The sequence below is a fragment of the Chenopodium album genome, chromosome 2, assembly GCF_948465745.1.
Source record: "Chenopodium album chromosome 2, dcCheAlbu1.1, whole genome shotgun sequence".
NCBI classification, from domain to species: domain Eukaryota; kingdom Viridiplantae; phylum Streptophyta; class Magnoliopsida; order Caryophyllales; family Amaranthaceae; genus Chenopodium; species Chenopodium album.
In genome coordinates this window covers 57,071,652-57,143,740 of record NC_137835.1, presented here as the reverse complement: position 1 = coordinate 57,143,740, position 72,089 = coordinate 57,071,652, and the positions used below count along the sequence as shown (strand labels likewise).

General features: G+C 35.7%; 3 protein-coding genes and 1 pseudogene across 3 annotated transcripts; 1 reads left to right on the top strand and 3 right to left on the bottom strand.

Moving 5' to 3' along the window:
• Positions 1-618: 618 nt before the first annotated feature.
• On the bottom strand, positions 619-1,368 carry LOC145573055 (uncharacterized). The gene has a single exon (XM_081631774.1). The coding sequence runs from the start codon at positions 1,366-1,368 to the stop codon at positions 619-621; it is 750 nt and encodes a 249-aa protein (XP_081487900.1).
• Positions 1,369-34,712: 33,344 nt separating this feature from the next.
• Positions 34,713-35,087, bottom strand: LOC145573023 (putative mitochondrial protein AtMg00860 pseudogene; annotated as a pseudogene).
• Positions 35,088-35,473: 386 nt separating this feature from the next.
• Positions 35,474-36,541, bottom strand: LOC145573007 (uncharacterized). The gene is made up of 3 exons (XM_081631773.1): positions 36,433-36,541; positions 35,899-36,099; positions 35,474-35,745 (listed from the first exon to the last, which is right to left on the bottom strand). The coding sequence occupies exons 1-3, from the start codon at positions 36,539-36,541 to the stop codon at positions 35,474-35,476; spliced, it is 582 nt and encodes a 193-aa protein (XP_081487899.1).
• A 22,965-nt stretch (positions 36,542-59,506) lies between these two features.
• Positions 59,507-61,174, top strand: LOC145572991 (uncharacterized). Its single transcript, XM_081631772.1, has 5 exons — positions 59,507-60,004; positions 60,083-60,228; positions 60,317-60,405; positions 60,507-60,667; positions 60,737-61,174. Exons 1-5 carry the CDS (start codon positions 59,507-59,509, stop codon positions 61,172-61,174), a joined length of 1,332 nt encoding a protein of 443 aa, XP_081487898.1.
• Positions 61,175-72,089: the final 10,915 nt, after the last annotated feature.

Below are 72,089 nucleotides of genomic sequence, written 5' to 3'. Positions count from 1 at the left end.
TTGATGTTCAGGAACAGGCTCTCCCACCTCAGTTCTCAGGTTAGAAATCCTATTCCTCCTTCTTATGATCATAACAGAGGTATGAAAAAATTTGGTGTTCTGATCACCATTTGAGAGCCAATTTATTCTGGATCTAATAGCCCAAAAATCCTGCTCCTGGCAGTGGAGTTAATGAAGCTCCTCACAAAGAGTTTCCTCCAGGGAGTGCAAGAATTGATTGCTGGGATCAGATTCTAGGGCAGCCTGAGCACCAGCCAACCTCTTAGACAAGATGGACATTTTCTTAAAGGGGGATGCCCCATTTGATTTCAGCCAGGTCTTGATAGAGGAAGTGATGATGACAATTTTTGAGTGTAGGGGGGCATTACCTCTGGGCCATGCATTATGAATCATTGGTCTGAAGGAGGGTTCAAAATACCAAAGGGTCTCAAGTTTGAACTGTTTAGGAGATTGGTGAGGTGGAAGAGGTGGTGAAGAGGTGAACTTGATGGGGGCATGGTCAGAGGAGGTTCTTGGGAGGTGGGTGAGGCAGGAGTCAGGGAATGAATGCAACCAGGAGGAGTTAACAAAAGCCCTATCAAGACTTTGCATAATTGGTCTAAGCTTTCTCTTATTAGACTAGGTGAATTTATTACCCACAAAACCCTCATCAATCAGTTCAGAATTAGAAATACAGTTCTGAAATTTAAGGGCTCTTCTAAGATTGAGGGTTCTACCCCCTAATTTCTCAAATTGGGATAGGATTTCATTAAAGTCACCTATTACCAACCAAGGCAGAGATATACAAGAGGATATTTTCTCAATGTCAGACCAAGTATCTAGTCTACTTTTATATTTAGGACTAGCATAAATAGCTGATAAAAAGGAGACTTGGTTAGAAGCTTTTACCTTGAACACTCCATGAATAGCATGAAGGTCCCTACTGAAAGAGTAGAACTCCAGGACATCTGAGTTCCAAAGCAGCAGAATCCCCCCTGAAAAACCACGAGGTTTAGCTAAGTGGTAAGAGTCAAAGGGAAGCGCCTTGATTATCTTCTCTGTGTGGGCACGACTGGTTTTAGTCTCAGAGATGAAAAGCAGAGCGGGAGAATGTTCAGCAATGAGATGAAGGGCATTAGAAAGGAAACCTTTCCTGGCAATATTCCTTGCATTCCAGGCTATCACTATCATGGGCTCAGGCAAGAAGTTCTGAAGGAACAACTCCTTCCTTGTCTCCTGAGCTGTAGAGGTCCCCACTGTTACAAACTTCCCCTCTACCACACTGTGGAGGTATGAATTCTTGGGAGTGAGAATTGCTTTCATTATCCCCTGGTCCAGCTTCAGATCGAGAAGGAAATTGGCCAGCACTTCCAGCTGCCTGAAACCCATCTGGGTTTGAGCAATTACGAGAGAGTTGGTAAATTCACCTCTTGTTACCTTTAATGAACTGTCTTTGAGGGTGTATATTCTCCGCACCTGGGGCAAGGTCATTGCTTGGTCCATCATGAAAGCTAGAGACGGCGGAACCATCCACGGAAGAGACTTGAGCTGAGCTTGATGGAGCCACCATTTCACAAAGGCTTCCAGGACAGGGCACATTGCCTTTAGAGTGGCTAGATCTGAAAGGAGTGCTGGAGCCATCTCTCTGCCTTCTTTTTCTACCATTAACATTTCCTGAAAAGGAGGGCTTACCAGGTGAGGGTATATGATGCAATGGCGAAGTTCCTGGTTTGAGATTTTGAACCACTTGGAAGGTGTTTTGAGGTAGTAGTCCATTTTGTTGAAGTTTACTTCCGGGAATGTTGGGAGTGGAGCTTCCATCAGGGTGAGTTCCAGAGGAGTCGGAACCGTCGTTTTGCAGAGTATTGGGTAGGGAAGAGGAATTGGAGGTTGCAGAAAAGGAATAGTAAACCTCGGGTTGGGAACTGATTGTCTGATGCGGAGGAGGTCCCCTATTCAAAAGGCTAGGCTTGATTCCTCCTCCGAGTCGGTGTCGTGCATGAAGGGACACCACCCGTCGGAGAACTGGTCGGAGCCGTTGCTTGAGGGTGCCATGTTTTTGGGTTTTTGGAGTTTGAAAAGGTGTTTGTTTTTTTGGGAGAGGTGGTGGGGCAGAAGAGGATTGTGACGGCTTGGGAAAAGGGTTTTTTTGTTGGGGTATAGGGTTAGATGATCCAGGAGATCCAACGGCTGGGGTTAAAACATCGGATTTCCCGAGGGAGGGCTGAGATGCAGCCACTTGGCTATGAGTATTTGAGGAATGAATTATCGAATTTCCCATTAGCTGCTGAACTTTGTCCTTTTTTGTGACCTTAGCTGTAACGTTCTTTTTTGAATTCCCTGATTTCCCAGGTTGTCTCTTCCTCACCACCGTTGTCCACCCCTCAGGTGGCGCAGCGGAGGGCGGCTCATCTGGCTTGTGTTGGCCTTTGGTTGAATTCAGCGGGTTGGCATGGTGCTGGTCATGGGATTTCTGTGGTTGCTTTTGGCACGAAGCATCGGAGTGGCCGATAGTGTTGCAGAAACAACAGAACGGAGGAGCAACCCCATATTCAACTGATTGTAGGCAATTGCCAATCCAAACAGAAGACTTCCTCAGTTTTGCTAGGTCAACCAAAACTAATAGCCTAGCCGCTTGAAATTTCTTTGACAACAGGGGGAGGAGTCAACCTTAACAAAGGAGCCAATGGCTTTGCCAACTTTCTGTAGAATTGATTGAAGATGGAGCTCAATCGGAAGTTCTGGGAGAGAGACCCAGAGAGGGACTAGGGAGAAAGAGGCTTCAGATGGCCTGAAGCTCGGTGACCAAGGTTGAACATATATTGGCAGCCTACCGATGAACCAAGGTCCACCTGAGATAATGGAGTTCTGGAACTCCTTGGAGGGCAACGGAAGGTTGTAGAAGCCTTTTCCCAGAGTGAAAAGCTTAGCTTCTGCCGGAATATTCCAGATTTTAGAGATGCTCTGTTTTAGAAAGTCGAAAGACAGAGACTTTCCTATGACTTTAAAGATTATTGCATTCAGCCGTGGAGAAAGTGCTGAGGATGCCTCATCCTCCGGTAAGGAGATGAAAGATTGGGTGTCCGGGCGGAAGGAAGGAGGAGGAGAGGTGGAGGCAATTTTTGAAATTTGTGAGCTAGAGGGGGGGCTTTGTTGCAGAGGCTATCAAGATAAGATTTTTGTGGGTTATTGTAGACACCCATTTGTGTCTCCCCAAAACCAAACCCGGTGATGAGTGCCTTTCGCGTCGAATCATAATCGAATGAAACGAAAGTGTGGAAAGGTCTAGTGTTGCGGAAAGTTTTATTTCTTTTCTTTCTCCCTATTTTGGAAAACTTTATTTTAAGAAAACAGCTAATCCAGTTTGGTTGGTCCATGATATGGGTCCAATAGTGGTGTAGTTGGATGGGGCTTGCAAAGACCTTTCCAACGATATATTATAAGCCCAATTCCGATGAATATTGAGGAAGTTATGGCCAATTTACTAAACTGGGCCCGGTTTGAGCTTTATGTACGACCCAATGATCTAGGGGAGGGCCTAATATGATTTATCATTACTAATGCAATTAGGAATGGTTTTAGTCTTCTAGAATCTTCTAGAATGTTCTTTTCATTCCTAATTCCATTAGGACTCTTTTTAGAGTTTTAATCAAAATCAAATAGCATTTTCGAAGAAATTATATTATTTTATCTTCTAGTACGGGAAATTTATCAGATTTTCGAAAACGCGTTGAAATCCAGTTTGGCGTCCAACCCCAGGCCTTAGCGCCTGGAACCAGGCTTGGCGCCAGACGCTAGCCATTGGCGCCTGGCGCCAGTTAGCCAGGGTTGGCGCCAATGCTGTTTTGTGATCTTCAGACTCTGTTTTGTTAAATTATCTTTTTTGGCTGATTTTCTCTATAAATATCGTATTAAAAACCCCGTATTCAAAAACCTACAATCTACACCAACTATCTTCATCATCTACATCTTTCATTAATCAACTCTCTTCATTCACAAGTTTTCTTTCATCGATTCTTAATTAAAAACATTCTTTCTTTTAGCATTCTTTTCAATTCTTTCTTGCTTTTTCATATAAAATTCCGCGTTCACAAGATCTAGAAACACCTAGCCATATTCGAAGTTGCCTTCGCTCTAGACGTGAAAGGTTTTAATTTCTGAGGGTTTGGTCCCAAATCTCTATTTCAATTATTTAATTTAATTGTTTTGATTATTATTTTCCTTGAAGTTACTAACGTGTGTATTTTGTAATTATAAAGAGGTACGAGGCATCCAAGTAAGTACTTTATTGATTTAATTGATTTATGATGTAGATATCATGTTTATATTGTTATTACGATTCCTAGTATCATGTCTAGGATATTTTTAATATTAAATATGATTGCTATGATGCCTTTTATTCTCTTCCTAATATTTATTCATGTTAGTATCATGTTAGGGTTAAAGATTTGATTTTTATCGCTTAGTGACATGCTAGGGTTTGTTATTAATCTTGTTAGTATCATGCCTAGGATCTTACTTTTATTATGCTTTAACATGAATATTGTTATAATTATGATTATTAATATTTCTGATTGCTATGATTATGATATTCATTATTGTCATGATTTTTTATGATTATTATTATTGATTATTTATTATGTTGCTTGATGCTTATTCTTTATTGCTTGATCACCTTTTATGCATGTTTAAAGGGAATTGGTACTTGTAATCACGCTTAATAAGATATTAATAATCTTGTTTAGGTTTAACTTTGATTATAATTCAAGTGATCGCCAATAATAGTTTATTTGTGCATTATATTCAACCAACATAGATTAAACAGGTTTAGGGTTAATCCTATTGATTGCATGTTAATCAGAAAGCGCACATGAATACGAGCAGAATAAAGTAGAGGCCTATTATTAGGGCAGGTTCAATCTCTTTTAGGTTGGATTTGTACCATCATCCCCGGACCCTTATTTGGTTCATGACCTTATGGAGTTGACGATCTCTTGGATCGTTAAGGGGTGTAACCTTCACCTCGTGAATGGTTTACAAGTTCCTTAAAAACTTGTTGGCGACTCTTTTGCTCTATCTTCTTCCCTTTTGGACGCCACCGTACTTTAATGTATGATCACAGTGGGGTTCAAGCTAGTGGGATTTTAAAAGCTTGAAATTATTCCCTACAGTTATTTCCGCTGGAGGAAGGTTGAGGAGGAGCAGAAGTTTGAGGGACTTCTGGTTGTTTATCTGGTGGTATTGGCGGTGGAATAAGGGGTGGAGTGGTGGCTGGGGTTTTTCTCTCTAGGGGGTTTTCTCTCATCTCTCTCTATGTTTTCTTTTTTGTACAAGGTATTGATTTTAATATAGCACTTTATAACAAAAATCTATCAAATTAAATGTATAACTTTTCCCATACACAATTAATAATACTTTGTGTAATGTTTTATAGAAGTCTATTACTACCAATTTGGATGAGAATTCATATGACAATGGTTTGATTAATTGTACCACTCCAAATAAAAAAAGAAGTTTTGGTGATGTAATTCACATGGTTTCCGAAGGTCATCTTACATCAACATCATTTTCTTCGAATAAATGCTCGCGAAATATTATTGTAAAGAAAGAGAAGGATGATGGGGACTTCTAAGCATTTGAGCATTAGTTATAGAACGTTTTGAATAAATTATTAAGTTTGTTTAGTCTTAATTGGTTGATTACCACTTTTCTTGGATAATATAAAATATTATGTTCTTCCTTCATTAATAATGAATTTCATTTCATTACTCTAATTTTTTATGATTCAATTCGAAACTCATCTTCAAGTTTTATTTCATTGAGACTTTTACCAATTCAAGTTGATCATGCACACAAGTGATATGTTATTACTGATTTTATTCCTTATATATAATAAACTCTATTTATCGTAAAAAAGTTAAAGACAAATCATTCCTGCTATATAATTTCACGCTTTTTACCTAATTCATGCTATATATTGCTTAATTTTGCATGATTTTTCTCGTTATTGTATAATAGTATTGTGTTTGCATGCTATTAAAGTATGTAAAATTTAGTCAAGTATGAGTTAAGTTCATTTTGTTGTTGAGTATACATGTTGAAAAGCAACCAATTTACAGTAGTACAAAACACAAAAGTTTGAATAATTTTGAGAAATTATGGGTTTTGGGTTAAGTTTCGGGATGAAACTTTTTTTTAAGAGGGGTATATTGTAATCCCCCATACCTTCGAGTAAAGTATATTTATATTTCTTTATTTTCTTTATGAATATTTTAAACATTTCGGAATGATTTATTAAAATAAAAGTAATTATTTATATATTTCAATGGCAACATTATTTAATTAACTATATTTTAATTAATGTTAATAAAACTTCAAGCCAACCTACTATTTGAGCCTATTTTTTCAATAGTAAATTCATAGAGCATAATTGCCACTTTATGCCCAATACTACTGTAGGCGTCGCTCGAAGTGCGCCTACGTTAAAGCATGTGGTGAATATGCTTGGCACTCTTAGAAAGTGGGAATTGACATATACGATTAGGGACAAGGAAAGTAGGGAGCCTCCAACAAGTTTTTAAAGAACTTGTAAACCGTTCACGGATCATAAAAGGCAACCACGAATAAGGGACAACGAAGGCAACAACGATTGACCCGTGAAGGTTACACCCCATTCATAATCCATGAGATTACTAACTCCATATGGTTCCGAACCACGAAAGGAGGATCGGGGATGATGGTACGAAGTGAGTCATGGAGTCACATTCGCCCGTATTTGCCTCTACTCGATTCTTATAGTGAAAAGTGATTTCTGCGATCTCAAAGGCATACAAACAGAGATTCAATTTGCTCCAAACTATTATTAAGATAAATTGGTTTAATATTAATGCAGCATATAATTCTAAAATATTTGTGATCACTTGATTAAACAACAAGATTAAAAAGGAACCTAAACCGGTTGTCCAAATTGTCTTATTAGGCGTGATTTTCAATTACTTATTCCCTTAAAACATGCAACGTTGTGATCGTAATAACAATTGAATAAACATTAATATTGGAAGCAATTTAACCATAATCCCAACAATATTAAATCGTTAGAAAAATAATAGAAATAAAAGGAACATAATTCTTACTTTGATCCTGTTTGCTTGCAACTATAAAATAATAAACGAGTTAATAACTTCAAGGAATAATAAAACAATAATTAAATTAAATTAAATTAAATAGAATTGATTTGGGGCCAAACCCTCAAACAGTTCTACCTTTCACGCCTTGGCTTAAGGATAAAACCACGAGTAAAGTATGGACTCCTTGGAGTGCTTGAAGAAGGAATTTTGAAAGAAGAAGGGTAGGCTAGTGTTTAGGCTAGAGCATAGAAGAGAGAAAAATAGAGAATTAATTGATGCCCTGTACATTAGAAATGAGGGGGTATTTATAGAAAAAATGTGCTGAGGGAACACACGGAACCCTAAAATGATAAAACCCTAAAAAAGTAAACCGTGACACGACATTGACACGGGAATTCCCACCTTCAGAAGGGAAACATTCCCGTGACACGGTGTACTGTTGTGTGAAGCGGGAAATATTAAGTGAACGGGGGAAAAAACGCGTTAAGGGTTTACGCGAAAAGGACACGAAAACTCCCGTGTCACAGCAGGTTTCCCGTGTCACGGGAAATCCCACCGTCAGACGGGACAGTTTCCCGTGACACGGTGGACTATTGCCGTGACGCGGGAAGTTTTAGCCACTTTTCTGTCTAAATTCATTTTTAACCCTAATTTCGTTCAGCATTTTAAGTGCCGATTGATAATTTCGGGCCATTTCTGATTTATTATTATTTGGGCTAAAATAAGAAAATAAGAAATAAAATAAATAAAAGGTTTGGGCCAAAATAAATAATAAAAAAGGTTTGGGCTGAAATTAAAAAATCTATGCTTTGACCAAACATCAAGACTAATCCATGGGCTATTCAAAAATTGAATTTAATTAAATACGATTTTTTAAGCACTCTCGGGATTAAATACTGAACCGACCAATAATGGCGGTGAAAGGTTGTTCATCATTGTGTTTGGTTTTGGGGAGACATATTTAGGTGTCTACAACTACAATCCTAGTTTTATTAGAACTAGAGAATAACTAAGCCCATATTTAATTTATAAAACCCCTAAACCCTCACCTATTCTACGTACACAAGCAATGAAAACCCCAACATTTCTCTTTTGTCTTCCTCTGCTTTCACGATTAGCTAGAAAGAAGAAGAAAAAAATTTTTAAAAAAAATCGCTGACCATCACCTGCTGCCGACGCCAGCCCATCACGGGCGTTCACCTTCTACCATGCCGCCTAGCACAGCTTGCCTCTTTTCTTCCCTCTCTCTCCTCCTCTCTTGTTATTGTTTTATTGTTAAAGTTTTAATTTTATCTAATCTTGAATTTAAATTGTTGTTATTATGATTTAATCATGTAAATAGATTGGGAAAGGTTGCAAATTTATAAGTTTTATGATGTTTAAAATATGAGATTGATTTTCAGATTTATTTAATTAAGAATTTAGCGTTTAAAACCTTGATTTTTTATGGTTTATGGCTTAAAACGTGATTAATTGATTTAACTAGTTACTTTGTGTTTAAATATTTTTCAATCTTTAGTTTTGATTATTAAAAGTAATTTTCAGATTATAAAAGTATAAATATTTGGGTTAAAACTATTCTAAATCATAATTTTAGAATTCTATTTATACTACTTAGCTATTCCAATTAAACTATGTTAATGGGTTGTTAATAAAGTTTCATAATTTAAAGTGTTAAATTAAATTTTAGACTTTGTAATATGAATTGTATTGTTTTAGTATCAAAAAAAAAAAGTTTTTATGTTTCTACATAATTTATTAAGCTACTGCTTAAATATTTCAAGCGTTGATTGTTGATTTTCCAAAAGATAATAACAAACTAAATTTTCAGATTCTCTTAGTAACTTAAGTGTGCTATAATTTTATGCATAAAGGTGTATTTTAAGATTTTTATGAAGGAAATATAAAGAACTATATATAAGCTTTTGATTTTAATTAAAGGGAAGGTATTAAAGTGTTGTTTAATTAGATTTTGAAGGTTTTAAGTGAGTTAGTATTGCTGTAAATTTGGTTGTTTGGATATTGATTGGAATCTTATTGTTTGGTTTAGGAGAGGACTTTATAGAAGGTGATTCCTAGTTGGTTAAGTGGTCAACCAATTCGTTTATTCAGGGTACGTACAAGGATACGAAAACCTTGACTTGGAGCATGTTTAAGGACTTGGAAAAATTTAGAATCATGTTAGGGAATTTGTGGATTAGTTTAAATTGTATGGTAGTAAATTTGGTTGATGATTAAGGTGATGATTTGGTTTTGATACATGTATGGGAAGTAAGTATTAATTTATCTTGTAAGTATTATTTATGCATTAACTTGCAAGATGAGTTTAGAGGCAAAGGTACGTGAATATGTGGAATGAACTATTTTATTACTCGTTTATGATTTTTGAAATGAAATGAGTAAAGGAAAAATTAAAGTCATATAAGATGAGGTTGAGGATTTGACGTGCCTTATGCACTTAAGATGTTTATACACCGAGGTAGTTAAAGGATTCAATATTAAATATTGCATGTCACTAATAAATCAAGAATTTAAATGGAAACTTGAATTGCTTGAATGATTGATGTTTGATTGATTGTATTGTTTGCATATGAGCCATCACCAAGTTTAAACCTGTAAATCACGTAAAGTACAAGATGGATGAGCAATAAAACTCTAGATTTGTGCACATCTAGAGTAATGATAATCAGTGGTTGGGGTATAAGTCGTGCACTTTTCTAGAGGTCGTTTGATCTACGAGTCTCTTGTTTCAAATACTTTTTGAAAACTATAAGAAGTTAGATGTGATCTCATACTAGCTATGGCCACGGAGTTGTGCCCATTGCCATTAGAAGTTTATTGATGTTTCCAAAATGAGACATGGGGTTTTTCTTTTATTGATGTTCCAAATTAGAGCATGGGAGGACAACCTTGTCTATTGCTTAATCCAATGAATAAAATGAAATGATTTATCTATTATTAATTAGTGAAGTCTTAGTAATGTAATTAGCTGCGTCATGTGTTTGAGTCTATAAATAAATTGTATATGATGATTGATTATTAGTAGCATATTACGAATTCTTTATTATATTTCGTAGCTTATATGTACTCAGCGTTGCTGATTGCGTGTTTTTGTGTTTATTTCTTTGGCCATGGCTTTCAATGACCCTGTAATGATCCAATGTTTACAGTTGTAACATTGGGGAGCAGATTAACTACAAGTTTTTACATATTCAAAACTTGCATCAAGGTGGTGGGATTTGAGTGGAGTGTTGGTTATCGTTCACAGTTTATATTATTTCTTAAACTTGAATTTATTTTAACTCGGGTTGATTTATTTATAACTTTTATCGGGTTTTAAATAAGGGACTTAATGGCTTCAAGTTGTAAGACTTAATTCGGTTTTGTTTGTTGGTTTTGAAACTTATTTATAATTGTAGACACCTAAAAATGTCTCCCCAAAACCAAACCCGATGATGAACAACCTTTCACCGCCATTATTGGTCGGGTTGAGTATTTAATTTTTGGAGTGCTTAAATCCATATTTCCATTTCATAAACCAACCCAATTCCTAGCCCATTTCCCCAAAACATAACTTATTTTCCTCTTTTCGTGCCTTTAACCCCAAAATAATTCATTTCGTGTCCTTTAAAATCATTCATTTCGTGTCCTTTTTATAAAAACGTTTGATCCAATTTATTTTGGTCCATAATATGGGTCCAATGATTAAATATTTGGATGGGGATTGAAAAGAGCTTTCCAACAATATATTATAAGCCCAAATCCGAGTTATAACGAATAAGTTATGGCCAAAATATTAAACCGAGCCCAAACCGAACCTAAGCCCACCTTACCTACGACCCAATGATCACGTGGAGGGTCCAAATTATTTAATCCCAATCCTAAACCAATTAGGATTAATTAGAAGCTTCTATAAGTTTCTAAAAGATCTTAATTATCCTTTTTGAAAAGATAAGATTAAATAGTTTGAAATTGAATAAAACTCCTTTTTTTGAAAATCCTATTTATATCCGAATTGAAAGACGTTCAAAGATAGACAGATATTATTTTCGTGTCTTATAGTTTTTATCCAAATTTTATATGGTTGGATAGCCCTTGAAATTATCTTTCCAATGATATATTATAATATCAATTCCGAGCTATAACGGAAAAGATATGAATAAAATGTCAAACTCAATCCAAAACTGACACCGTCTCACTATTTCGTCCATATCTTTTATTCTACAAAATATTTTAATATTATTATAATTGGGTTAGAAAGTAGACTTCAAGATATTTCCAACAATATCTTATTCATCTTATTCTGATTTCAGTATCAAAAGATATGATAAAAACAAAAATCGCAAAAAGTGCTGTCTATCGCAAGAGTTTTAATCCGATTCGAACTCGATCTTTTCTTGATTTTGATTCTTCGACCCTCTTTTTTTCCCTATAAATAGAGGTAATATCACCCCTTTTTCAATCATCAAGAAGCTTTATCATCAAATAATTCTCTTCTCTCTCTTTAGCCTAAACACTAGCCACCCTATTCTCTCAAAATACTTCCCCTAAGCACTCCAAGGAGTTCATACAATACCCAAAGTTCTATACTTAAACCAAGGCGTGAAAGGTATAATTAACTGAGGGTTTGGACCAAATCAAATCTAATCTTTATTTAATTTAATTTTCATTTGATTTATATTTTTATTGAAGTTACTAACAGTTTATTCATGATGTAGCAATTAAAGGAAGCGCGGAAAGTGAGTAGTTAATCACTTAATTACTCTTATTTTTATTCTTATAGCTAGAATCATGATTAGGTTTCATATTTGATTTGACTAACGTTATTATTGTTGAATTGCTTCCAATATTAATGTTTATTCTATTATATTTATTGATCACCATATTGCATGTTAAAGAGAATATGTAATTGAAAATCACGCCTAATAAGATAATTTGGACAACCGGTTTAGGATCCTTTTTAATCTTGTTGTTAATCAAGTGGTCACAATATTTTAGAATTATATGTTGCATTAATATTCAACCAATTTAGCTTAATAATAGTATGGAGCGAATTGAATATTTTGTTTGTATGCCGTTTAGATAGCAGGAATCATTTTTCACTATAAGAATCGAGTAGAGGCCAATACGGGCGAATGTGACTCTATGACTCACTTCGTACCATCATCCCCGATCCTCCTTTTGTGGTTCCGAACCATATGGATTTAGTAATCTCATGGATTATGAATGGGGTGTAACCTTCACGGGTCAATCGTTGCTGCCTATCGTTGTCCCTTATCGTGGTTGCCTTTTTATGATCCGTGAACGGTTTACAAGTTCCTTAAAAACTTGTTGGCGGCTCCCTACTTTCCTTGTCCCTAATCGTATTATGTCAATTCCCACTTCCTATGAGTGTCAAGCATATTCATCACATGCTTTTAACGTAGGCGCACTTCGAGCGACGCCTACAATAATCGAGTTAGTTATTCCGCTGCTAAATTCAGAATTAGCCTTAACGTTTGAACACGCGGCGGTAACACGTCAGTAATTCTCTTGGATTTTATTAAAGATATTTATAGGTTTAAAGAGAGAATTATTGGGGTGTTACAATTCCTTATAAAAATAAAATAATCTTTCCTTATTAGAGTCTTAATAATGTACAATAATTTATAACAAAGTATACAAGTTTAAATATGTTATATGATCTTATTTAAATTTTGGAAATATATCATAAGTAATACAATTGTATCATTGTAGGGAATATTTCAAGTGTTACCCCTAGCTTGAACCCCACTGTGATCATACACTTAAGTATGGTGGCGTCCAAAGGGAAAGAAGATAGAGCAAAAGAGTCGCCAACAAGTTTTAGGAACTTGTAAACCGTTCATAGGGTGAAGGTTACACCCCTTAACGATCCAGGATATCATCAACTCCAATAGGTCTTTAACCATGACTGGTAGTTCGGGGATGAAGGTACAAATCCAACCTAAAAGAGATTGAACCTGCTCTAATAATAGGCCTCTACTTTATTCTGATCGTATTCATGTGCGCTTTCTGACTAACTTGTAATCAATAGGATTAACCCTAAACCTGTTTATCTATGTTGGTTGAATATTAATGCACAAACAAAACTATTATTGACGATTACTTGAATTATAATCATATTAACCCTAAAAAAGATTATTAATTATCTTATTAAGCGTGATTACAAGTACCAATTCCCTTTAAACATGCATAAAAGGTGTGATCAAGCAATAACAATAAAATATAATCAAGCAACATAATAATAAAAAATAATAATAATAATTAAAATAATCATATTAAAGCATAATAGCAAGATCCTAGGCATGATACTAACAAGATTAATAACAAACCCTAGCATGTCACTAAACATTAAAGATCAAATATTTAGCCCTAACATGATACTAACATGAATATAAATATTAGGAAAGAATACAAAAGACATCATACTTTTAATCATACTTGATATTAAAGTTACCCTAACATAACACTATGAATCACAATAACAACCTAAGCATGATTTCTATATCATAATACCAATAAATCAATTAAAGAACTTACTTGGATGCCTCGTACCTCTTTTTAATAACAAAATACACGCTTTAGTAACTTCAAGGAAAACATAAACAAAACTATTAAATTAAATAATTAAAATAGAGATTTGGGACCAAACCCTCAGAAATTAAAACCTTTCACGTCTAGGGCGAAGGCAACTTCGAACTTGGCTAGGTGTGTCTAGTGCTAATGTATGAGGAATTGTGTTTGTAAAAAGCTAGGCTTAGAAAGAGAGAGAGAATCAAGAAATTCTTGATGAGAGTTGATGAGAATTAGAAAGAATAAAAATTAATGAGAATTGATGATTGAAAACGGAGTTTTTAGGAGGCTATTTATAGAGAAAATCAGCCAAAAAGATAGAAAATTGAACCAGAGTTCTGACGTGAAAAAACGGAGTTAGCGCCAGGCGCTAATGCTGGCGTTAGGCGCTAATCAAGTTTTTGACGCGTTTTCTAAAATCAGATAAAATTTAACAGTACAGGAGGATAAAATCGTATTTTCCTCAAAAACACTCTTTTATTCTGATTAAAACCCTAAAAAGTCAACAAAAGTCAATTTATCAATGCTAATTGAATTAGGAATGCAAAGAACCTTCTAGAAGAATCTAGAAGACTTAAACTATTTCTAATTGCATTAGGAATGATAAATCCATATTAGGCCCTCCCCTAGATCATTGGGCCGCATATAAGGCTCAAACCGGGCCCAGTTTAGTAATTTGACCATAACTTCCTCATTATTCATCGGAATTGGGCTTATAATATATCGTTGGAAAGCTCTTTTCAAGCCCCATCCTACTACACTACTATTGGTCCCATATCATGGACCAACCAAACTGGATTGGCTATTTTCTTAAAATAGATTTTCAAAAACAGAGAAAAAAAGAAAAGAAATTAAAACTATCCGCAACACTAGACTTTCCACACTTGCACTTCATTCGATAATGATTCGACGTGAAAGGTACTCATCACCGGGTTTGGTTTTGGGGAGACACAAATGGGTGTCTACAGAAGCCCCCACTTTGACTGAGTTTGGAGAAACGCAAGTTTCAAAAACAAAGTCAAAGTAGTGATAGGGACGGAGAATGATTCAGAACGCTCTGCGATCCTAAATCATTCTTTTAATTTCAATACCTGCAAACTAGCGTTAGTTATAACTGATAAAAGAGTTAAGAAACGCGTATCTTGCACCGTCGAGCACACGTCTCTGAAGGTAACCGATTTGTTGCCGCATTTGTCATTGTGACAACCTTCCACAATCTAGGGAACACCATCTTGCTATTTTAATGTTCACTCATCTCTGAACAATGGAGCTTCTTCTTTTTTTAATATTTCCACGCGCCTCTGAATAAAGAGCTTCTTTTTAATATGTCCACGCGCCTCTGAATAAAGAGCTTTTGAATGATATGTCCACGCGTCTCTGAACAAAGAGCTTTTGAATGAAATGTCCACGCGCCTCTGAATAAAGAGCTTCTTTTTAATATGTCCACGCGTCTCTGAACAAAGAGCTTTTGAATGATATGTCCACGCGTCTCTGAACAAAGAGATTTTTAATGAAATGTCCACGCGTCTCTAAACAAAAGAGCTTTGATGATATGTCCACGCGTCTCTGAACAAAAGAGCTTGAAAGAAATGTCCACGCGTCTCTGAACAAAAGAGCTTGAAAGAAATGTCCACGCGTCTCTGAACAAAAGAGCTTGAAAGAAATGTCCACGCGTCTCTGAACAAAAGAGCTTGAAAGAAATGTCCACGCGTCTCTGAAAAAAAGAGCTTGAAAGAAATTTCCATGCGTCTCTGAACAAAAGAGCTTGAATGTTTGTTACGATAATATTCCAAAGAAAAATTTTCGAAGACCAACGCTTGTCGATCTTTAAAGCTCGCTTGAACTTTGCTTCTGCTATGCCAGTACGTCGGCGCTTTTGATGCTTGTGAACCATTATGTCGGTGTCTCTGCTGTTTATGAACCAGTATGTCGGTGTCTCTGCGGTTTATGAATCAGTACATCGGTGTCTTGCGATGAGCCAATGTTTTTGGCTCTTTAAGCTAAGTGAGACGATCTTTCGTCAGGTCGATCACTTATTACGATTGTAATCAAGCCGACTACTTAATCATGTCAAATTGCTTGTAGGGGCTAACTGACGTACCAAGGAACCCAAAATTGCTAAAAGAGGTTGAAATAACTGCTTTGAGTGGTTGAGCGTTCTGTCGCCGCTGCAATGCCTCTGGCGCTGTAATTTGGCTATGTTGCCAGACGCTGAAATCTAGCGCCAGGCGCTGAAATCTGTTGCCAGACGCTAGATGTTGTCGTCTGGTGCTGGAGTCGGGTCTTCCCTATTCTGCTCTTGCTGCCGTTGGGATGCACCTGTATTTATCTTTGAATATAGGACTTTGCTAATCTCTTTAATTATTTTAGGGTTGACCTAAGGTTTAGAGTCGCTTGACTCATTGACTTGAAACGACTCAAGGTATAAACTTGACTCGCTGTGATTGACTCGAGGTTGACTCGACTCGAAGTGAAATGACACGTGTGACTCATGACTAGTGTGTGCATTGTATTATGATTGTGCGACTTGAAAATGCAAAAAAGTAAAAAATTTCCGTCATTTTTGTGGAGGGTACCGACTTTCTCCCGAAAAAGAAAGACATGGAAAAGAATCGAAGTGAAGTTTTTGAAGGTGCATGTGGAATGAGCTTAGTCAAATGTTGTTTTTCACAGTACAAGGATTGTAACATCTTAGACTATCCTAGTTGACTCGGATGAAAGTATTTTGGTAAATTAGGCGCGGAGGCTAAGCACTTCATACTTCGATGCAATGATGATTATGAGTGATGTTGACAAGGCATGCTTCAACGTTGTGTTAAGATTTCATGACAAAGGGTTCTTAAGGGAAGTATATTTGGTCATGTATCCGTGATGTGTGTGATAGTGACACTAAAGTTAGGCCGCAAGGGCTAAGTGTGTGGGAAAATATTATTTCAAGAAGAGTCAAATGATGGTGACTCTTTAGGCTAGGTAAGCTAATGATGTAAGGATCAAGCCCCCAAGTCTAGCTCTAAGTAGATAGGGATGAGCATTGGAGATCCCTTGATATGACCATGATGTGTGAATGTAAATATGAATGCAATTTTTTATTACGGCCGCACCTCGATGTGAGGTTGCCTACGTATCCGTTAGGAATCAGGCCGAACGTAGCTCTAGCCGAACCTCACACAAGTGTGTGTATACCTCAAAAAGGTCTTTTTAAGGGTTGTAACGTGGTTAGGCTAAAGGTTATAGAAGAAGGGGATAAAGGCTCAAGACCCTCAATAAGCCCCCAAGGTGTGCAACCTCGCTTTTGAAATCTTTATATTTTTATGCTTGAGTTTCTACTCTTTTTTAGCTCTTTTTTTTTTTTGGCTTTATTTATTTCTGCTCTCTTCTTTTTTTTGCTTTTGCATTTTATAATTTTATAAGTGTGGGCAATCCCGATCATGCGGTCTATCACTCACTTGGCATTCATGTTTCTCAGGCACGGTATCGAGCACTCAATAAGAGACGCAATCTGATACGTGTTCATATCAAAGACATGTTCATGTCAATGACATTGGAACACTTTCCCTTTTGTACACTTTTATTGTTTTTGTTATTTTATTTATTTTGATCTTTTGAAGTCACTCAAGCTTTTTATGAAATTGAAAATTGCATAAGTTGCACACAATCCCATCCCAAGGTTAGGTAGATGTAGATTGAAAAATGAAGGGTCTATCGTTAGACGAGGCTCAAAGTGGTTTATGAAGAAAGGATTGCATATTTGAAGGGTGAGAAGATAATATGATATGGCTACAAGGGTTGCCTAAAATCATTGGTATACCTTGTGCTTAATTCGACATGGTTTTTTATTTTTATTTTTATTTTTTAATGTAATGAAATGATCATATGCAAGAAAATAAATGCTCATTTTTATTAAAGGAAAAGAAATAATAAAATAAATCTAATTAAGGGGAATAAAAAGGTGCCTATGCTAGACTTATTGGGGAAAGGGTAAATAAAAAATAGAAAAAAGATCATGAAATCTTGTCGTTGAAGCTTGCGTCTTGTCCCTTGGCTTATCATCACTTGGTGTTCTTGCCGACTGGAGGTATTGGAAGCTCGTTATTGTCGATCAAATATTGGATTGCTTCCTTTAGCTTCCAACAGCTCTCAGTAGTATGACCCCTACCTTGATGGTACCTGCAGCGTACATTTAGGTTCCAACTAGACAATCTCTTCTCAAGTGGGGGATCTTGAATGGGTCCAATAGGAGTAATGAATCCCTTTGCATGGAGTCGATCGAAAGCATCATCGTAGCTGATTCCAATAGGGGTGAAAACCTGTCTTAGTTGCTTTCTAAATCCTCGATTATCCATGGCTAAGATTTCATTAAGGTCGAAAGTACCAACACTGTTACCAGAGTAGGTGTTTTCGGAAGAAGAAGGATAGTCGTTCTTCTTTCCTTTACAGCCACTGTTACTATCGTTACTAATCTTGGCCTTCTTGTCGCGCGGAGGAACATGAAGGAGATTTGAATCAATGAGGTCTTGAACACGATCTTTGAGGGCGAGACATAATTCGGTGGTGTGACCACGACCTCTATGGTATCAGCAATAAGAATATGGATCCCAGTTGGGGAACCGTTTTTCAGGCGGAGGGTCTTGACTGGGACCAATGGGGTGAATGAGACCTTGATCGTGAAGACAGTCAAAAGCTTCATTATAAGTCATTTCTATTGGTGTGTATTTTTCAATGGTTCGTTTTTCCCATGGCTTAGGAGCATTGAGTCTCACCAAGGATTTAATGAAGAACTCAATGCTCCTAAGCCACGGGAAAAACAAACCATTGAAAAATACACACCAATAGAAATGACTTATAATGAAGCTTTTGACTGTCTTCACGATCAAGGTCTCATTCACCCCATTGGTCCCAGTCAAGACCCTCCGCCTGAAAAACGGTTCCCCAACTGGGATCCATATTCTTATTGCTGATACCATAGAGGTCGTGGTCACACCACCGAATTATGTCTCGCCCTCAAAGATCGTGTTCAAGACCTCATTGATTCAAATCTCCTTCATGTTCCTCCGCGCGACAAGAAGGCCAAGATTAGTAACGATAGTAACAGTGGCTGTAAAGGAAAGAAGAACGACTATCCTTCTTCTTCCGAAAACACCTACTCTGGTAACAGTGTTGGTACTTTCGACCTTAATGAAATCTTAGCCATGGATAATCGAGGATTTAGAAAGCAACTAAGACAGGTTTTCACCCCTATTGGAATCAGCTACGATGATGCTTTCGATCGACTCCATGCAAAGGGATTCATTACTCCTATTGGACCCATTCAAGATCCCCCACTTGAGAAGAGATTGTCTAGTTGGAACCTAAATGTACGCTGCAGGTACCATCAAGGTAGGGGTCATACTACTGAGAGCTGTTGGAAGCTAAAGGAAGCAATCCAATATTTGATCGACAATAACGAGCTTCCAATACCTCCAGTCGGCAAGAACACCAAGTGATGATAAGCCAAGGGACAAGACGCAAGCTTCAACGACAAGATTTCATGATCTTTTTTCTATTTTTTATTTACCCTTTCCCCAATAAGTCTAGCATAGGCACCTTTTTATTCCCCTTAATTAGATTTATTTTATTATTTCTTTTCCTTTAATAAAAATGAGCATTTATTTTCTTGCATATGATCATTTCATTACATTAAAAAATAAAAATAAAAATAAAAAACCATGTTGAATTAAGCACAAGGTATACCAATGATTTTAGGCAACCCTTGTAGCCATATCATATTATCTTCTCACCCTTCAAATATGCAATCCTTTCTTCATAAACCACTTTGAGCCTCGTCTAACGATAGACCCTTCATTTTTCAACCTACATCTACCTAACCTTGGGATGAGATTGTGTGCAACTTATGCAATTTTCAATTTCATAAAAAGCTTGAGTGACTTCAAAAGATCAAAATAAATTAAATAACAAAAACAATAAAAGTGTACAAAAGGGAAAGTGTTCCAATGTCATTGACATGAACATGTCTTTGATATGAACACGTATCAGATTGCGTCTCTTATCGAGTGCTCGGTACCGTGCTTGAGAAACATGAATGCCAAGTGAGTGATAGACCGCATGATCGGGATTGCCCACACTTATAAAATTATAAAATGAAAAAGCAAAAAAAAGAAGAGAGCAGAAATAAATAAAGCAAAAAAAAAAGAGAGCTAAAAAAGAGTAGAAACTCAAGCATAAAAATATAAAGATTTCAAAAGCGAGGTTTCACACCTTGGGGGCTTATTGAGGGTCTTGAGCCTTTATCGCCTTCTTCTATAACCTTTAGCCTAACCACGTTACAACCCTTAAAAAGACCTTTTTGAGGTATACACACACTTGTGTGAGGTTCGGCTAGAGCTACGTTCGGCCTGATTCCTAACGGATACGTAGGCAACCTCACATCGAGGTGTGGCCGTAATAAAAAATTGCATTCATATTTTCATTCACACATCATGGTCATATCAAGGGATCTCCAATGCTCATCCCTATCTACTTAGAGCTAGACTTGGGGGCTTGATCCTTACATCATTAGCTTACCTAGCCTAAAGAGTCACCATCATTTGACTCTTCTTGAAATAATATTTTCCCACACACTTAGCTCTTGCGGCCTAACTTTAGTGTCACTATCACACACATCACGGATACATGACCAAATATACTTCCCTTAAGAACCCTTTGTCATGAAATATTAACACAACGTTGAAGCATGCCTTGTCAACATCACTCATAATCATCATTGCATCGAAGTATGAAGTGCTTAGCCTCCGCGCCTAATTTACCAAAATACTTTCATCCGAGTCAACTAGGATAGTCTACAGTGTTACAATCCTTGTACTGTGAGAAACAACATTTGACTAAGCTTATTCCACATGCACCTTCAAAAACTTCACTTCGATTCTTTTCCATGTCTTTCTTTTTCGGGAGAAAGTCGGTACCCTCCACAAAAATGACGGAAATTTTTTACTTTTTTGCATTTTCAAGTCGCACAATCATAATACAATGCACACACTAGTCATGAGTCACACGTGTCATTTCACTTCGAGTCGAGTCAACCTCGAGTCAATCACAGCGAGTCAAGTTTATACCTTGAGTCGTTTTAAGTCAATGAGTCAAGCGACTCTAAACCTTAGGTCAACCCTAAAATAATTAAAGAGATTAGCAAAGTCCTATATTCAAAGATAAATACAGGTGCATCCCAGCGGCAGCAAGAGCAGAATAGGGAAGACCCGACTCCAGCGCCAGACGACAACATCTAGCGTCTGGCAACAGATTTCAGCGCCTGGCGCTAGATTTCAGCGTCTGGCAACATAGCCAAATTACATCGCCAGAGGCATTGCAGCGGCGACAGAACGCTCAAGCACTCAAAGCAGTTATTTCAACCTCTTTTAGCAATTTCGGGTTCCTTGGTACGTCAGTTAGCCCCTACAAGCAATTTGACATGATTAAGTAGTCGGCTTCATTACAATCGTAATAAGTGATCGACCTGACAAAAGATCGTCTCACTTAGCTTAAAGAGCCAAAAACATTGGCTCATCCTAAGACACCGATGTACTGATTCATAAACCGCAGAGACACCGACATACTGGTTCATAAACAGCAGAGACACCGACATAATGGTTCACAAGCATCAAAAGCGCCGACGTACTGGCATAGCAGAAGCAAAGTTCAAGCGAGCTTTAAAGATCGACAAGCGTTGGTCTTCGGAAATTTTTCTTTGGAATATTATCGTAACAAACATTCAAGCTCTTTTATTCAGAGACGCATGGAAATTTCTTTCAAGCTCTTTTTTTCAGAGACGCGTGGACATTTCTTTCAAGCTCTTTTGTTCAGAGACGCGTGGACATTTCTTTCAAGCTCTTTTGTTCAGAGACGCGTGGACATTTCTTTCAAGCTATTTTGTTCAGAGACGCGTGGACATTTCTTTCAAGCTCTTTTGTTCAGAGACGCGTGGACATATCATCAAAGCTCTTTTGTTCAGAGACGCGTGGACATTTCATTAAAAATCTCTTTGTTCAGAGACGCGTGGTCATATCATTCAAAAGCTCTTTGTTCAGAGACGCGTGGACATATTAAAAAGAAGCTCTTTATTCAGAGGCGCGTGGACATTTCATTCAAAAGCTCTTTGTTCAGAGACGCGTGGACATATCATTCAAAAGCTCTTTATTCAGAGGCGCGTGGACATATTAAAAAGAAGCTCTTTATTCAGAGGCGCGTGGAAATATTAAAAAAAGAAGAAGCTCCATTGTTCAGAGATGAGTGAACATTAAAATAGCAAGATGGTGTTCCCTAGATTGTGGAAGGTTGTCACAATGACAAATACGGCAACAAATCGGTTACCTTCAGAGACGTGTGCTCGACGGTGCAAGATACGCGTTTCTTAACTCTTTTATAAGTTATAACTAACGCTAGTTTGCAGGTATTGAAATTAAAAGAATGATTTAGGATCGCAGAACGTTCTGAATCATTCTCCGTCCCTATCACTACTTTGACTTTGTTTTCGAAACTTGCGTTTCTCCAAACTCAGTCAAAGTGGGGGCTTCTGTAGACACCCATTTGTGTCTCCCCAAAACCAAACCCGGTGATGAGTACCTTTCACGTCGAATCATAATCGAATGAAGTGAAAGTGTGGAAAGTGTAGTGTTGCGGATAGTTTTAATTTCTTTTCTTTTTTTCTCTGTTTTTGAAAATCTATTTTAAGAAAATAGCCAATCTAGTTTGGTTGGTCCATGATATGGGACCAATAGTAGTGTAGTTGGATGGGGCTTGAAAAGAGCTTTCCAATGCTATATTATAAGCCCATTTCCAATTAATAATGAGGAAGTTATGGTCAAATTACTAAACTCCGTTTTTTCACGGCAGAACTCTGGTTCAGTTTTCTATCTTTTTGGCTGATTTTCTCTATAAATAGCCTCCTAAAAACTCCGTTTTCAATCATCAATTCTCATTAATTTTTATTCTTTCTAATTCTCATCAACTCTCATCAAGAATTTCTTGATTCTCTCTCTCTTTCTAAGCCTAGCTTTTTACAAACACAATTCCTCATACATTAGCACTAGACACACTTAGCCAAGTTCGAAGTTGCCTTCGCCCTAGACGTGAAAGGTTTTAATTTCTGAGGGTTTGGTCCCAAATCTCTATTTTAATTATTTAATTTAATTGTTTTGTTTATGTTTTCCTTGAAGTTACTAAAGCGTGTATTTTGTTATTAAAAAGAGGTACGAGGCATCCAATTAAGTTCTTTAATTGATTTATTGGTATTATGATATAGAAATCATGCTTAGGTTGTTATTGTGATTCATAGTGTTATGTTAGGGTAACTTTAATATCAAGTATGATTAAAAGTATGATGTCTTTTGTATTCTTTCCTAATATTTATATTCATGTTAGTATCATGTTAGGGCTAAATATTTGATCTTTAATGTTTAGTGACATGCTAGGGTTTGTTATTAATCTTATTAGTATCATGCCTAGGATCTTGCTATTATGCTTTAATATGATTATTTTAATTATTATTATTATTATTTATTATTATTATGTTGCTTGATTATATTTTATTGTTATTGCTTGATCACACCTTTTATGCATGTTTAAAGGGAATTGGTACTTGTAATCACGCTTAATAAGATAATTAATAATCTTTTTTAGGGTTAATATGATTATAATTCAAGTAATCGTCAATAATAGTTTTGTTTGTGCATTAATATTCAACCAACATAGATAAACAGGTTTAGGGTTAATCCTATTTATTGCAAGTTAGTCAGAAAGCGCACATGAATACGATCAGAATAAAGTAGAGGCCTATTATTAGAGCAGGTTCAATCTCTTTTAGGTTGGATTTGTACCTTCATCCCCGAACTACCAGTCATGGTTCAAGACCTATTGGAGTTGACGATATCCTGGATCGTTAAGGGGTGTAACCTTCACCCTATGAACGATTTACAAGTTCCTAAAACTTGTTGGCGACTCTTTTGCTCTATCTTCTTTCCCTTTGGACGCCACCATACTTAAGTGTATGATCACAGTGGGGTTCAAGCTAGGGGTAACGCTTGAAATATTCCCTACAATGATACAATTGTATTACTTATGATATATTTCCAAAATTTAAATAAGATCATATAACATATTTAAACTTGTATACTTTGTTATAAATTATTGTACATTATTAAGACTCTAATAAGGAAAGATTATTTTATTTTTATAAGGAATTGTAACACCCCAATAATTCTCTCTTTAAACCTATAAATACCTTTAATAAAATCCAAGAGAATTACTGACGTGTTACCGCCGCGTGTTCAAACGTTAAGGCTAATTCTGAATTTAGCAGCGGAATAACTAACTCAATTATTGTAGGCGTCGCTCGAAGTGCGCCTACGTTAAAAGCATGTGGTGAATATGCTTGGCACTAATAGGAAGTGGGAATTTACATAATACGATTAGGGACAAGTAAAGTAGGGAGCCGCCAACAAGTTTTTAAGGAACTTGTAAACCGTTCACGGATCATAAAAAGGCAACCACGATAAGGGACAACGATAGGCAGCAACGATTGACCCGTGAAGGTTACACCCCATTCATAATCCATGAGATTACTAACTCCATATGGTTCGGAACCACGAAAGGAGGATCGGGGATGATGGTACGAAGTGAGTCATGGAGTCACATTCGCCCGTATTGGCCTCTACTCGATTCTTATAGTGAAAAATGATTCCTGCGATCTAAAAGGCATACAAACAAAATATTCAATTCGCTCCATACTATTATTAAGCTAAATTGGTTGAATATTAATGCAACATATAATTCTAAAATATTGTGACCACTTGATTAACAACAAGATTAAAAAGGATCCTAAACCGGTTGTCCAAATTATCTTATTAGGCGTGATTTTCAATTACATATTCTCTTTAACATGCAATATGGTGATCAATAAATATAATAGAATAAACATTAATATTGGAAGCAATTCAACAATAATAACGTTAGTCAAATCAAATATGAAACCTAATCATGATTCTAGCAATAAGAATAAAAATAAGAGTAATTAAGTGATTAACTACTCACTTTCCGCGCTTCCTTGAATTGCTACATCATGAATAAACTGTTAGTAACTTCAATAAAAATATAAATCAAATGAAAATTAAATTAAATAAAGATTAGATTTGATTTGGTCCAAACCCTCAGTTAATTATACCTTTCACGCCTTGGTTTAAGTATAGAACTTTGGGTATTGTATGAACTCGTTGGAGTGCTTAGGGGAAGTATTTTGAGAGAATAGGGTGGCTAGTGTTTAAGCTAAAGAGAGAGAAGAGAATTATTTGATGATAAAACTTCTTGATGATTGACAAAGGGGTGATATGACCTCTATTTATAGGGAAAAAAAGAGGGTCGAAGAATCAAAATCAAGAAAAGATCGAGTTCGAATCGGATTAAAACTCTTGCGATAGACAACACTTTTTGCGGTTTTTGTTTTTATCATATCTTTTGATCCAGAAATCGGAATAAGATGAATAAGATATTGTTGGAAAGATCTTGAAGTCTACTTTCTAACCCAATTATAATCATATTAAAATATTTTGTAGAATAAAAGATATGGACGAAATAGTGAGATGGTGTCAGTTTTGGATTGAGTTTGACATTTTATTCATATCTTTTCCGTTACATTGTTGGAACGTCGATCTGGAACCGCTTTCGGTATTATTACTCTATAGGGTATGCCTAAAGTCGTGCTAAGTCAACTCTGATTAAATTATTAGACTTTCTTTATTCTAATTAATTAATTAATTAGGCAAAGTTCTTTTAGTGATAAATTAATTTATTTAATCTTAGCATAAGTCAAACAAACTGTTAGGAAAAACACATAGATTATGCACAAGCAATAATGCACAATTAGTCAAGTAGGCACAACATGATGCAATGAGTTTGCAACCTAACCGTGGCTCTTGTTCTCTAAAGTTCGGGATATGGGTTAGTCGATAGAGGGTCCATGGTTAATTGTCCAGATGCAACGCGCGGAAGCCTAACCGTGAAGGGTTGGCGCGAGTGGATGGGACACCGCAACTTTAGAAAAACTCGCTTCCATGGTTTGGTGAATTCAACATTCTCGGATGTACCCTTTGTTGCTCAGAGCGTTCAATCAGGTAGATGGAGCATGAATTCCCAGAGGGTTATGTCCATATGTAGAACACATATGGGTTTCAGAAAAGTGAGAAAAACTCAACCAGGAAGTAGGATCGAGCAAACAGTGCTAAAAACTGGTCAAAATTAGAACGCATATTTCTGGCTCGGTATTGGAAGAACTTGGCGCCAGCGAACAGAGGCCGACGCCAACAATTTGGCTTTGGCGCCAGGCGAGGCGCCAGAGTCAAATTAGTGGCGCTAGACTCTGTTTTCAGACGCTAGTTCCTACATACATGCCTCAGCAGCTTTCTGTGCTCGATAAAATTTTCCAGTTTCGCGCAGCATTATTTCCGTCCTAGTTGTGAAAGATATTCCTCAAATTTCCTACGTGTAAAAATCCTATGTTTTAACTCATTACGGATGGTCTTTCCAATGAGATCTTTTTTATGCATATGAAAATAATGTTAATCAAAATTATGCACATGAAATACTTAGAACTTTTCGAGTCTCATCCACTCATTCTAAATCATTGCCGAAATAAATTTCAGGAATTAAAATAGAAATCCTCCCCAGTGGAGTCGCCAAAAAACTGTAGGGAATATTTCAAGCGTTATTCCTAGCTTGAACCCCACTGTGATCATACACTTAAGTACGGTGGCGTCCAAAGGGAAAGAAGATAGAGCAAAAGAGTCGCCAACAAGTTTTAGGAACTTGTATGTAAACCGTTCACAGGGTGAAGGTTACACCCCTTAACGATCTAGGAGATCATCAACTCCAATAGGTCTTGAACTATGACTGATAGTTCGGGAATGAAGGTAAAAATCCAACCTAAAAGAGATTGAACCTGCCCTAATAATAGGCCTCTACTTTATTCTGATCGTATTCATGTGCGCTTCTGACTAATTAACATGCAATCAATAGGATTAACCCTAAACCTGTTTATCTATGTTGGTTGAATATTAATGACAAACAAAACTATTATTGGCGATCACTTAAATTATAATCATATTAACCCTAAAAAAAATTATTAATTATCTTATTAAGCGTGATTACAAGTACCAATTCCCTTTAAACATGCATAAAAGGTGTGATCAAGCAATAACAATAAAATATAATCAAGCAACATAATAATAATAAATAATAATAATAATAATTAAAATAATCATATTAAAGCATAATAGCAAGATCCTAGGCATGATACTAACAAGATTAATAACAAACCCTAGCATGTCACTAAACATTAAAGATCAAATATTTAGCCCTAACATGATACTAACATGAATATAAATATTAGGAAAGAATACAAAAGGCATCATACTTTTAATCATACTTGATATTAAAGTTACCCTAACATAACACTAGGAATCACAATAACAACCTAAGCATGATTTCTATATCATAATACCAATAAATCAATTAAAGAACTTACTTGGATGCATCGTACCTCTTTCTAATAACAAAATACACGCGTTAGTAACTTAAAGGAAAACATAAACAAAACAATTAAATTAAATAATTAAAATAGAGATTTGGGACCAAACCCTCAGAAATTAAAACCTTTCACGTCTAGGGCGAAGGCAACTTCGAACTTGGCTAGGTGTGTCTAGTGCTAATGTATGAGGAATTGTGTTTGTAAAACGCTAGGCTTAGAAAGAGAGAGAGAATCAAGAAATTCTTGATGAGAGTTGATGAGAATTAGAAAGAATAATAATTGATTAGAATTGATGATTGAAAACGGAGTTTTTAGGAGGCTATTTATAGAGAAAATCAGCCAAAAAGATAGAAAATTGAACCAGAGTTCTGACGTGAAAAAACGGAGTTAGCGCCAGACGCTGACATTAGCGCTAGACGCTAACGCTAGCGCCAGGCGCCAAGCTGGCGTTAGGCGCTAATGCTGGCGTTAGGCGCTAATCAAGTTTTTGACGCGTTTTCTAAAATCAGATAAAATTTAACCGTACAGGAGGATAAATTCTTATTTTCCTCAAAAACACTCTTTTATTCTGATTAAAACCCTAAAAAGTCAACAAAAGTCAATTTATCAATGCTAATTGAATTAGGAATGCAAAGAACCTTCTAGAAGAATCTAGAAGACTTAAACTATTTCTAATTGCATTAGGAATGATAAATCCATATTAGGCCCTCCCCTAGATCATTGGGCCGCATATAAGGCTCAAACCGGGCCCAGTTTAGTAATTTGACCATAACTTCCTCATTATTCATCGGAATTGGGCTTATAATATATCGTTGGAAAGCTCTTTTCAAGCCCCATCCTACTACACTACTATTGGACCCATATCATGGACCAACCAAACTGGATTGGTTGTTTTCTTAAAATAGGTTTTCAAAAACAGAGAAAAAAGAAAAGAAATTAAAACTATCCGCAATACTAGACTTTCCACACTTTCACTTCATTCGATTATGATTCGACGTGAAAGGTACTCATCACCGGGTTTGGTTTTGGGGAGACATAAATGGATGTCTACAATCATGTTTCGGGAAAAAAGGGGGTCACAACAAGTAGTAATTGTGTTATTGTAAGTTCAAAGTAAATTTAATACGGAGTAGTACTTTATCAAAACTTACGTAGTTTCGGCACTCCAATATCTAAAGTTTGGCCTATAAGTCAATATTACGTTGCTTTGACACTCCAATATTACATAAGTTGATATTTTACTTTAATAAGTTGTCATATATTGCCAATAAATTATTCTTTACTGCCTTAGATTCATTAATAATTGTGATGGAAATTAGTGTGAGTTATGAAATATAGTAGTTTACTACCTCAATTACCTACATAGTGTAACACCCCAATAATTCTCCCTTTTCCAAACCACTTACTTTAAATAAAATAGAGAAGAACCATTGGCATGTTACCGCCACGTGTTAAAATGTTAAGGCTTTAACAAAGTATCGTAGCGGAAAATCCAAGTTAAATCTTGAAATAATATAATTTAGAAAACCAATAAGTTAAAACTTACAAACTGGAACCATAAAGGCCCCTATTTAAAACCAAACCAAACCAATATTCAAAATCCCAACACATAAATAAAATAGTAAAACATAAATAAGGTCAACGCAAAGAACAATACTCTCAATCACATCAATCACTTGACAATGCGTATGTCAAATCCCCGAATTTCACATCATCAAGCTAACCCGTGCAATACTACTCCCCAATAAAACAAGTGTAATAATTGGATCATCAAAGGGTCATTGAAAGGCGAAGGTCGTGACCAAAAGAAAACACACATAAAAGCACGCAATCAGCAAAGATGAGAACATACAAGCTACAACGTACCATGCAAGCCTATCATGATCAATTAATTAAAATAAATAAACATACAACACGAATTCATTAATCAAGACTCCACACTTGAACAATTCAATTGACTCAAAATGCTTACTAACCAATTCCAGACACTTGTCTCTTTATATTTAATTTAATTAATTTAATTTGGAGTAAGCAATAGACGAGGTTGTCTAACCTACCAAATCATTTTGGTCCCAAAATGACCATTTAAAATAAAAATTTAGCACGACCCAAGAATGGACATGACTCCATTCTCCCAAAGTTAGTCTAGGATCCCATCTATTTTTCATTATAAAATAAAATGTAAATACCAAAAGAAAAGAGGACATGTTGATCAAACAAGCCTTGGAAGGCCACATGCTACCACCGTGTACCCCAACCCATAATTGTCAATACTTTAAAAGTGCACATTTTCTACAGTTTTATTGCTCATCCATGTTTCACTTCATGTGATTACCAATTTAATTAATAGGCGACTTATTTAAGTAGACCATACATATTAATCATACATATAATTCACTTTTAATCTTATGTAGGACAACGATGATCACATAACAAATTGACCTTTAATTCCATTAAATTCCAAATTATCAAAAATTGTTGAACATAGTCAGTCCACCTAGCCATTTTGGCATAATGCACTTTTACTCTACATACTACCAAGTCATGACTAAATAATAAATAAAATAATAATAACCTCATGGAATAATTAATGAATTCATTCCACTTAAACCATTCAATTCCAATCCTTCAATAATCCAAATGTGGTTAACAAACCAACCCAATAAAAATATGCTTGTATCAACATTCCATACAAACAATTAATCTAATATAATTCAACATGCTTGCATCCATAATTCCATACAAACATAATCAATTCACCAATTATATCTCATAAATATAAGCACATGAATTAATTAATTTAAATGTATAACCAAACAATTTCCATCCAAGAGTTGCCTAAAGATGAAACTAAGTTCATTCCTTTTGGTACCTAAACATGATACTACTTACAATGAAGTAGACATGTACGTACCTCATATAAACAATCATTTGTGCCACTTTCAATCACTTAAAAATCTCCTAGGAAATAATCACTTCCTAGAAAACAACCAACAATTATAAATTAATACTTAAACAAATTTCCAGCAATATAAATGTGATAAAAACTCCTTAAAACTTCCTTTAAAACACGTTTTTATACTTAATTAATCATTATAAATACAATAGGAACAAAAGCCCCAAATTTAATTATCATAAGAAGCCTAAAATCCCAATTTAAATAAATTAATACCCTAGGTTTATAATTTATAAAATCTGAAAAATTAAAACTATTATATAATCTGAAATTATAACTTTAAATCATTAAAATATAGTTTTCATACTAATTAAATTAATTTTAAACAATAAAATCAAACCCAAAACCAATTAACAATTTTAAGCAAAAATAAAAAGAAAAGAAAGGAGGAAGAAAGGGGGCAGCCACGGCGGGGCCACATCTGGGTTGGTGGTCGCCGGTGGTCTAGCGGCGATGGTAAGTGGGTGCGTCGGAGGTGTATGGCGACAGGAGTGGGGAAACTCATGTTAGAAAGGAAAAAGAAAGAAAGGGAAAAAATAGGGGAAAAAAAAAGAAAAAGAAGAAAAGGGAATAAAGGAAAAAGAAAAGAAAAATTAAAAATAAAGGAGAAAGAAAATAAGACAACCTTTTGTGTGGGGAAAATTTTGGGGATTAATGGGGTATTATAGGGGAGAGAGTTGTAGGGTAAGTAGGAATATTGAGCCTCATAAAAATAATGGACCAATTAAGTAAGTAAAGTGGGTTAGGCTTTGTTTGTTCATACATAAATTGTAGAATGAAGGCTCATAAAATAATTTGTACTAAAATAATTTTCGACCCAAATTAATAATTTGAAGCTAAATTCCGAAAAAATATAAATAAATATTATAAATAAAATAAAATTTCATTTATAAAATATTTATAAATATGGGGGATTGCAATCTACCCCTCTTTAAAGAAGTTTCGTCCTGAAACTTATTAAAAAATCCCTTAAAAATTGCAAAACTTTTGCATAAAACCATTTCAAAATTTTCAATATTATGTTGCTGGAATTCCAATTGTGTCATAATATCGACACTAATACCTTATCACCATCCCAATTTACGTACTTCACTAGATACGTAAACTATAAAATAGCTATGAAAAGCGTAAAAACACCACAAAATAACATAAAGTAGGGCAAAAAGCGCGAAATTTTATGCATTATACCTAAAGGTGTCAAAAGTTGACCCGACCCGAACCCGATTATTAACAAACCCATCTGAACCCGAAAAAATGGCGACCCAAACACGACCTGACCCGACCTGAAACCAACCCTAGACCCGAGTTGACCCGAGTATGTGAGACCGAACCCGAACATGAACCGACCTGGAGATGACCTGACCCAAATGTAACCCGTGAATTATTGAACTGAATCGAACCCGACTTGAACCGAAATTGACCCAAACCTGTTGTAATCCGTAAAAACCCAAACTTAACACAACTTGTTACTAACCCGACCTGAATTCAACCTGACCCGTTCCTAACTCGACCCGAATTTAACCTGAACTGTTACAAACTCGACCCGAAATCAACCTGACTTGTTATTGACCCGACCCAAATTCAAACCGACTTGTTATTGATCCGACCCGAATTTCACCCGACCTATTACTAACCCGACCAAAAAATTCAACCCGATCTATGACTCGAAATCAACACAACTTGTTATTGACCCTACCTAAATTCAACCCAAATTGTTCATGACCTGATTTCAAATCACCTTAAATTCAATTTAGACCACCTTATTATTGTTGATCAAAAAATTTTGTCTAGGGAGACCAAGTCGGTCTAGGCCAGCAAAAGAAAGGAGCATCATCCCCAAATTTAAGAGTTAAATATAATATATATTTGTTGTATGGTCAAAGGAGATAATTATCTTCCTAAATTATAGACTATAGTTCCCTAGTATGTTTCCATATATATTATAGTCAAAGGAAATAATTAGCTTGATAAAAATGATAATTATCTATTTATAGTTAGTTGAACCCGAATATGATCCAACTTGAAAATAACCCGTCCTGATTGTAACCAGCAAATTATTGACTTGAACATAACCCGACTTGAACCAAGAATGACCCGACTTGGAAATGACCCAACCTGATTATAACCCAAAAATTATTGACTTGAATCGAACCCGACTTGCACCCGAGAATGACCCGACTTGAATATGACCCGACCTGATTATAACCCGCAAATTATTGACTTGAACCGAACCCGACTCAAACCCGAGAATGACCCGACCTGATTCTAACCCTCAAATTATTGATTTGAACCGAACCCGACTCGAACCGAGAATTACCCTAACCCGCTTTAACCCGTGAAAATCTGAATTAAACCCGACCTATTGTTCACCTGACCCAAATGTAACCCGACCTATTATTAACCCGGCCTAAACCTGACCCATACCCGATAAGATCGATGTATGACCCGACGTGACCCGACTCAAGCATGACTCAACCTAAACCTGACCCGTATAGGTGACGGCATTAGCCCGAATAGACCCGACCCAAGTTGACCCGAATCACTCTTACCCGACCCAAAGCCGACCCGTTTACTCGAACTGACAACTCTAATTCTACCCCCCTAATAACTTAGGATATCTCTTTCTCATATCATCATCGGCCTCCCAAGTACTCTCCTGATCATACTCTTAGTTTGACGAAGGAACTTTCACAATTTTCACATCCTTATTGCGTGTACTACGCACCTTATGATCTAAAATTTTCACAGGCTTTATTTTCCTCATAAGTTAAAGTTTCATCTAATTGAATCAATTCAGGTTGTAGCACGTGCTTAGAATCAGGAACATACTTTTTAAACTGAGAGATATGAAACACATCATGCATTTTCTCAAATTCCATAGGAATGCCAATTTGTAAGCAACCTTGCCTACATGTTCCAAAATTTCATTAGGACCTATATACTTGGCACTCAATTTGCCCTTCTTTCCAAATCTCACCACTCCTTTTGTAGGTGAGACCTTCAAAAAGACTTTATTACCCACATTGACTCATCATCTCGCCTTTTCAAATTGGTATAACTTTTCTGCCTATCTTGTGCAGCTTGGATTCTTGAACGAATCAACTTCACTTTATTTACCAGATCCTCAATATCCTCTGTTCCTAAAACAAGATTTTCAATATAGCCATTTCAACATACAGGACTTCTACACTTTCGACCATATAATGCTTCGAAAGGTGCCATGCAAATGCTAGCATGGTAGCTATTATTATAAGAAAACTTATTCAAATCTAAATGATCTTCCCATGTACCTTGAAAATCCAAGGCACATACCCTTAGAATATCTTCCATGGTTTGATTGGTCCTTCCAGTTTGTTCATCCGTTGCTGGGTGGAAAGCATTACTCATTTTCAATGTTGTTTCCAAGTTGGCTTGAACCTTTTGCCAAAATTTGGACGAGAACCTTGAATCTCGATCGGATATAATGTCCTTAGGCACTCCATGTAGTTGAACTACATTCTTCACATAGACCTTTGCCAATTATTTCTTTTTCTAAGTTTCTTTTATTGGAATAAATATCGCAGACTTTGTAAGTTGGTTTACAATCACCCAAATAGTGTCATTGCCACTTTTGGTTCTAGGCAATCATGTGAAAAAATCCATGGATATTGAATCCCATTTCTAACAAGGAATCTCCAAAACCTTTCCCATAGGTCGTCTTTTGTGATGAATCTTGACCTTTTGACAAGTCAAGCATTTATTCACAAACTCAGCTACCTCTCTCTTCACGTTTGGCCACCAATACAACTCTTTCAACTCTTTGTATAACTTATCCCCTCCTGGGGGCACAGAATATGGAGTATTATGGCTTTCTTCCATGATTTTTCTCTTTAAATTCTCACACTTTTCCGGTATACACCATCTTTCTTTGTAACTCAAACTTCCATCCTCATGGATCTTGAAATCTACATTCTTCCCTTGTCTCATTTGGTCCTTAATCAATTGGATTCCTTCATCACCTTTCTGACTCTCTTTTATTTCATCCAACAATGATTTCTTAAGTGAAAGAGCACTTAACCTTGCTTCTACTTCACTATAACTCACAACCTCTAAGTTCAAATGCTTCATATCTTCACATAACTCATCAGGCACGATTAAAGTATTCACACCATGACTTGATTTCCTACTCAAGGCATCAACAACAACATTTGCTTTCCCTTCATAGTACTGTATGTTCACGTCATAGTCATTGAAAAACTCCAAACAATGCCTTTGTCTCATATTGACATTTGTCAGAGTGAAAATATATTTGAGACTCTTGTGATCTGTAAAGATCTTACACCTTACTCCATACAAATAATGCCTCCAAATCTTCTATAGCCGCAAGATCAAGATCATGTCTAGGGTAATTAACTTCATGAGATTTGAGTTGGCGAGAAGAATAAGCTATCACCTTCTCATTTTGTTGCAACACGCACCCTAATCCATTCTTGGAAGCATTACTATATACTTAAAATCCATCACTTCCATTAGGTAAGGCTAAAACAGGTGCGGTGGTTAAACTCTCTATAAGAGTTTGAAAGACTTGTTCACACTTTTTATCCCATTCAAACTTAGTTTCTTTTTTCATCAAGGTAGTTAAGGGTCTAGCAATCTTCGAAAAATCCTTCACAGACCTTTTATAGTAGCCAGCTAGTCCCAAGAAACTCCTTATGTCAGACACATTCTTAGGCGTAGGCCACTCACTCACTGCTTGAACCTTTTCTGGATCCACATAAACACCTTCTTTAGACACATAATGTCCCAAAAATGCAACCTTCTCTAACCAGAACTCGCACTTCGAAAACTTAGCATACAACTTATTGTCTCTAAACGTTCTCATCATATCCTTAAATGATATTTATGTTCTTCCTCACTTTTCGAGTATACCAAAAATATCATCAATAAAAACAACCACAAACTTATCCAAATACTCATGGAATACTCAATTCATCTAATCCATAAAGATTGCAGGTGCATTGGTCAACCAAAAAGGCATAGCTGTAAACTCATAGTGTCCATATCAAGTCCTAAAAGTAGTTTTAGGAATATCCTTATCAGCAATTCTTAGTTGATGGTAACCCAAACGTAAATTAATCTTGAAAAACACACTAGCTCCCTTCAATTGATCAAACAGATCATCGATCCTGGGCAATGGGTACTTATTCTTTATTATCACATTATTCAACTCTTTATAACCAATGCACAACCTCATGCTCCCATCTTTCTTCTTCACAATAAAACAGATGCTCCCAAAGGAGATGCACTTGGCATAATATATCCTTTATCCAACAATTCTTGCAATTGCACTTTCAACTCCCCCATCTCAATAGGTACCATTTTATATGGTGCCTTAGAAATCGGTGTCGTTCCGGGAACTAAATCTATTGTAAACTCTAATTTCCTCTTTGGTGACATTCTATAAATCTCTTTAGGAAATACATCCAAAAACTCATTCACAATTGGCACATCTTCCACGTTAACTTTATTACTCATTTCCAAGTCTTGCACACAACAAAAGAACAAAGGATACCCCTTGCTCACAAGTTTTGATAACCTCATTACAAAAATAATCCCAATACCTTTTGGTTTCCCAAAACGTCTGTAAGACACAGTCTTTCCCTAGGGACTTCTTAAATGAACTTTTTGTATCTCACAATCACTCTTAGCTTTATAAGTGGCCAACCAATCAATTTCCAAGATAACATCAAGGTCACCCAACTTAAATTCTATAAGATCAAATGGAAAATCAGTCTTCCCAATCCTCAAAGTTAAACCCTTATGCATCTTGGTGCACCTCACAACTTCTCCAGTAGGTAAACTAATAGGCAAGTTAATCGAGTTTGGCTTAACTAGTCCTAATTGTTTCACAACAAAACTAGAAATAAAAGAATAGGTGGTTCCAGAATCAAATAAAGCTTTATAGAAATAGAATGAATAGAAAAGTTACCAGTGACAACATCAAAAGACCTTAGGCTTCCTTTTTTCTCATCACAGATAAACGACCTGGAGTGACATTCTTTTCTTGATTCCCGGAGTTGTTGTTGCCAACATTTCTGTTCTTTGCATTCCCATTTTGACCATTTGAATTCCCTCCTTGATTGCTTGTTGGAGTAAACTTGTTCCCATTCCCTTGTTTCTTTAGTTTGGAGAAACACTCAAAATCCTTGTGGCCCTTCTTGTTATAGAACCTGCACACAACCAAGTTCCCATCACAATCCTTTTTAGGATGATCTTTGCCACATCTCTTGCAGTTGTAATGCCTCTCATCTTAGCCATTAAGTCTAGATGATCCTCCATTGTTTTGAACATTCCTATTCTGGAGATTGTCGTTCCTTGGCTTCTTAAAGTTACCTTGGTTACTCAAATTAAAAAAACCTTACATTTTTCTCCAACGCTTCTATCAGGCGCACTTTTGACATTCAGACTGTATAGGTGCACTGCTCTCCCATAAACCTTATCAAGAGTCTTAAAAGTCTTTCTAGCCAAGTCCTTCTGTAATTGTTTAGTCAAACCTTGCTCAAATCTTTGATCCTTCAACTTCTTATTAGGAACTACTTCAGAAGCAAACCTCGATAGTTCGTAAACTTGTTATAATACTCAGTAATTGACATATTGTTCATTTGGATATTATTGATGACCACTTGATCCTTTTGTTTCCTTAAGAATGGTGGATAGAATTTCTCCCTAAGTTTGGTTTTGAAAGTCTCCCAACCCAAATTATCCTCAACACGAAGCACATTTCCATTATCCCTCCACCAAATATCTACCTCTTACTTCAAATACATTACAGCTTGATCCAATTTCATATTCACAGGGCAATTCAAAGCAGCAAAGATCTTATCAAATTCTATAATCTAATTCTCTAGAAAAGTTGGGTCTCCACCTCCCTTAAAGCATGGTGGTTTGACATGAGCAATCTTTTTAAACATCTCACCCAAAGGATCAGGATTATCATTGCAGTTTTGGTTCAAGTTCTCAGCTAGTAGCCTAATAGTCAGCTAAAGCATCGTTGTTAACCATCTTCCTCCGCCTAGAAGTATAACGCACTCTTAGGCCAACGTCGACGCAAAAGAACTCTACTTGCATAACACATCACATTCATAAATATATTAAGGCATAAAGGTAGGAAAGGCCACACAATCTCCCCTAATAAGTCACTTTTAAAGGAATGATTATTAAATATTAATCATTCCTACGCACAAGAAAATAAATAAAATATTTCCCTTGATTCAATTCCCACCAAAATCCAATTCAAGCATTAAGTAATTAAATAACCACATATCAATAGTCACATAATTATATGCTTCACATAATCTTAATTTACACATATCATATAGCACAAACCATCACATATAATTCCATATTACATGCTTTAATTTAAACCTAAAACATGATTTTAGGTGATCACACTCAAATAGCACCATTAGATAAAACATACACAATTAAATAACTTGCGTAATCACTTCATATATATATATATATATATATATATATATATATATATATACATTAATAAAAGCCCAAAATATTTAAGTACAATGCATATAGAAAGAAATAATCTACCTATACGCCCTTCCTAATGCTACCCAATCTTCACCGATAAAATAAAATAAGCACATAAGTTAAGAGAATAAAATAAATAATAATATTTTCGCTCGATGAATTGAGGTTTGACTTTCGTTGACTTTCTCTCTTCTCTCTCTTCTCCATGGTTCTTCATTTTTGACTGGTTTTCTTCATCAAATTTGGATATCAATGGCTAAGAAGAAGAAGACTGTTTCTACACCTCAAGTAGCGCGACAACAGACTACTCATGAAGCCTTTGATTCGATTTTGCAGAATTTGAGAAACTCAGGTACTTCTTTCATTCCTAGTCCGATTCAAGAGGTAGATGAATTGGTTACTCCGGCGCCGGCGTTAGTGCACCCAGCTTGTGGAGCTATTCCCAGGAGTGATGCTGAGACCATTTCCCTCTTTGCTGAAGCTACTGCTAGGTCGAGTCAATCCAATGGAACAGTACCTAGGGTTTCTGGGTTTACTGTTCCATTGGACGATGGTGGATCTGGGCATCGCGCTGAGCCAGGGAGTTCTCTTCGCCATTCCTCACCCCCTCTGGAGCAGAATGTGCACAAGAATAATGAGGATCGAGTTACTCCTTCCTCTGTTCTGGAACTGAACTTGCGTAACTGTAATGAGGATCGAGCTTCCTCTTCCCCTGTTCTGGAACTGAACTTGTGTAACTGTAATGAGGATCGAGCTTCCTCTTCCCCTGTTCTGGAGCAGAATGTGAGTGAAGGTCGAGCTGCTCCTTTTACTGGAAAGTTGGCTGCAAAGGGGGCTGCATTATCCTTTGTTGCTCCGAAAGTGAAGGAAGGGAAACTCATTGCTGAGCTACAGGCAGCTGAAATTGAGGCAGGTAATAAAAAATGGGCTAATGCTTTAGTCTTCTATGTAGTTGGCTTTTACCCCACTATTGCTGCTGTTCTTCGTTTTTTTTGCTCAACAATGGAATGATATGCAAAAACCAGATGTTTATTGGCATGATGATGGGTACTTTATTGTTAATCTATGTTCTAGTGATGATAAAGATACTATACTTTGTTCTGGTCCTCATATGTTCCTTGGAAAGCCTGCAATAGTGAAGCCTTGGTGTCCTAATTTTGATTTTAATGCTGAAATTCTTAGAACTGTTCCTCTTTGGGTTAAGTTCCCTAATCTCCCACTTAATTGTTGGGGATCTGACACTCTTAGCCGCCTTGGTAGCTTGCTTGGAGTGCCAATTTGTGCTGATGAATGTACTACTAGGCAACTTAGAGTGTCTTTTGCTAGAGTTCTGATTGAAATTGATGTTACAAAGCCTATGCCTAATTCTGTATGGGTTGAAAGTCCTTCAAAGGAACTTTTAGAGCTCAAGGTAGTGTATGAGTGGGCCCCTCCTTTTTGTTCTAAGTGTAACAGGGTTGGTCATGATTGCTCTGTTAAGCCTCCTATGCCTAGGCAGGCTCCTAAGCAACCGGCTCTTGTTCCTCTTAAGCAAAAGCGGGTTTGGGTTCCTAAGCCTAACCATGCCCCTGCTTCTACTACTGCTGTTGATGTTGGTGTTTCTGTTCATGGACAATCTATTATTACTCCACAGGTTCATACTTCTCAGAGTTCAGATGAGGGGTGGAGAATAGTAGGAAGGAAGACAAAAAGCCAGCAATCTAGAGTTTATCAGCCTGCTTCTACCTCTAATGCTTTTGTTGCTTTATTTGCAAATGAAATGGATGGTGCAGGTGGTTTCACTATAAATCCAAGTGGGGGTGAGGTTAATCCCCCTCTGGTGTCATGATTTACTCTGTTTGGAATGTCAGGGGCCTGAATGACCCTGGCAAAGTTGCCTCTGTAAAGAGGTTGCTTCATTCTCATTCAGTTGATGTTGTTGGTTTGCTTGAAACAAAAATCAAATTGAAAAATGTCCTCACTTATCAGAGGAAGTTTGGCTCTTCTTGGCTCTGGTTGTGTAATTATGACTATTCTCCCAAAGGGAGGATTTGGCTTGGTTGGAATGCGGATAGAGTAACTGTTAATGTCTTGAAGGTTCATGAACAGTTTATTCATTGTAGTGTTTCTTCTAAGGACCTCTCTACTCAGATTCATCTCACTGTTGTTTATGGGCTTCACTCCATTCATGATAGGCTTCCTTTTTGGGAGGGACTTAGAAGCATCTCTATTCAGGATTCTCCTTGGCTTTGTGTTGGTGACTATAACTCTGTTCTTCATACCTCAGATAGGCTTCATGGTACTGATGTTACTGATTATGAGACTAGAGACTTTCAAAGCCTGGTTGATGATTTGGACCTCACTGAGATCAAAAGCAAAGGGGTCTTCTACTCTTGGTCTAATAAGGCTCATACTGGCCCTAGAACTCTCTCTAGAATTGACAGAGTTTTTGGTAACCAAGCTTGGTTAGCCTCTCATGGGCATGTGGAGACTGTCTATCTCCCTCCTTCTTTATCTGATCATAGTCCTGTTCTTTTGGATATTTGTTCTACCCCTGCGGGGAAAGGTAGACCTTTCAGATTTCTAAACTGTATTGCTGATCACCCTGATTTCCTTGATACTGTTTCGCAGGCTTGGGGTTCTGGTAATTCTATTTGGCAGAAGCTTAATTATGTGAAGTCTAGTATTAAGTCCCTTAATAGCAAGCAGTTTGGTAACATTGAGGAAAAGATTGATCAGGCTAATGTTGAGCTTTCTAGAATTCAAACCTTAATGGCACAAAATCCTGATGATTTGGATTTATATACTAAAGAATCTGATGCTATTAAGGTTGTCAAACATTGGAATGATATCCAGGAAAGCATCTTCAAGAAAAAATCTAGAATCAATTGGGTTAAGCTTGGAGATGGAAATTCTCACTATTTCTTCTCTGTGATGAAGACTAGACAGGCAAGGAATAGAATTGACTCCATCTTTGATTCTAATCAGGTGTTGCTTAAGGATCCAGATGCTATTTCTCATGAAATTATCTCTTTCTATAAGTCTCTTCTAGGGACTCAGGCTCCTTGGCTCCCTGCTGTTGATCTTGTCACTATGAGGAGGGGTAAGCAGCTCAGCTTTGCTGCTCAGAGCTACCTCATTAGGCCTATTTCTCATGCTGAAATTGATGTTGACCTTAAGGGAATTGATAACACTAAAGCTCCTGGTATTGATGGCTTTAACTCCTTTTTCTTTAAGAGAGCTTGGCATATTGTGAAAGATGATGTTTATGCTAGTGTTATTGATTTTTTCACTAAAGGGACTTTGCCTAAGCAGTGGAATTGTACAACTATCACTCTAGTTCCTAAAATCCTTTCTGCTTCTCATGTAAAGGATTTTAGACCTATATCCTGTTGTACTGTGGTCTATAAGCTCATTTCTAAGGTCATAACTGCTAGGCTTGCTGCTGTCATTGGTGAGGTGATTGATGATGCTCAGGCAGGGTTCATTCCAGGCAAGCACATTGGTGACAATATCCTTCTTGCAACTGAACTGATCAAAGGCTATGATCACAAATTTATCTCTCCTAGATGTATGGTTAAGGTGGATTTGAAGAAAGCTTATGATTCAGTTGAATTGGGATTCTTGATCACCGTCATGCAGGAGCTTGGTTTCCCTCAGAGATTTGTTGGTTGGATATGGACCTGTCTTACTTCTGTCTCTTACTCTATTCTTATTAATGGTGTTCTTGCCCCTCCCTTTGAAGCTAAGAAAGGGTTAAGACAATGTGACCCTATGTCTCCCTTTCTCTTTGCTATTGGTATGGAATACCTCTCCAGATGCCTTGATGAGCTTAGGTTAACTCCTGATTTTAACTTTCACCCTAGATGTGAAAAGTTAAACCTAACTCACATGATTGTTTGCTGATGACTTACTGATGTTTTCTAGAGCTGATAGTGTTTCTGTTAAGCTTCTCTTCCAAGCCTTCTCGAAATTTTCGGGTGCTTCTGGGCTTTCTGCCAATCTTGATAAAAGTGAGGTTTATTTTGGAGGGGTCTCTGCTGATATTCAGAAAGAGTTGAGGGAGCTTCTTGGTGTTTCTCAAGGTACCATTCCTTTTAGGTATCTTGGGGTCCCTCTCTCTTCCAAGAAGCTTACTATTGCTCAATGTAGGCCTTTGGTGGAGAAGGTCACTGCTAGAATCCAAGGGTGGATGGATAAACACTTGTCCTATGCTGGGAGGCTTCAATTGGTGAAGAGTGTGTTGTTTGGAATTCAGACTTATTGGGCTCAAATTTTTATTCTACCGAAGAAAATTCTGAAAGAGATTGAGGCTAGGTTCAGGTGTTTTCTTTGGAATGGATCCTCTGTCCCTGCTAAGAAATCTTTGGTTGCTTGGAATAATGTCTGTCTTCCTAAAGTCTGTGGTGGCTGGAACTTGCTTTCTCTTCCTGAGTGGAATAAAGCAGCTGTCACTAAGTTACTTTGGGATATTGCTCACAAGGCTGATATTCTTTGGGTTAAGTGGGTCCATATCTACTACTTCAAGCATAAAGATTGTTGGACCACCCCTACCCCTGCTAGATGCTCTTGGTTCTTGAAGAAGATTTTGAGTTGTAAAGATGTTGTGAATGATCAAGGGGGATGGGATGGTTTCATACAAGGCAACAAGTTGAAAATCAAGAAGCTTTATGCTGCTATTAGGCCTCAAGTGCCTAAAGTTCCTTGGAAGAGAGTTATTTGCCAAAACTTAGCAACTCCTAAGAGTGTGTTTATCTTGTGGCTAGCTTTGTGGGATAGGCTTGTCACTAAGGATAGGTTGCTTCAATGGCACATTTCTTGTGATCCAAAGTGTTTCTTGTGTCTGAATAGCAATGAAAGTGTTCAGCAATTATTTTTTGATTGTGATTTCTCTAGGAAGGTTTGGAGCAAGGTGTTGGGTATCTTACGGGTTTCCAAGCCTGTTCAGCAGTTTAGTGATGAGGTTGATTGGATGAAGAAAATCTGCAGAAGTTCCAGGTTGAAAAACAAAGTGATCCAGGTGGCCTTCACTGAAACAGTTTATGGTATTTGGATACAAAGGAATGCAGTTCTCTTTACTGGTTGTTGCAAATCTGTTAATGCTCTAGTTAGGGATATTGTCTTTCATTTAGTTTGTAGAATCCCGGCGGGAAGCAAATATTTGATCGTTTAGGAGCTTGTTTCTGGCTTCTAGTGTTTGCGTTCTGGTTTCTTTTCTTGGGGTTTTTCTTGCTGTTATGAATCCCAGTTGCTTCTGCTGTCCTTGCTGTTTCTGCCTTCCTGCTATCTGCCCTGCTGTTTGCTGCATACTGCTGTCTACTTGCTGTGCATTGTTGTCTGTTTTGCTGTGCACTGCTGTCTGTTTGCTCTGTTGTCTGTGTTACTGTGCACTGTTGTGCATTGCTGTCTGTTGCTTGCTGCACTGCTGTATGCTGACTGTTATGCACTGCTATCTGCTGTCTGTCTGCCTGTTTGCTGCTGACTGTTTGTCTGCTGACTGTCTGCTGCTTGTTGCTGTCTGCATTGCTGCCTTTCTGCCCTGCTGGTCTGCATGCTGGTTGTGTGTCTGCACTGCTATCTACTGCTTGCTGTTGGGGTTTGCTGCACTGCTGTTCTGATGGTGCTAAGTTGTTGTTTTGTGCTGCTGTTTAGCAGACAAGGGTTTGGTCTGCTGCTGGTTGCTGTTGGCCTCACCCTGGTGCTTTTGATGCTGCTCGTTTTTGTTTTTGTTGGTTTTACTGGTCAGTTTGCAGGCATGTCTGCTTCTGATTGTTGTTTTCGGTGATTTTTGGGTGTATGGCTTTGTTGTTTATTGCTTGTGTTGTTGTCTGGTCCTGGTTTCCAGAACCCTTCCTAGAAGGTGGCTGGAAATCTGAGTCCAGCTGTTCTAGGCCCTTCCTAGAACCCTTCCTAGAAGGTGGCTAGGTTTGGATCTAGAACCGGTTTTGGGGTTGGCCTGTTTTTTCAGGTCTTGTGGTGTTCTGGTGGTAGTTATAACTTAGGTTTTGTAAGTTGTAACTTTCTCTCTTTGGTAATAAAATCTTATTTTCCAAAAAAAAAAAAAAATAAATAAATAATGAAATTCATTTCATTTCAAAATAATTAAAATCACTCGAAAATATTTAAAACAAATAAACATTTTTTTTTCGTAAATACCGAATTAAATTATTACTATAAAATAATTTTCGAAAATCTAAATTAAACTTTAAATAATGTAGTAAAATCAAACTTATCACTAGATTTAAAACGTTAGACGCCTAAAAACTTTAAAATTGGCTTTAGTGGTAATAACCAAAGCTCCCAAATACCACTTTGTAACTGTAGGGAATATTTCAAGCATTCCACACTTGAGCCCCACTGTGATCATACACTTAAGTATGGTGACATCCAAAGGCGGAGGAAGCTAGAGCAAAAGAGTCGCCAACAAGTTTAGGAACTTGTAAACCGTTCACGAGGTGAATGTTACACCCCTTCACGATCCGAGATATCGCTAACTCCATATTGGTCCGGAACCATGACTTATTCGGAGATGAAGGTATAAATCCAACCTAAAAGAGATTGAACCTGCCTTAAATAGACATCTACTTTATTCTTCTCATATTCATGTGCGCTTTCCCACTAACATACAATCAATACATTAATCCTAAACCTTTTTAATCTATGTTGGTTGAATATTAATGCACAAACAAATCTATTATTGGTGATCACTTGAATTAAAATCACATTAGCCTAAATAGAATTATTAATTATCTTATTAAGCGTGATTTCAAGTACAAATTCCTTTTAAACCTGCAAGAGAGGGCATGATCAAGCAATAAAAATAATATATCAAGCAGCATAATAATATTGATACAACAAATCATCATCATAATAATATTCTCATCAAAGCATAATATTATTAGTAAGATCATGGGCATGATACTAACATGACTAATAACAAATCCTAACATGTCACTAAACAATAAAGATCGAAGCTTTAGCCCTAACATGATACTAGAGACATACATGATATTAGAAATATTAGTTATTACCCTAAATATGATACTAGGAAGCAATAAATAACATCCTAACATGATACTAGGAATTAACAAAACCTAAGCATGCTTTCTAAAGATATATAGCAAGGAAATTACTCACTTTGTTTCTTTGTATCTATTTCTATCAAAACAATACACATGTTAGTAACTTCAATAAAAATATTAAACAATAAATCTAATCAAAGAATTGAAATAAGATCTGGGACCAAACCCTCAGAAATTATCAACCTTTCACGTCTAGGGTGAAGGCAACTTTGAGCTTGGCTAGGTGTGTCTAAGTCTCGTGATGGAGGAATATTATATTTGAAAAGGCAAGGCTTAGAAAAAGGGAGAAAGAACAAGCTTCTAGCTTTTAGAAAGAGAGAGAGAAAGAATAGAATAGATGATTGTTAGTGATTGAAAATGGGGTAATACGATCCTATTTATAGAGAAAAACGTCTAGAAACGATTAGAAAAGTGTTAGAATTTGAATCGGAAATTAAATTCCTTTTGACACGGCAAGATGAAAAGTATCGCGGCGCCATAAAAACAGTATTTTTTGCGTATTTTTTTATCATATCTTTTTATTCACGGCGCGATAAAAACAGTATTTTTTGCGTATTTTTTATCATATATTTTGATTCAAAAGTCGAAATAAGTCATATAATATGTCGTTGGAAAGCTCTTGAAGGAACCCAATTAGAATCAGATTAAAGTGTTTAGTAAAATAAAAGATATGGCCAAAATAGTGGAAGGGTGTCAGTTTTGGATAGAGTTTCGTATTTCTTTTATATCTTTTTTGTTATAGCTTGGAATTAATATTATAATATATCATTGGAAATATATTTTCAAAAGCTATCCAACCATCTAAGACTTGGATAAAAGTTATGAGGCACGAAGATAATAACTGACAGTCTTTGAATGTCTTTCATTTCGAATAAAAATAGGGCTTTTAAAAAGAGGAGTTTTATTCAATTTCAATTCTTTAATCTTATCTTTTCAAAAAGGATAATTAAGATCTTTTAGAAACTTATAGAATCTTCTAATTAATCCTATCTAGTTTAGGAATATAATTAATATTAATGGACCATCCATATGATCATTGGGTCGCACATTAAACTCGTTTAGACACATTTTAGTGTTTTGGCCATACCTTCCTCGTTTTAACTCGGAATTGAGCTTATAATATATCTTTGGAAAATTATTTTCATGTCCCATCCAAATACACAATTATTGGACCTATATCATGGACCAAATTAAACTGAACTGGACATTTTTCATAAATAATAAGATACGAAATGAATGATTTTCGAAAATAGAAATGAATTATTTTTATTAAAACATTTTAGAGAACAAGAGAATTCACGAGACTCTTTCACATTTCACCTCATTCAATATTCATGACGTGAAAAGTACTCATCATTGGGTTTTGTTTTTAGGGAGACACAATTTGGTGTCTACAGTAACACCCCAATAATTCTTACTTTAACCACTTACTTTCAATAAAATAGAGGAGAACCATTGACATGTTACCGCCACGTGTTAAAATGTTAAGGCTTTATTTAACGGAAAATCCAACTTAAATCTTGAAATACTATAATTTAGAAATCCAATGAGTCAAAGCTTACAAACTGGAACCATAAAGGCCCTTATTTAAAACCAAACTAATATTCAAAATCCCAAAAAATAAATAAAATAGTAAAACATAAATAAGTTCAACACAAGAACGAATACTCTCAATCACATCAATCTCTTGACAATGCGTATGTTAAATCCGCGAACTTCACATCATCAAGCTAACATGTGCAATACTGCTTCCTAATAATGCAAGTGTAATAATTGGATCATCACATGGTCATTAAAAGGCGAAAGCCATGACCAAAAGAAAACAAACACAAAAGCACGCAATCAGAAAAGTTGAGTACATACAAGCTACAATGTACCAATCCTAGCATGCTCAATTAATTAAAATAAATAAACATACAACACGAATTCATTAATCAAGGCTCCACACTTGAACAATTCAATTGACTCAACATGCTTATTAACCAATTCCAGACACTTGAGTCTTTATATTTAATTTAATTAATTTAATTTGAAGTAAGCAATAGACGAGGTTGTCCAACCCACCAAATCATTTTGGTTCCAAATGATCATTTAAAATAAAAGTTTAGCGCGATGCAAGAATGAGTGCGACTCCATTCTCACAAAGTTAGTCTAGGATCCCCTCTAATTTTCATTATAATATAAAATGTAAATAACAAAAGAAAAGAGAACATGTTGATCAAACAAGCCTCAGAAAGCCACAGGCTACCATCGTGTACCCCAACCCACAATTGTCAATACTCTAGAAGTGCACGCTTTCTAGAGTTTTATTGCTCATCCATGTTTCACTTTATGTGATTACCAATTTAATTAATAGGCGACTTATTTAAGTAGACCATACATATTAATCATACATATAATTCACTTTTAATCTTATGTAGGACAACGATGATCACATAACAAATTGACCTTTAATTCCATTAAATTCCAAATTATCCAAAATTGTTGAACATAGTCAGTCCACCTAGCCATTTCGGCATAATGCACTTTAACTCAACATACTACCAAGTCATGATTAAATAATAAATAAAATAATAATAACCTCATGGAATAATTAATGAATTCATTCCACTTAAACCATTCAATTCCAATCCTTCAATAATCCAAATGTGGTTAACAAACCAATCCAATAAAAATATGCTTGTATCAACATTCCATACAAACAATTAATCTAATATAATTCAACATGCTTGCATCCATAATTCCATACAAACATAATCAATTCATAAATATAAGCACATGAATTAATTAAATGTATAACCAAACAATTTCCATCCAAGAGTTCCCTAAACATGAAACTAATTTCATTCCATTTGGTATCTAAACATGATACTACTCACAACGAAGTAGACATGTACGTACCTCGTATAAACAATCCTTTTTGCCACTTTTAATCACTTAAAAGTCTCCTAGGGAATAATCATTTCCTAGAAAACAACCAACAATTATTAATTAATATTTAAACAAATTTCCAGCAATATAATTTGGTTAGCTCCTTAAAACCTCCTTTAAAACATATTTTTATGCTTAATTAATCATTATTATTACAATAGGAAAAAAAGGCCCAAATTTCATTATCTAAGAACCCTAAAATCCCAATTTAATTAAATTAAAACCCTAGTTTTATAATTTATAAAATTCGAAAAATTAAAACCATTACATAATATGAAATTATAACTTTAAATCACCAAAATATAGTTTTTCATACTAATTAAATTAATTTAAAACACTAAAATCAAACCCAAAACAATTTAACAATTTTAAGCAATAATAAAAAGAAAATAAAGGAGGAGGAAAAGGGGCAGCCACGGCAGGGCCACGACTGGATGGTGGTCGCCGGCGGTCTGGCGGCGGCGGCAGGTGGGTACGCAGGAGGTGGCTGGCGGCAGGTGTGGTTGGTAGTGAGTTTGGGGAAACTTACGTAGGTATGGAAGAAAGCAAAGAACAAAAGAAAAAAGGAAAAATAAAGAAAAAGAAAGTAAAGGAAAATAAAAATAAAGGAGAAAGAAAATAAGACGAACATTTTGTGTGGGGAAAATTTTGGGGATTAATGGGGTATTTATTGGGGAGAGAGTTGTAGGTTAAGTAGGAATATTGAGCCTCATAAAAATAATGGGCCAATTAAGTAAGTAATGTGGGTTGGGCTTTGCTTGTTCGAACATAAATTATATAAGGAAGGCTCATAAAATAATTTGTACTAAATTAATTTTCGACCTAAATTAATAATTTGAAACTAAATTCCGGAAAAATATAAATAAATATTATAAATAAAGTTAAATTTCATTTATTAAATATTTAAAAATATGTGGGATTACATATAGTTTAGGCCAGTCAACGAAATATAATCTATCACTTACCGCTATACAAATTTAATTACTTATTATAAAAAAATTAATAATTAATAATAATAATAATCTACAAAAAGATAAAACCAAATGTCTTCAAAAGGAAATTTTATACGGAGTATTGATTGGTTGGTTTTTTCCTTCTAATTTCAATATATTCTGATTAAAATATTTCATTTTATGAAAATTTATACAAAATAATATTTACTTTGCTAATCTATATACGTAAACACTACTAAAACACATATATAGAGGCATGTGTTATTCTTGATATATATACATATCTTATATTTATAGTTGTTATTGTTATAGATCATAGAATTTATACACATAGAATATTCGTAAAGATATACCTTACTCTAATGTAATTCATTAATGTCAATACTTTGGGGTTTATATAAAGGAATTGAATATTTTATGTAATGTGAAGTATATCTCAACTATATTAATATCTCCTAAGTAAGGTTAAATATTTTTAATAAACATTAAATATAATCAATAAAATATTAAACACAATTACAAATAAAATAAGAAAGAGCTATTACGGGCAATGTCATATTTAAGGAAAAAAAGGAGTGAAATATACAGTTATGGAATAAATTTTTTCCTATATATTAACTAAAAATAGTTGTATTGATTATAAGCATAGATAGTATCATAAAATCATATAGTACATATAATAACATGGTTAATAAATGATTTATTTAGACTACTATTATGCTTAAAATATCTTTAATTATTAGATAGCTATATTCATTAAATTAATTATGTATAATCAGTTCATATGAAATAAAAAATAAAAAAATTTCAACTCGGAATACATTTTTAATCCGGCGAACTTTGGAATGGATTAAAATGTTTACAAAATTGCAAGGATGAACATATTGAAAATTTTGAGGGAAAAAAGGCAACGAGAGTCATATGAACCACAAGGATCTACGTGTCAACGAAGAAGACCACTTGGTGATATTACTAATGGTCAATTCCCATCTTCGTCTTCTAATCAAATTCAATTTCGACCTCCTGGAAAGCTAGCATCATCATTTGAAAATTTGAATACAAGTGGCTCACTTACTCCTAGATAACACATGATACAAAAAGGAAGAGTTGTAAACTGTACTCAACATAAATTTTTAAATCTAAATTATCTAGGGTAAATGATGTCCATAAAGCGAGTAGCTCTACAGGTACTTAATTATCAAATATTTTAGTTTCGTTCTACTAAAATGATAATGTGCATTTTTTATTCTAACAAAAACATCTATCATTTTCTTTATAGCACTTGACTTTATTAATAAACATATTGAGGATGAGTACAACTTACATTTTAATGTTGAAGCCCTTGAAGGTATGAACTTCTTTATGTTGTCTCCCTTTTTCTTAGCTAATACATCTATCAATGTTATTCCATAGACTCTGCACTTACAAATGGATCGGATGATAGTGATGATGATGAAAGTACTGATGATTGCTTTATTATACCCATAGAAGGTAATGGTGGCAACTCATTACCCACTAAATAAAGTATTAGTGATTGTTTGTGATAATAATGATTAATTACAATGTGATCCTCAATCTTACTCAATTTTTTATTCAAGGTGGTAATGTGCCAGCTGCATTTGCATGTGAAGGTAATTCTCTATCATATTTAATAACAAAGTATCAACTGATCCATATCATTTGAAATAATAATCTAATCTAATAATATAAAATTGTCAAAGTATAAATCTTTATCAACTATATAATCATGCAGAGTATTGGGACATTGGAAATCCAACGTATGCTTGCGTACATTGTGGAGCTCTTCTCTGGTTTGAAGAGAGAACTAAAAAAGATCGATTTACAAATCTAGAATTTTCAAAGTGTTGCATGAAAGAAAAAGTTCAAATTCCTATGCTTCAACCTCCACCTCAAACACTATGGATTTTATACACAAACACAGATTCCAAGAGCAAACATTTTCAAGATAATATACAACCATACAATATGATGTGGGCTTTTACTTCAATGGGTCGGAAGATTGATTCATCTGTGAACAAGGGAAGAGGTCCATTCATATATAGACTACATGCTTAAAATTAACACATGATAGGAAGTTTGTTACCAACAATTGGGTCATCTCCGAAATTTTCACAATTGTATATCTATGATACTGAGAATGAAGTTGACAATAGGATGAATGCTTTAAGGTATCTTTATACAACTGTTAAACTTATAATTATTGCTTTTTTTTCCTAAGAATATTCTCATTTTATGGATACTTATATATGTAGGATGTATTACATTACTTTCTCATTTTTTTAGATTTCTGCTTGTGTGTTACCTTATCTTTAGTTCAAGGAATAAAAAGAAACTAGTGTGTGGTCGGGTGATGCCTCGCATTGCTAGTTTATACTTCGCTAATTTGCTAATCAAATTCGACTGTTTAAATAGTAAGACTTGTTGGTTTCGAGTTTAAGTCTTGCTATAAACATTTTTTAGTTCTCAAACTCAATCTTTACATAATGGAAACAAATAGTATAATAAGACACAAATTAGCTTATCTAAGTTAACTATAATTTTGTTGGATAAAAAAACACAATTAATAAATGGATAAGATGGTAAGACTCTTAACTTAAGATTTGTTGGTCTTGAGTTCAAGTCTTGTTATAAGCATTTTTTATAGCAAACCTAATACATTTGAAAGTGACATATTATGTTTATAATGATATGTGGGCGCATATTGCTGGCATGTCAAATTTGAAAAACATGACGCGTGAAATATATTCCGTTTAATTTGAAAAATGTGACACGTGGAATATATTCTGTTTTAGGAACTCTTTTAATATATAAAGAAATATAAGATAGATTTGACCGTGAAATTGTTGAAAATTTGAGAAAGATACTTGATGAGTACAATCCTCTCACACAAGCATTTAGAGCGGCTAGAGATCGATTTGCATCCAATACTCATGAAGATAGCAAGCTTAGACTTATTGGAAACATATAAAAGGATGTAAGGACTTATAATTTACCATCTGCTTCTGAAGTAGCTGGTCTAATAGTTGGAGATATTGGAAGCTCGCTTGGGGAAAGGGGATATTATTATAGGACACGGATCGGTCAATTGAAACGTATATGTAAGTTGCACCCATCTTATTTTCCATTGAATTATCCCTTACTATTCCCTTATTTGATCGAGGATGGATATAGACTTGGTATCCAACATAGAGATACATTTAGTAATCGATTAAGAAAAAAATTAACTATAAGAGAATGGTTTGCTTATAGAATTTTTTAGAGAGCTAAGGAAGCTTGCACGATTTTGTGGCCTTGGAAATTATTTCAACAATTTTCGGTTGATGGTCTTACAATAATGATAGAACGGAAATTTCACCAAATGCCCTTGAATTTTTCAAAAATTTACCAAATACCCTCAAGTTTTACAAAATTCACTAAATACTAGTGACGTATTGTACAATTCACACCATGACCTGAAAGGGGTCCTGACGTTAGTGAACCGTTAGTGTAAAATTACCATTTTGCCCCTAGTGTCTCCAATGGCGCCATAAACACCATTGACTCCTTGACTTGGTCATAATAGGTCAAAATTTTTTGACCTTTTGTATTTCTCATCCTCTCTTTGCTCTGTTCTTCAAGTTTTCAGCAAAAACTAACCCAAAAAAATCACGAAAAATCCATTCTTGACAAAATCCAAAGCTCTAATCTGGTAGAACAGTGTTTCATAAGAATCAGTGAGACGGAATTGTGGGTAGAAACAACCTGTGCGACGTGATTCGGAAAGGTTGGCTTAGTGTGGAGAAAATTGTGATCGAAAAATTTCATTTGGTGTTTGACAACTCGCGCAAGGTACCATTCTCTCTTTCGCTTTTGAAATCGATTTCGTTTTTTAGGGTTTTTTATGAAAATTGATTTAGGGTTTGATGAATGTGGTTGGTTGATAACTGTAAATTGATTGTTGGTGATTTATATCTATTATTGTGTGATGAATGTGGTTGATTTGTATAGGAAGTTGTATTTGTATTTGTTCATAGTATCTGCACTCCACTAGTGGAAAAAAGGCCATCTGTAACGGGCAAAAACTGCCTATCCGTAACGGGCAGCGGCCGTTACGTATGCAGCCGTTACGGATGGCCTTTGTTATTCGTAACGGGCAACTTAAATGTCCGTTACGAATAATAGGTTATTCGTAACGGACATTTAAGTTGCGCGTTACGAATAATAGGTTATTCGTAACGGACATTTAAATTGCCCGTTACAAATAATAGGTTATTCGTAACGGACATTTAAGTTGCCCGTTACGAATAACCTATTATTCGTAACGGACATTTAAGTTGCCCGTTACGAATAATAGGTTATTCGTAACGGACACTTAAGTTGCCCGTTACGAATAATGTTCAAAACATGCTAAAAATTAGGGGTATTTGTAACTGGCACTCTTTAGTACTAGTTACAAATACCCCAATTCTTTTCTTATTTCCTTTTATTTTTAACTATAAATTGGTTATCATCCCTGATGAAAATATCAAAACATTATACATACAAAAGCCAACTATATGTTTCAAAAGAAGTTACAAAAAATATATTATGACACCACTTAAAAAAAAAAAAAAAGATTAGAATTACAAATAATTTCAGCAGCCCCTTCTAATCACAGAGGCGTTCTTTTAACTCCCTGTTAATTTCAGCAGCCTCCTTTTAATCATTTCCTTTTATTAATCTTGATTCTTTTGATATTTCTTATCTTTATTAAAAGCACCATCAGATTCAGTTCCATGGGAACCTTTAAACTGGTAACTCCCATCAGAATTTCCTCGTTTCCCATCTGCCTTTCTCCGCATACTTCTACTTCTTCCCTTCCTAACAACGCCTACTTCTTCTCCAAATAATCGACAAGTCTCAACAACAGTATGATTCTTCGTCCTTCTAAGAGAAAAAGCTTTTGAACCAACAGCAACCATACGAACCCAAAGCTGCCACAGGACCATAATCAACAACAACCATTTTAGCAAATTGACAAACAATAAGAAGTGTTCAAGTTCTTTTAATTTAACTCTTGTTATCAATTGCACAAAAATTTAATGATTCAAGAAGCCTACAATATTCCTAAGTAACACCACACTCCTAACCTGCCACACCATATTTCTTAATTATTTGAGCATTTCAGCGAGACAATAAGCATTCACCTCGGCTCATGTGCTCAATTCGGCTTAAAAATGTGACACATTAGAAACCAGATTTGACTCAATCAACAAATTAGGCTCAAAATATCACATAAATTCCTTCTCGTTTAAGAATATCAACATAAAATGCACATAACGTTCTAGCAAGTAATAAGTATCAACTCCAAAGGTATTAAGCGGTAAAATGATTTTACAAGCTAACAAAAAGCCAAATTAGAATAAGATGTATAAAATTTGACTTCCAAACAATATTCCATAGAGTCCATGATACAAAGTTAAAATTGGCATACTTAATTACGAGATAAGGGTACAAGATAACAAGCTAGTGGAAACAGAACTAATGTCAGTAAACCATGTAATATTGCTTCATTGATCAACTTAACTAGTTGAGCAAAAATAATTGGGTCAGTTGCAAGATGGAATAAAAAGGAAGAACATGAAGATACATAGTATTCAAGCCATAGGAATAACTCCAAAGAATTAGTGGGAAAGCTATACAAGAGGGTCAGAGTGAAAGAACAAATAGTGTAAAAACAGAAGGGTAGTAGATGCATATCACAATGCTTGAACAATTAGAATAGGATTTATAGTCCGTGAAATTGGCCAAATAGACAAGGATGATAAAGATATGGATGACATGGAATTAGTAGGTCCAGGGTAAAAGAAAACAAGCAGGTTAAAAAGTGGAAGAAAAACATAAAAGGGAGACGCCTTTTTATATAGTCATTTTTCTCTTCGCAAGAATCCATCATCTTTTTTTTTTTTTTTTTGGGAAAGGTGGGTGGGGTGGGGCCAGGGGATTATTCTCATCTTTTATATCCAATTTCACCATCAATGCCTAGAACTTATTCCAGACAATAGTATTAAAGAAATTCCACCACTCTACAGCAGATACTCAACATTTGGGCTTCTAATCATTAAAACAGAGCTTTCAGTAACAACGTAACAAGATTCATCTTTGAAATATCATGTGTGTCATATACGGAGTACCTTGTCACCAGGGCAATCAAGCGTCAAGCGACCAGATGAATCAACTACAGCACCACCACTACCACCAGGATGCACAGCAGCTGTGGTCTCCAGCATCACCGGGATCTCTCCTGCAGGACTTTTCTGCAAAGCGGACTGGTCGGGTACATGCTTTTTTGCCTTCACAACTTTAGCAACCACACCAGTTGTGATAGTTGGCAACTGGTCTGTAAAAAGAATTATGAAGCATGCATAAAATGAAAGTCTGAGCAGTCCAGAAAAATAAGGAGGGAAGTGCATTATTTAAAAATGAAGACTACTTACATGCAAGACAGAAATAAAACGAACTGGACCAAAGGGTGCAAGTCATAAATGAGATAATAAGCTATAGATATTTTTATTTTTTTTGAAAGATAATAAGCTATAGATTTGAAATCACGGTAACATTCTGTAATCGCTATAATAATGGTACAAAGGGCTTTAGAAATATAATAACAAACATCTTGGCCCCACTTCAATAAAATATATAAATAAGGTCATCAAACATAAGGCACTTCCAGATGAAATGATAAAAGGAAATTACGCATATAAACTCTACTACTTATACTTCCTCCGTTCAGTTAATATTGCAACAAGGAGGAAATTACGCATCCCGAAACACCTTTTATATGCTAAATATCTATAATTGTGTAAGAGTAAAAATTATAAAAAGTTGATATTGTGAAAGTATTTTATGAGACGAATCCAACAAGATCCCACTTGAGTATATTTTTCTTAACGTATAACTCATATTATATGGTCAAACAAGAGTGATGAATAGTGCAAAAAGTCCATTGTTGCAATATTAATAGAACGGAGGAAGTATTAAACAAGAAATTACAAATTCACAATCCCAGGAATGAATTGTTCACATAAAATGGCAGGGCACTAAAGAAACGTGGAAAATCCTGGCACTCTTTGTCACAAGAGTGCAAGACTCACAACTTAACTGTTCTAATAATTGTTGGTTATTTTAGTAGTAAAAAATTAGCTTCAATTGTTAGCTACTCGGTATCTATCTATTTGATTAAGCATAATATTTTGTTTGGTAAAACAAGTCACTAGGTAGTTGGTAGCAAACATAATGATAAGAGAGAACCCTATAGAAAATGGAAATCATGGTTCAAACAATCAAACTTCAAAAACATCATGCATTTGGAGCAAGATCAAGGATTCAGATTTCAAGGTACATCACAGTGCCGACAAAGAAACAGTATACATCCTTTGACTAAAGGTAACCACAAAAGGAGAGGAACAAACCAGGAAGACACCGAATATCAGCCATCAACAATGACCTATCCTTTGACGTAGATGGGTAGCAGTTGGAAATTGAACCCACTGATATGCTGATCCATGTAGAAAATAAAGTATACAATTAGAAATCCAATACATAGTGAAAAATAAATACATGAAAGACAATGCGGCTGGGGGGGGGTAGTGAAGGTGGAGACACAGAGCTTCTTTCTTGATAATATGCAGTTGTAGACTATTAGTTTCAAGAATCCAGGAGCAAGTGTTTCCCCACAATCCGTCATTCCTGTGAAATCTAATCTGTAGACCACCACTAGCTAATAATTGGTGAAGTAGAGGCAAGCAAATTTGAAGACATACAGAGACAAAAGATTAATAAGAAATGCACAAAAGAGCTTAAGCTAAAGCACAAGATCTCCTAAAGTGAATAGCAATGTCAATTGGACACAGGCATTAGTTACAGGCGTGTCTCAAAGTGTAACACGTGGAGGCTCTAGAAATGGGTGCTAGATTATGGCATTTCATGTGTTTTATACTAACACACATAAATATTTGCGACTTATCTGTTTGCTAATTTTGTAAATATAGATCTCAAGACTGTCTATAAGCATATGTCGTTCAATTTTCTATTCACTTTCCCTTTGTACACAATCTTTTTTCTAAGAGTAAGTGATTCAAGATTCAAAGATAGTTGAAAGGTCTAAGTGAAAGTTGAAGAATTGGGTACTGACATTAAAATGAAAATTCAAAATAACTTTTTTTTTTTGAGAGAAAATTCAAAATAACTTAAATACAGCCTCTATGCTATGCCTAATATAATACTAATCAAAGCTCCAGCTACATAAGAACCATTAGAATTCATAGCTTTGTAATTTCATTCATAAATTCAATAAAACGAGGTTTAACAAATTATATACCTTGTGACAGCAAGATCTCCGAAAAAGCTTGTAACGAAGAAATCTCAGAGTAATAGCGCAATTGAATTTCTTCTGCAAAATAAACTCGGATCCCTAATCGGCTAATCATGCTTCCCTTCTCACCTAATCAACTCCAAACAATAAAAAAAAATTAAAATGAAATCGCAAAAGCTCAAAAAATAAAAAAGAACTAAATAAAATCAAAAATCGAAAAAGGGGAAATTACCAAATACGACTACGCACCATTAGCGAAGCTCTCTAATGAAAATTTCGTGGATTTCGGCGTAGAACTGTACACAAGAGAGCGGCAATTTGACTTCAAAAAACTTAGGGGTTAGTAGAAATTGGAGGTGAAAATGAAGGGAGCTTCAACAATGGTTGTAAGAGAAAGAAGATGGAGGTAAGGAGAGTGAAGTAAAAGAAAATTCGCCATTGAAGAAGCAGATCTATGAGGAGGAAGAGAGAGAGAGAGAGAGAGAGTGACTGAGTGTGAAATGAGAGAAAAGAGGTGAATGACGGCTAGGTAAACCCTAATAAAAAGCCAAAGCCAAGTAATGGGCTCCTCTCATCATTTGGGCCACGCTTAAGCAGTTGTATCGGGCTCAATATGCCCGTTACATGTAATATAATAACCGTAACGGGCAAATGATGACGGTTACAACTAAATAAGTATTCGTAACGGGCACTATTTTTCCCGTTACGAATAACTCAGTATTCGTAACGGACACTATTTTGCCCGTTACAAATAACTAAGTATTCGTAACGGACACTAATTTGCCCGTTACGAATAACTAAGTATTCGTAACGGACACTATTTTGCCCGTTACGAATATATTTAATGTAACGGGCATAGCTTTGCCCGTTACAAATAGCCTGTTACGAATGAGATTTTTTCCACTAGTGCTCATTGAATAGCTAGTTGTATATGGTTTCTGTACTTAGTGAATTGTTTGTGTTCATGTATAGGATGGCTCATGTATGGCTGGAGGTTATTTATAATGATTCTGCATTTGATGTGCTGATTGAAGACATTGATAGGAGTAATTTAATGGAGTTGTTTCAGTACATTGATAAACCTAGAACAAATAGGAAGTTGGATTTATGTGATGATACAGATTTGTTGAAAATGTGGGAGTTGAATGAGGGTAAAGAAACCATAAAAGTATGGATACAGGAAACTTTTGTTCTAGGGTTGGTGTTTAAGTCTGTTGAAGCTAGTTGGCAAAAAAAAAAAATTAAAGATGAAGCAGAGAAGCAAAGGTGTAGGTTGTGATAATTACAGGCTGAAAGGGAACTGATGGAGCAACAACAATATACTGTTGCTTTTGAGGTGCCAGTGGTTAATGCAGATGATTCAGGAGTTCAGTATATGAGGGTTTTTAACACCCCTGATGTAGTTGATGAGATGTTCCCAGGAGCATCTCAACCACAACCCTCCCAACCCTCAACTCCTCCCAAGCAATCCCACCCAACATCACATCCAAACCAGACAAAGAAAACACCTAAGAAAAAAATGGTCAGTAGGAGGAAAAAAACCATAGCTGAAAAGGGAACAAATAAAGAATCCACACCCTATCCAGAGTCTCCACCCCAACCAAAATCTCCATCCCAACCCCATCCAGATTCTCCACCCCAAGCAGATTCTCCTCCCCTACAACATTCTCCTCCCCAACCAAATTCTTCAGCACAGCCAAATTCTCTAGCACAGCCAACTGTACCATCCCAACTTTCCCATCCAAATCAAGATAAATCAAAAAAGGGAGGGAGATATAGACCTAAAGGCTTCAGAGTCTCTAAAAAGACTGATGCACAACAGGGGATAAGCGTGAAAAAGGGTCCAACCACCAAAAGAAGGAAGTCTGCAAGAATTGGGGCCAGTTTAGAGGACTTGGTTAATTTTGACAGTAACTTTGATAGTGATGATGACGATTATAGTATGTCTGGAAGTGACATGGATGATGAAGAATATATTGGTGATTTCATAGTGGATGAGCCAGAAATTGAGTGTTTGTACGATGATATCCCTAACAAAAAGTATGAAGACTACCTTGATGGATCTTTAAATATGGACAGAACATATTTGAATGGAAAAATTTGGACCAATCAAGAGTTGTATATAAGGTTATAACCTTGGTTAATATTTCCAGATATGCAGTCATTCACTAATGTCTTCAAGGAAAACTGCATACAAGAGGGTTTTGGAGTGTTTGTTGAGAAGTCTGACAAGGGTAGGTATGTAGAAAAATGTGCAATTGATAGTTGTGAATGGAGGATTCTTGCTGGAGAGATGACTGATAAGGTTAGTTGGGCAATTAAGAAGATAAGTGGGGAGCACAAGAGTTGTGGCAGGCTGGAAGAGAACCCAATAGTCACCTCAGACTGGTTGTGCAAGCATATGAAAGCAGACATTGAAGCAAACCCAGATATACCTGTTTAGGATCTTCAGAAGATATGTATGGAGAGATATAGAATCCTTGTTAAGACAAGGTTATTCTACAAGGTCAAGGCAATGGCTAAAGAGAAAATTCATGGGAACTTTGGAGATTCTTACTCACTTCTCCCTAAGTATGCAGAAATGATAACGATCACTAATCATGGTAGTTATGCTCTAATCAGTTGGACAGAACAAACACCAACTGAGGTACCAAAGTTCAAATCTTGCTTTTTCTCATTTGCATCTCAAGTAAAGGGATTTTTAGGAGGGTGTAGGTCCATAATTGGTATTGATGGTTCCCACCTTAGTGGATATTTTAAGGGCATTCTGTTAACTACTGTGGGTATTAACAGTAACAATGAGATATTTGTTATTGCTTATGAGATAGTTGACACCAAGAGCTGTGACAATTGGTCTTATTTTCTAAGAAATCTGAAGATTTTATTTGAAAAGGAAGGCTACAACAGAGATGATTGGACTTTCATCAGTGACAGAATGAGGATAATGGCTTACTGTTATGTATTTTGTTTGTCTTCTCTTTGTGACACTTTAAATGAATAGTAACACTTAGTGTTTTTTTTGTGAATTTGTTTGCAGGGAGTTGACTCAGCAGTACATGACACTTTTCCAAGAGCTACTAGAAGAGTGTGTTGTCAACACCTGTACATGAACTGCAAGATTGAAGGGTTTAGTGGAACAACATTTCATAAGCTCTTTTGGATAGCAGCTGATGCATACAATGAGTATGTCTTCAACAAGGCCATGGAGAAGATCCAAAATTATAATCCAAAGGTTGTAGAGTACTTAGGGATACATTTGACCTAGTTGTAGGTGTGATCATAATACCACAAATTTTGTGGAGTCATTCAATGCATGCACCAAAAATTACAGAGATCTCCCTATCCTAACTCTCCTTGAAGGTAACATGCTGACTCTCCTTGAAGCTTAATACTATCACTTGCTTTCACTGTTTATGCACACTCTAAACCATTCTTGAATGTGATGTGTTTTGTATATCTAGCTGTTAGGCAGTGGTTCATGAAAATAATTAGATCAAGGTATGAAAAAGCAGTTGTTATGGGGCCAAATAACTTGACTGAGTATGCTAGTAGAATTTTGCAAAGCAGGAGTGATGAGTCTAGGTTCTGCTATGCTACAGCTTGTGGTGGTGGGGAATTTGAGGTGAGAGATATACATGTTCATTTTCCAATTAAGTTGTAAACTGGTACTTGTGGTTGTGGGGTATGAAAGCATTCTGGTATCCCTTGCAAGCATGTGTTAAGGGTGATTTACCATGAAATACTGCAAGCAACAAACTTTATTTCAGCTTGGTTCAAGGGGGCTGCATACAAACAAGTGTATGGAGAGCATATGCACCCCATGCCTAATCCAAGTCAGTGGCAGTCCTTCAACCTTCCTGAGATACAACCTCCATTCATAAAGAGAAGTGCTGGGAGACCACTCAAGCAGAGAAGGAGAGGGCCAAATGAAGCAAGGAAGGGAAAGAGAACAAGCACAGTTAAGTGTAGCCTGTGTAAAGAAATGGGGCATAACATGTTAACTTGTGCTGCAAGGAAAAGAAAGGCATTTGATGAGGCTACCACATCTACCAAAACTAAGACCAAGTCAAAGCAAACAAGAGATCAAGGAAGGAAGCATAAACTGCACCCCAAGCCTGAATTGCTGTAACATTATTTTTTGCCTACAATGCTAGCATATTTTTGAACTTTGATTATCTCAATCTGTACTTATGTTTAAGCAGCATCTCTTTGAACATCAACTTTTATTGAACATGTATTTTGGAACAAAATGGTAAACTGTAATTTTTGGGTTTCAAAGATGAAATTAGTAAGTTGAAATTGAACATGTATTTTGGAACAAATGTCTTCCTATTATTTATTCCTTTTTTCATGTTGTTACAAGCTAATTACTTCAACAACACAACTACAATGATTACAGCCATTACTATCCCTATTTTTATGAGTACATTAACAAGTTTTTGGTGCTTTTTGATCTTCTTCTTTAATTGCTTCAACTCTTCATGCATATTCATATGTCCTTCCCCATCCCCTGTCTCCGTGCTTCCCCTTCCCCTACTCTGACATTCTTGCTGTTGATTGCTCAAACTTTCATCAACAACAATTTTGCACCATTTGAAATTGTTACACGCATCACACTTGTAATAAAGCCTTTGCAAATTTAATGATGACTCGGAACTTCTAATTGCAAATTTCCTCCCACAAACACAATATTTATTTGCCACTCTTATGTAAGAATAGCCATGCATTGAGGAGGATCTAGAAATATAACTCATAGTGTGTTAGTGCGTGGTTATTTTGGTGAAAAAAGGATTGCTAAGCCTTGTACAATCAAGAGTATATATAACAAACCAAAATAACGGCTAATTGCCAAATATAAAACTAGTCGTTGTAACTTAAACAAAACAGAGGTATTTTTTGTTATTTTTTTTCAAATTTTGGGCATTTTGTGTAATTATTTTTTAAAGTCATGGCATTTGGTGAAATAAGTTTTGCACTAACGGTTCACTAACGTCAGGACCCTTTCTGGTCATGCTGTGAATAGTACAATACGTCACTAGTATTTGGTGAATTTTGAAAAACTTAAGGGTATTTGGTGAAGTTTTGAAAAGTTCAAGGGCATTTGGTGAAAAAACCGATGATAGAATTTAAAAGGTTGCAATATGTCCGAACTCATCAAAAGGATTTGAGAGCAGATAACTACAATACTCTTAGACAACTATCACATAAAAATCCTAATTCTTCTTGGAAAACCCATAGTTGTTCTACTTTCACCGGATGTGCTAGATATATGGTTCAGAATTACTAAGATGCTATGGTTATTTGTAAGGGGTATAGATATCCCAATCTATTTATCACTTTCACTTGCAATCCAAAATGGCCAGAAATAATGTGATTTGTACAACAAAGAGGACTTAAACCTGAAGATTGACCTAATATTCTTTGTAGGGTTTTCAAAATCAAACTTGATCAGTTGGTTAGTGTAGGAAATATTTAAAGCATTACCCCAAACTTGACCCCATTGTGATCATACACTTAAGCATGGTGGCGTCCAAAGAGAAAGAAGATAGAGCAAAAGAGTCGCCAACAAGTTTTAGGAACTTGTAAACCGTTCACAGGGTGAAGGTTACACCCCTTAACGATCCAAGAGATTGTCAACTCCAATAGGTCTGGAACCATGGCTGGTAGTTCGGGGATGAAGGTACAAATCCAACCTAAAAGAGATTGAACCTGCCCTAATAATAGACCTCTACTTTATTCTGATCGTATTCATGTGCGCTTTCTGACTAACATGCAATCAATAGATTTACCCTAAACCTGTTTAATCTATGTTGGTTGAATATTAATGCACAAATAAATCTATTATTGGTGATCACTTGAATAATAATCAAATTAACCCTAACAAGATTATTAATCATCTTATTAAGCGTGATTACAACTACCAATTCCCTTTAAACATGCATAAAAGGCGTGATAAAGCAATAACATTAAATATAATCAAGCAACATAATAATCATCAAAATAAAATAATCATGTTAAAGCTTAAAACATAATAATAGCAAGATCCTAGACATGATACTAACAAGATTAATCACAAACCCTAGCATGTCACTGTAGGGAATATTTCAAGCGTTAACCCCTAGCTTGAACCCCACTGTGATCATACACTAAAGTATGGTGGCGTCCAAAGGGAAAGAAGATAGAGCAAAAGAGTCGCCAACAAGTTTTAGGAACTTGTAAACCGTTCACGAGGTAAAGGTTACACCCCTTAACGATCCAAGAGATCGTTAACTCCAATAGATCTGGAACTATGATTGGTAGTTCGGGGATGAAGGTACAAATCCAACATAAAAGAGATTGAACCTGCCCTAATAATAGGCATCTACTTTATTCTGATCGTATTCATGTGCGCTTTCTGAGTAACATGCAATCAATAGGATTACCCTAAACCTTTTTATCTATGTTGGTTGAATATTAATGCACAAATAAATCTATTATTGGCGATCACTTGAATTATAATCAAATCAACCCTAAACAAGATTAATAAATTATCTTATTAAGCGTGATTACAAGTACCAATTCCCTTTAAACATGCATAAAAGGTATGATCAAGCAATAAATATAATCAAGTAACATAATAATAGCAACATAATAATAATCAATTATATATAAGTTATCCGTCAATTAACAAATAACATGAAAAAAATTAATAAATTAACAAATTACGTAAAACAATTCGTAAATTAACAAATTACATAAAACAATTCGTAAATTAATAAATTACGTGAAACAATTCGCTAATTAACAAATTACGTTAAATTATATAATTCGACACAATAATAATCATAATCATAATTATCATAATCATGTTCATGTTAAAGCATAATAATAGCAAGATCCTAGGCATGGTACTAACAAGATTAATAACAAACCCTAGCATGTCACTAAGCAATAAAGATCAATTATATAGCCCTAACATGATACTATTAGGAAAGACATAAAAGGCATCATACTTTTAATCATACTTGATATTAAAGTTACCGTAGACATGATACTAGGAATCAAAATAACAATCTAAGCATGATTTCTATATCATAATATCAATTAAACCATTAAAGTACTTACTTGGATGCCTCGTACCTCTTTCTAATAACAAAATATAGTAACTTCAAGGAAAATAATACAAACAATTAAATTAAATAATTGAAATAGAGATTTAGGACCAAACCCTCAGAAATTAAAATCTTTCACGTCTAGGGCGTAGGCAACTTCGAATTTGGCTAGGTTTTTCTAAGTCTAATGTATGCGGAATTTTTATATTTGAGAGAAGGCTAGTTTAGAAAAAAAAAAAAAAAAAGAGAGAGAGAGAAAGAGTAATCAAGAAAATCTTGATGAGAATTGGTGAGAATTGATGATTGAAAACGGAGTTTTTAGAACACTATTTATTAAGAAAATCAGCCAAAAAGATAAAACATCAAAAACAGAATTCTGACGCAAAAAACCAAGTTAGTGCCAAACGCTGACCTTAGTGCCAGACGCTAAGGCTAGCGTCAGGTGCCAAGCGTAGCGTCAGGCGCTACAGCTGGCGTTTGGCGCTGACTCAGAAATTTACTCGTTTTCTTAAAATCAGATAAAAATTGACGTACAGGAGGATAAAATCGTATTTTCCTCAAAAAAACGTTCTTTGATTCTGATTAAAACTCTAAAAACTCAACAAAAGTCAATTTATCAATGCTAATCGAATTAGGAATGAAAAGAACTTTCTAGAAGAATCTGGAAGACTAAAACCATTCCTAATTCCATTAGGAATGATAAATCCATATTAGGCCCTCCCCTAGATCATTGGGCCGCATATAAGGCTCAAACCGGGTCCAGTTCAGTAAATTGGCAATAACTTCCTCAATATTCATCGGAATTGGGCTCATAATATATCGTTGGAAAGCTCTTTTCAAGCCCCATCCAACTACACTACTATTGGACCCATATCATGGACAAACCAAACTAGATTGACTGTTTTCTTAAAATAGGTTTTCAAAAACAGAGAGAAGAGAAAAGAAATTAAAACTATCCGCAACACTAAACTTTCCACACTTTCACTATATTCGATTATGATTTGACGTGAAAGGTACTCATCACCGGTTTTGGTTTTGGGGAGACACAAATGGGTGTCTACAGAAGCCCCCACTTTGACTGAGTTTGGAGAAACGCAAGTTTCGAAAACAAAAGTCAAAGTATCGATAGGGACGGAGAATGATTCAGAGCGTTCTGCGATCCTAAATCATTCTTCTAACGCCGATACCTGCAAAACTAGCATTAGTTAAACAGATAAGAGAGTTAAGAAACGCGTATCTTGCACCGTCGAGCACACGTCTCTGAAAGTAACCGATTTGTTGCTGCTGTATCCTGTTTTGATGACCTCCTGCCAAGAGAATGTCATCCCGCTTGAAAACTGCTACGCTTGTAACTGCTTCCAATATTGAAGATTGATTCGCTTGAAACGATCATCTTCCACTTTGATAATATTCCATGTCTATGGGAACACTATCGAAGATTGCTTCGCTTGAAACAATCCTCTTCCGCTTCGTGACCATCTTCAACGTCTAAGGGAACATGATCAAAGACAACTTCACTTGAAATCACCTTCAGTTGTTTGTAACAACTCTCCACAATCTAAGGAACGCCATCTTGCTGTTTTGATGTTCACTCGCCTCTGACCAAAGAGCTTCTTTTTTTTTGGATATGTTCACTCGCCTCTGAACAAAGAGCTTATTTTTTAATGATATGCCCACGCGTCTCTGGAGCAAAAGAGCTTGAAAGAAATGTCCACGCGTCTCTGAACAAAAGAGCTTCTGAATGATATGTCCACGCGTCTCTGAACAAAAAAGCTTTGATGATATGTCCACGCGTCTCTTAACAATAGAGCTTTTGATGATATGCCCACGCGTCTCTAGAGCAAAAGAGCTTGAAAGAAATGTCCACGCGTCTCTGAACAAAAGAGCTTTGATGATATGCCCACGCGTCTCTAGAGCAAAAGAGCTTGATGGAAATGTCCACACGTCTCTGAACAAAAGAGCTTTGATGATTGAATGTTTGTTGCAATAATATTCCGAAGAAAAATTTTCGAAGACCAACGCTTGCCAATCTCTAAAGCTCGCTTGAACTTTGCTTCCGTTATGCCAGTACGTCGGCGGTTTGCTGCTTGTGAACCATTATGTCCGTGATGAGCCAATGCTTAGGCGCTTTAAGCTAAGTGAGACGATCTTTCGTCAGGTCAATCACTTATTGCGACTGTAATCAAACCGACTACTTAATCATGTCAAATTGCTTATAGGGGCTAACTGGTGTACAAAGGAACCCGAAATTGCTAGATATGGTTGAATTCACCTTTCTGAGAGGCTTCGAGCTTGGTCGCTGCTGAAATATTTCTGGCGTCAAGAATTGACTCCGCCGCCAGACGCTGGGATCTAGCGCCAGGCGCTGAAACCTGCTGCCAGACGCTAGATGTTGTCATCTGGCGCTGGAGTAGGGTATTCCCTATTCTGCTGCACTTGTATTTATTTTTTTGACTATAGGACTTTGCTAATCTTTCTTTAGGGTTGACCTAAGACTTAGTGTTGACTAAATGACTTGACATGACTCAAGGTATAAACTTGACTTACTGTGATTGACTAACTCGAGGTTGACTCGACTCAAAGTGTTTGACACATGTGTTAGACTCAAATAAAGGTGATATGAAACGACATGACTCAATGTGTACATGACTCGTGTGTGCATTGTAATGTGGTCGTGCGACTCGAAAATGCAAAAAGAAAAAATCTTCCGTCATTTTTGTGGAGGGTACCGACTTTCTCCCGAAAAAGAAAGACACGAAAAGGAATCAAAGTGAAGCTTTTGAAGGTGCATGTTGAATGAGCTTAGTCAAATGTTGTTTGATACTATCTCTCAAGGTTCAAGGATTAATCCATCCTAGGCTATCTCAATGGTTGACTCAATGATGAAAGTATTTGGGTAACTTAGGCACGGAGGCTAAGCACTTCATACTTCGTGATGCAATGACAATTATGATTGATGAGTGATTTTGATATGACAAGGCATGCTTCAGTGTTATGTTAAGATTTCATGACAAAGGGTTCCTAAGGGAAAGTATATTTGGTCATGTATGTGTGATGTGTGTGAAAGTGACACTAAAGTTAGGCCGCAAGAACTAAGTGTGTGGAAAGATATATTGAAAAGAGTCAAATGGTGGTGACTCTTAGTCTAGGTAAGCTAATGATGTAGGGATCAAAGCCCCAAGTCTAGCTCTAAGTGGATAGGGATGAGCATAGTAGATCTCTTGATATGATCACGGTGTAAGTGTGTGAATTTGAATATGAATGTATTTTTATTACAGCCGCACCTCGATGTGAGGTTGCCTACGTATCCGTTAGGAATCAGGCCGAACGTAGCTCTAGTCGAACCTCGCACAAGTATGTGTATACCTCAAAAAGGTCTTTTTAAAGGTTGTAACGTGGTTAGGCTAAAGGTTATAGAAGAAGGGGATAAAGACTCAAGACCCTCGATAAGCCCCCAAGGTGTGCAACCTTGCTTTTGAATATTTGTATTTTCATGCTTGAGGTTTTCTAATCTTTTTTATCTCTTTCTTTTGCTTTAGCATTTATTTTATTTTAATAAGTGTGGGCAATCCCGATCATGCGATCTATCACTCACTTGGCATTCATGTTTCTCAGGCACGGTACCGAGCACTCGATAAGAGACGCAATCTGAGATGTGTTCATATCAAAGACATGTTCATGTCAAAGACATTGGAACACTTGCCCTTTTGTACACTTTTATTTATTTATTTTTTGCTTATTTTTTGCTATTTTGATCCTTTGAAATCACTCAAGCTTTTGAAATTGCATAAGTTACACACCATCCCATCCCAAGGTTAGGTAGATGTAGGTTGAAAAAATGAAAGGTCTATCATTAGACGAGGCTCAAAGTGGTTTATCAAAAAAAGATTGCATATTTGAAGGGTGAAAGGTAATATGATGTGGCTACAAGAGGGGCCTCAAATCATTGGTATACCTTGTGCTTAATTCGACATGGATTTTTTTTCTTTTTTTATGCAATGTAATGTGATGATCATATGTAATAGAATAAATACTGGGAAAATAAAGAATCTACAAAATTAATCTAAGGGAAAAGAAAGGTGCCTATGCTAGACTTATTGGGGAAAGGGTAAATAAAGAAATAAAATAAATAGGTCATGAAATCTTGTCGTTGAAGCTCGCCTTTGTTGTTTGCTTTTTCACCACTCGCTCTTCTTGTTAACTGGAGGCATGGGAAGCTTGTTATTATCAATCAAATGTTGGATAGCCTCTTTTAGCTTCCAACATCTCTCAGTGGCATGACCCCTACCTTGATGGTACTTGCAGCGCACATTTGGATTCCAACTAGGTAATCTCTTCTCAAGTGGGGGATCTTGAAGAGGTTCAATAGGAGTAATGAGTCCCTTAGCATGGAGTCGATCAACAACAATTTTGCACCATTTGAAATTGTTACACGCATCACACTTGTAATAAAGCCTTTGCAAATTTAATGATGACTCGGAACTTCTAATTGCAAATTTCCTCCCACAAACACAATATTTATTTGCCACTCTTATGTAAGAATAGCCATGCATTGAGGAGGATCTAGAAATATAACTCATAGTGTGTTAGTGCGTGGTTATTTTGGTGAAAAAAGGATTGCTAAGCCTTGTACAATCAAGAGTATATATAACAAACCAAAATAACGGCTAATTGCCAAATATAAAACTAGTCGTTGTAACTTAAACAAAACAGAGGTATTTTTTGTTATTTTTTTTCAAATTTTGGGCATTTTGTGTAATTATTTTTTAAAGTCATGGCATTTGGTGAAATAAGTTTTGCACTAACGGTTCACTAACGTCAGGACCCTTTCTGGTCATGCTGTGAATAGTACAATACGTCACTAGTATTTGGTGAATTTTGAAAAACTTAAGGGTATTTGGTGAAGTTTTGAAAAGTTCAAGGGCATTTGGTGAAAAAACCGATGATAGAATTTAAAAGGTTGCAATATGTCCGAACTCATCAAAAGGATTTGAGAGCAGATAACTACAATACTCTTAGACAACTATCACATAAAAATCCTAATTCTTCTTGGAAAACCCATAGTTGTTCTACTTTCACCGGATGTGCTAGATATATGGTTCAGAATTACTAAGATGCTATGGTTATTTGTAAGGGGTATAGATATCCCAATCTATTTATCACTTTCACTTGCAATCCAAAATGGCCAGAAATAATGTGATTTGTACAACAAAGAGGACTTAAACCTGAAGATTGACCTAATATTCTTTGTAGGGTTTTCAAAATCAAACTTGATCAGTTGGTTAGTGTAGGAAATATTTAAAGCATTACCCCAAACTTGACCCCATTGTGATCATACACTTAAGCATGGTGGCGTCCAAAGAGAAAGAAGATAGAGCAAAAGAGTCGCCAACAAGTTTTAGGAACTTGTAAACCGTTCACAGGGTGAAGGTTACACCCCTTAACGATCCAAGAGATTGTCAACTCCAATAGGTCTGGAACCATGGCTGGTAGTTCGGGGATGAAGGTACAAATCCAACCTAAAAGAGATTGAACCTGCCCTAATAATAGACCTCTACTTTATTCTGATCGTATTCATGTGCGCTTTCTGACTAACATGCAATCAATAGATTTACCCTAAACCTGTTTAATCTATGTTGGTTGAATATTAATGCACAAATAAATCTATTATTGGTGATCACTTGAATAATAATCAAATTAACCCTAACAAGATTATTAATTATCTTATTAAGCGTGATTACAACTACCAATTCCCTTTAAACATGCATAAAAGGCGTGATAAAGCAATAACATTAAATATAATCAAGCAACATAATAATCATCAAAATAAAATAATCATGTTAAAGCTTAAAACATAATAATAGCAAGATCCTAGACATGATACTAACAAGATTAATCACAAACCCTAGCATGTCACTGTAGGGAATATTTCAAGCGTTAACCCCTAGCTTGAACCCCACTGTGATCATACACTAAAGTATGGTGGCGTCCAAAGGGAAAGAAGATAGAGCAAAAGAGTCGCCAACAAGTTTTAGGAACTTGTAAACCGTTCACGAGGTAAAGGTTACACCCCTTAACGATCCAAGAGATCGTTAACTCCAATAGATCTGGAACTATGATTGGTAGTTCGGGGATGAAGGTACAAATCCAACATAAAAGAGATTGAACCTGCCCTAATAATAGGCATCTACTTTATTCTGATCGTATTCATGTGCGCTTTCTGAGTAACATGCAATCAATAGGATTACCCTAAACCTTTTTATCTATGTTGGTTGAATATTAATGCACAAATAAATCTATTATTGGCGATCACTTGAATTATAATCAAATCAACCCTAAACAAGATTAATAAATTATCTTATTAAGCGTGATTACAAGTACCAATTCCCTTTAAACATGCATAAAAGGTATGATCAAGCAATAAATATAATCAAGTAACATAATAATAGCAACATAATAATAATCAATTATATATAAGTTATCCGTCAATTAACAAATAACATGAAAAAAATTAATAAATTAACAAATTACGTAAAACAATTCGTAAATTAACAAATTACATAAAACAATTCGTAAATTAATAAATTACGTGAAACAATTCGCTAATTAACAAATTACGTTAAATTATATAATTCGACACAATAATAATCATAATCATAATTATCATAATCATGTTCATGTTAAAGCATAATAATAGCAAGATCCTAGGCATGGTACTAACAAGATTAATAACAAACCCTAGCATGTCACTAAGCAATAAAGATCAATTATATAGCCCTAACATGATACTATTAGGAAAGACATAAAAGGCATCATACTTTTAATCATACTTGATATTAAAGTTACCGTAGACATGATACTAGGAATCAAAATAACAATCTAAGCATGATTTCTATATCATAATATCAATTAAACCATTAAAGTACTTACTTGGATGCCTCGTACCTCTTTCTAATAACAAAATATAGTAACTTCAAGGAAAATAATACAAACAATTAAATTAAATAATTGAAATAGAGATTTAGGACCAAACCCTCAGAAATTAAAATCTTTCACGTCTAGGGCGTAGGCAACTTCGAATTTGGCTAGGTTTTTCTAAGTCTAATGTATGCGGAATTTTTATATTTGAGAGAAGGCTAGTTTAGAAAAAAAAAAAAAAAAGAGAGAGAGAGAGAAAGAGTAATCAAGAAAATCTTGATGAGAATTGGTGAGAATTGATGATTGAAAACGGAGTTTTTAGAACACTATTTATTAAGAAAATCAGCCAAAAAGATAAAACATCAAAAACAGAATTCTGACGCAAAAAACCAAGTTAGTGCCAAACGCTGACCTTAGTGCCAGACGCTAAGGCTAGCGTCAGGTGCCAAGCGTAGCGTCAGGCGCTACAGCTGGCGTTTGGCGCTGACTCAGAAATTTACTCGTTTTCTTAAAATCAGATAAAAATTGACGTACAGGAGGATAAAATCGTATTTTCCTCAAAAAAACGTTCTTTGATTCTGATTAAAACTCTAAAAACTCAACAAAAGTCAATTTATCAATGCTAATCGAATTAGGAATGAAAAGAACTTTCTAGAAGAATCTGGAAGACTAAAACCATTCCTAATTCCATTAGGAATGATAAATCCATATTAGGCCCTCCCCTAGATCATTGGGCCGCATATAAGGCTCAAACCGGGTCCAGTTCAGTAAATTGGCAATAACTTCCTCAATATTCATCGGAATTGGGCTCATAATATATCGTTGGAAAGCTCTTTTCAAGCCCCATCCAACTACACTACTATTGGACCCATATCATGGACAAACCAAACTAGATTGACTGTTTTCTTAAAATAGGTTTTCAAAAACAGAGAGAAGAGAAAAGAAATTAAAACTATCCGCAACACTAAACTTTCCACACTTTCACTATATTCGATTATGATTTGACGTGAAAGGTACTCATCACCGGTTTTGGTT

Excerpts from the sequence above, each read along its gene's own strand:
- LOC145573055 (XM_081631774.1), bottom strand. The coding sequence starts at position 1,368 with ATGGGTTTCAGGCAGCTGGAAGTGCTGGCCAATTTCCTTCTCGATCTG.
- LOC145573007 (XM_081631773.1), bottom strand. The coding sequence starts at position 36,541 with ATGGAGGATCATCTAGACTTAATGGCTAAGATGAGAGGCATTACAACT. Across the intron at positions 36,100-36,432 it reads GGGAACTTGGTTGTGTGCAG|GACTAGTTAAGCCAAACTCG; the intron begins GTTCTATAACAA and ends TGAAACAATTAG. Across the intron at positions 35,746-35,898 it reads TTATAAAGCTAAGAGTGATT|ACTTGGAAATGAGTAATAAA; the intron begins GTGAGATACAAA and ends GTTGTGTGCAAG.
- LOC145572991 (XM_081631772.1), top strand. The coding sequence starts at position 59,507 with ATGGAGAGATATAGAATCCTTGTTAAGACAAGGTTATTCTACAAGGTC. Across the intron at positions 60,229-60,316 it reads GCAGCTGATGCATACAATGA|GTGTGATCATAATACCACAA; the intron begins GTATGTCTTCAA and ends ACCTAGTTGTAG. Across the intron at positions 60,668-60,736 it reads GTGGTGGTGGGGAATTTGAG|CATTCTGGTATCCCTTGCAA; the intron begins GTGAGAGATATA and ends GGGGTATGAAAG.